Source organism: Chrysemys picta, chromosome 4, assembly GCF_011386835.1.
Source record: "Chrysemys picta bellii isolate R12L10 chromosome 4, ASM1138683v2, whole genome shotgun sequence".
Classification (NCBI taxonomy): Eukaryota; Metazoa; Chordata; order Testudines; family Emydidae; genus Chrysemys; species Chrysemys picta.
This window is the reverse complement of record NC_088794.1, coordinates 10768212-10829159: the sequence shown is the minus strand read 5'-3', so window position 1 is coordinate 10829159 and position 60948 is coordinate 10768212. Positions and strand designations below refer to the sequence as shown.

General features: G+C 51.3%; 3 protein-coding genes across 3 annotated transcripts; 2 read left to right on the top strand and 1 right to left on the bottom strand.

The window, feature by feature from the left end:
• Positions 1 to 261: 261 nt before the first annotated feature.
• LOC103307219 (regenerating islet-derived protein 4-like) lies at positions 262 to 8795 on the bottom strand. Its single transcript, XM_065591279.1, has 6 exons — positions 8561 to 8795; positions 6489 to 6607; positions 3964 to 4110; positions 2786 to 2900; positions 1695 to 1767; positions 262 to 1075 (listed from the first exon to the last, which is right to left on the bottom strand). The coding sequence occupies exons 1-6, from the start codon at positions 8607 to 8609 to the stop codon at positions 1054 to 1056; spliced, it is 525 nt and encodes a 174-aa protein (XP_065447351.1). The 5' UTR covers positions 8610 to 8795; the 3' UTR covers positions 262 to 1053.
• A 9113-nt stretch (positions 8796 to 17908) lies between these two features.
• MPEG1 (macrophage expressed 1) lies at positions 17909 to 24985 on the top strand. Its single transcript, XM_008177721.4, has 2 exons — positions 17909 to 18045; positions 21455 to 24985. Exon 2 carries the CDS (start codon positions 21580 to 21582, stop codon positions 23740 to 23742), a length of 2163 nt encoding a protein of 720 aa, XP_008175943.2. The 5' UTR covers positions 17909 to 18045; positions 21455 to 21579; the 3' UTR covers positions 23743 to 24985.
• A 26760-nt stretch (positions 24986 to 51745) lies between these two features.
• LOC112060006 (snaclec CHH-B subunit beta-like) lies at positions 51746 to 58905 on the top strand. Its single transcript, XM_065591278.1, has 6 exons — positions 51746 to 52155; positions 53998 to 54116; positions 55132 to 55278; positions 56341 to 56455; positions 57311 to 57383; positions 58065 to 58905. Exons 1-6 carry the CDS (start codon positions 52107 to 52109, stop codon positions 58084 to 58086), a joined length of 525 nt encoding a protein of 174 aa, XP_065447350.1. The 5' UTR covers positions 51746 to 52106; the 3' UTR covers positions 58087 to 58905.
• Positions 58906 to 60948: the final 2043 nt, after the last annotated feature.

Below are 60948 nucleotides of genomic sequence, written 5' to 3'. Positions count from 1 at the left end.
CGTCGGGTCGTGCTGGTGACTTGAGATGGGGAATTCCGCTGGGGGAGAGGGGAGAAATCGCCCCGTCCCTTGAAATCTGAGAGAGTCAAGAGGAAATTTGGAAACTTGACTCATCCCCAAGACAACGCTGCGAGCGAGCGTTCCACCTGGCAAAGCTGCTGTGGTTTTATATACCTTTCCCCACAAGTTGCTGCCCTTACCCCTCCCACTCGTGGCCAGGTCCCCACTGTGCCAGGCGCTGTACAATGACTACTACATTCGTTCTCTGGGCGAACAGCCTTTTTATTGATCATTTTGTTTTGGCCCAGAACATTTGTAGGAGTGAGCAGGTACATGTATAAAGCAGGAGGAGAGGAGGGAGAAAGAGAAGCAGGGATCAGAGCAGGGAGCTCCCTAAGCAGATTTGCATGAGCAAAATCGCTGAATGATGCCATGCCAGTGAGAGCGCAGTGGCTCTGGAGTCCAAAGAGACTGTGACCTTTGTTCCCCTGGCCTCTGGCCTGCTGTGGGTTCCCATCGGAAAGTGGCTCCCAGCAGGAGACGCCACCTGGGACCGAGGGGGGATACAGGCGGGTGACACTTTTCAGACCAGCCCCTTTTCTAGTGAAAAATGCAGGTTTGGTGAAACCGAATCATTTGGTGAATTGTTTTGGCTTCACTAAAGTGTATCGGCCAAAACTAAAAACCAACCCAGAAAAATCTAAACCTTTAGCATCTTTGGTCTGAAACTACTTTTCCTTTTGAAATGGCCTTTAGTCTGATTAAAAACAAACAGAGTTTTAAAATGGTCACAATCCAAACAAAATTTTTGTTTGGTGCAAAATTATTCCCCCCCTTCTGCATTTGCAGAATATTTTTTTAAACATTTTTTTCCCTCCCAATTTTTCGGAATTCCCAGCAAACCCCCGAACCTGTTATTTGCCCAGTTCTATCCAGGACACAAAAGACGGGATAAGGACACAGCAGTAATTGGTTCCAGATCTGAAGCTACAGCACAGGAAGTTGACGCAGCCTCCACGGCAGGATACAGGTGGCGTCTTCCACCACGTCCTGTTACCAGGATTGGTCCCTGAAGCTGCGGGAACAGGCATTGCCCATGCAAAAGAGGAAGAGAAACAGCTGTTGGTTGTGGTGCCCAGATGTGGATGGGACCTTTTCTCTCTCGGGGCGCCAGTTCTGATCTGGCCCCAGGGCAGGGCACTAGCTGGCTCAGGGGATGGGGGTGCTAGCTCCAATGTGGCCCCAGGGAAGTGGTCCTGGTGGGTTGAGGGGGTCAGGGAAGGGGATACGGGGCCTTTCCCATCGAAGGCTCTAGTGCCAGTATGGCCAGTTTCAGATCAGCAGTAACTAAAGGTGCTCCTGTGGATCTCAGCCTGGGAGGAAGGTGCCTGTCTCTCAGGAGTCACCCACCCATGGGCCCGAGGAGCCCTGGAGACTAAGCTCCCCAGAGCCGTCTCTTCCCGAGCAGCCGGTGTGCAGGCAGGACGCTGCCATCGCTGTATGTGGCGCTCACTGGGACAGAGACTGTGTCTTCCTACGTGTTCAGTGGCTGGCGCAGTCTGAGCACAACTGACATATAAACAACAACCAGGCCCCGTGAGTGCCTGAACAGTCACCGGGACACCGTCAGCCACTGCTAGAGTTCGCCTGTCCGGAGAATAGCCCGCCCTGGTGGGAGCGAAGCTGGATGGTACCTGTTCCGCAGGGTGTATTTGCAAACGAACGGGAAGGACCAGCTGGGGCCATAGTCGTTCCAGGTGACGAAGCCTAAAAGAGACGGAGTCAGAAGGAATCAACCCAGGAACAAACCGCCCGCTGGCAGGAACGGGCACTTCCAGGACTAGGAAAGTCATCTGCATGTGAGAGCTAATGTGAGCTCTCTACCTGTGCAGGCATCTGTACAGTCAAGACTGGAGTGATAGATAGATAGATAGATAGAGGGGGCGTATGGGGATAGATAGATAGATACTGGAAAACACTAGTGGGAACTTAGATGAGGCATGAAAAGAAAGGCTGAGTGCAATATTGCCCTGGTTCATTGCCGCCTTGCATCTTGGGTCGTCAATTTCTCCATTGCAAATTGGTGTAACTGGGTGACCCATGCCTGCCAATAGTGGGAGGGGACGGAGTGAGGGCAGCTGGCTTCAGTAGTGTTTCTGAGCATGCTCAGTTTGTGTGAGCATGTTCAGTACAAGCCAAGCAGCAAATCGGGGGGTGGGAGGGGGGACCCTGCTTCACCCCCGCACGCCTCCCCTCTTTGCACCCACGTAGCTCTGGTAGACCTGACGGCACATGGGGCAGGCCGGAGCTGCTCCCAGCCCGAGGGGATCACACACTGTTCCGTTTGTGGAGTTCACTTTGAAAGTGGGTCATAATGGACACTGGAGTTGTCCGTCCTCTGGCACTGATCGGGGTGTATTGGGGAGGGCTGTCCCCAGGAAACTGACCAGCCACTAGGGAGGGCTTTTGTTTGGATTGGGCTGGTTTTGGGGGGGGGGGGGGAGGCAGGGGTTATCTTCCTCCGAAGCATTTGGCGTAAGCCAGAGGCAGCGGCAGAGGTAGGTAGTTCAGTGGACCGAGCTGCTAGGGCAGGGGCAGGGACCAAACCAGACAGCTCAATGATTTGATCGGATGGTGCAGCCAACCAGCAGGAACTGAATCTGGGCAATGTTCTTCTGGCGAGAGACAGGGGGTCGAGATAATGAGCCAGCCCTGACCAAACCGAGCCACCAAGCATCTGCCCCCCCCCCCACCCCAACACACAGCCCCGGGACAAAGCTCCCACCGTTTTCCAGGGTCCAAGAGCCCAGGTAGTTTTCTCCCGGGAGACCATTGGGCTGGTCTGCAGGAAATGTCCGGAAATTGTATTTGGAACCATCCGTCCACATGAAAGACCCCTCCTAGAGAAAAGGTGACGGTGTTAGTGACTGAACCGGGGGCCAGGAGCGCTGCGGGGAGAGGAGATGGAGCAATAGCCACTAAGGGATCAGCACTGTCTCTAGCCCCTAATATCCCAGCTGTGGAGGCCTCTTCCTCACTGCAGCCCTCTCCAGCACTGACAGCGTCAGCCTCACACCACCCCGGGGAGTGGGGAAGGGTCTGCCCCGTGTTACAGACTGGGGAACTCAGCACAGGGTAGATTAAGTGACTGCGCCGAGGTCACACAGGGAGACAGTGGCAGACCCAGGAACTGAACCCAGGACTCCCAAGTCCCCGTGCGCTGCCCTAAGCGCTGGGCCGTCCTTCTGTCTGTGGGGCTGGCAGAGTGAGCAGCGCCGACCTGGCTTGGAATCAGCTCTGTCATAACCCTCACCCACAGCCCTAAGCTGGCACCGCGTTCACCTTCGCGTGCCAGTGTCACCTCCACTTTGGGATCACACCAGCCTCCACCAGATCCCAGCACATCTTCCCCACTTGCAGCAGCCACGCCACGCCCAGCCCCAGCTCTCCCCAAGCTCAGACCTGGTTCTTGGAGAGTGAACGTCAGCTGGAGTGCGGAGGTGACAAAACAGCTGTCGTTTCCACTGCACCTTTTCTACGCCCTGTATCCCAGCATGCTTTGCAGCTGAGGGACAGTAACACCTACCTCTTCTCTAGCACTTTTCATCAATAGAGCTCAAAACACTTCACAAAGCAGGTCAGTAGCATTACCCAAATTTTACAGATGGGGAAACTGAGGCACTAGGAGAGGCTGGGACTTGCCTAAAGCCACCCCAGCAGCAAAGCCAGGAATAGAACTGAGGACTCCTGGGGCCTAATCCAGGCAAACACTCTTTGCTCTACATCAGATTGAAATAACAAGCCCACAATGTAAGACACAGGGAGCCAAATTCTGCCCTCAACCCCACGATGTCCCCCTGGTATAAGTGGAAATGCCAGTCTGACCCTCCATCCCTGGCGATTGCTCTGAAGGTGCAGTTGCTCTGATGGCGGGTTGTGCCAGACGGGTGAGGCAGGAGCTACCTTGAAAGTGTCATGTGCGCCGATCCAGTAGGCCTGCCCTTTAGTGTAATCCAGCGGCTTGCCCATCAGGTGAAAGATGAAGTCATTTTCCTCTGCGCTGTGGATGGAGGCCAGATGGGAATTCTTGCCGTAGCTTTGACACGCCACCTGAAAAGGCACCGCAAGGACAAATCACACAAGGCTTCACCCAGCGCACCTGACCCAAAACGCTTAAATATCAATGGAAAAACGCCTGTTGACATCAGTGGGTTAGGGCCCTAGAGAAGGGGGGTGGTCTGGTCGTTGAGGCAGTGGCCTAGCCCTCAAGAGCGATGGACTGAATTCCCAGTTCTGCCACAGACTCACCAGGTGGCCTTGGGCAAGTCTCTTAGCGTCTCACACCTTGGTTTCCCCCACAGGGAGGGGACTAGTCCATTTGCTGCGGGGACAAAAGCACCCCTCCCGTGGCTGTAGTAAGTGTCTACGCTAGAGCAGCACAGCTGCAGTTGTGCCATTTATAGCATGTGCCAGAATGGGGGGGGGGGCAAGGGGATATGCCCCCCCACACACTTTTAAAAGTGAGGGAAGAGGCGATGTGGAGGTGTGGCCTAGTGGGGGAAGGGGCAGCACAGAGGCGGGGTCTCTGGCGAAGGGGCAGTGTGGTGGGCGGGGCCATGATTCAGGCACTCCCCACCCCCACCCCCCGCTTTTAGAGAGCTTCCGCTGCTCCTGGTGTAGACACAACCTGAGAGTGTTGAAAAGTCCGTTGGGAGGACAGGCAGAGCTCAGGGCAGGGGCTGTGTTATGCCAGAAGGTGTTAATGGCTGCCATCCACCAACAATGAGAGAGGTGGTTGTAGCTACCTGCTCTGCTAACCAGATGGCAAAAACCGGACCGGTGTCCTCCATTTCCCCCTTTTTGTTTTTTCTGATTTCTCCCCAGATCAGTAGAACTCTGGGCATCGATGCCTAGAAGGTTCCCTAACGTTTTGGAACAGATGGCATGCGACGTTCAAGTGTTATCACCTGACCGACAGACACACCCACAGAGAAATGCCCTCGAGCTGAGTATAAGCTTATGGATACAGAGATCTCGGTGGGAGGGCAATAATGGCCATCAGAGGAATATTTAGAGGAGGCGAACAGAGGCCATCTGGAAGCTGGGAAATTCCCCCAGACTTGTTCGTGTGGCAGAGGAGGGATTCCAACATTCTCCCTGGCAGGAGTCACACCAGGTGCTCAAGGGGCAGATTCACTCGGATGGCTCAGGATTTAATGAGAGACGTCAGTGGACCCCTTTGAACAGACGCTGCATAGGCGCCCACTCCACCGATAGTGCCACTGATCTCAAGGGAACCACGTACAGCTGGCCAGAATCCAGCCCTTAGTAATGTGCCCTCCAGAGCATTTCCTGTCCCCTGCCTCTCTCCCTGCTCAGCAAATATGCCCAGCTGTTAATAGTCCCTAGCTCTTGTAAAGTGCTTCTCAGCAGCTGATCTGGGCCAGAGCGCTGGGCGACAGCAGCTGTACCAGCACTCTGACCACTGGAGCACCAATTCAAGCGGAGGGGCGAAGCTGGGCCTACGTGACAGATCAGAGGTGGGCTGCAGACGGCGACAGGGCTAATGAGGCCCAGGAAGGAAGTGCCAGGGGAGAGTGACTGCGCTGTAATCGAAGACCTGCAGCATGGCCGTGGCTGGCCCAGCTCAGCTCACTTGGACTCCCGGGGCTCCGGCTCCGGGGCTATAAATGGCAGTGTCGACATTCAGGCTCCACCAGCCGTCCAGCTCTGAAACTCCGCGAAGCCCGAAGAGCGACACAGCTATTTTTAGCCCTCTGGACGGGCTGAGGGGTTCAGAGTGTGGGAGGGGGCTCCAGGCTGAGCCTGGGGCAGGGAGTTGGGATGCACGAGGGGGTGCAGGGAATTGTCTCTTTGTGCCCCTTGGGGGGAGGGAGACAGCGGGTCTCCGTGCACTGCCCATGACCACAAGCGCCACCCCCACAGCTCCCATTGGCCGGTTCCTGCAAGGACAGTGCTGGGGGCGGCGCAGCACGTGGAGCCGCCTTCTCTCCCTCCCCCAGGGGCCACAATGATGTGCCAGCAGCCAGCTGCTACTGGGAGCAGTGTGGGACCACGGCAGGCAGGCAGCCTGCCTAAGCCCCACTACACTGCAGGACTTTTAGCGGCCCAGAGATTGCAATGGACTGGCAGAGGCTCCAGGATCGACCAGTCGATCACAATCGATGGCTTGGTGATCATTGCTGTAAATCAACTACACGTGGTGTTCCCAAGCAGAACATCTCCAAGTGCTCTGTGCGCTCAGAGAAAGATAGGAGCAGAGGCCATGCACCGTTACAAGATCTCAAATCACTTTACAAAGTCAGTATCTTTACGTTTTACAGATTGGGAAACTGAGGCACGGCGAGGGGCGTGACTTGCCCTAGGTCACCCAACAAACCAGTGCTGGGAATAGAATCCAGCTCTCCTATGTCCCAGGCTGGGGCTCTTACCACTAGGCCATGCTACCTCCCTACATTCAGACTTGCCTCAGCTTCAGGCCATTTCATCGGTTCCTTCACAGCCTTATAGCAGGAGTCTTGATACTGCACCCAGCCCTCGTAACAAAAGCCGCGGGCGCAGAGACAGTTTTCCTGGGAGCAGGCACCTGGTGTCAAGATTGGGAACCATGAGTGCAATGAGCATGCAAGAGAGAATAAAACATCAGTGCAACATGTTTCATGCATTGGTCCCAAAGGCAGGTAAGTATTATACCAATTGCTCATTGCAGGAGAAAGCAGTGACATGGAATCTGAGTAGTTTCTTAGTGCACCTTGTTCATTTACATTTTATGCACCAGTCCTGGAACAGAGGTGGTCACAAACAGCACACATTCAAGCCCCTCTGTTAGTGATCTCAGCCCATGCATCAGTGCCAGGTTCCCAGGGAGCAACAAATCCTCCTGCCCTTTGCAACAGTTGCCCCCCCAAAATAAATTGGATTACAAAACTAACAAGACTATGTCTGCCAAGACTGTACTCTGGCTCACATGCTAAGATTGTGTGTAACAGCACCATCTGGTGGCACCACCATAGCAGTATCAATACCCTCATGCAGGGAGAAGAGTGATCTAGGGGTTGCTATAATTGTTAATGATTTTCACTGATTGCTTCATTTATCAATAGTGGTTTTTCATACACAATAATTATTAATACAGCTGCAGCATTTTGCTTGGTGCTTTACAATGAATGAAAAAGAAGGGGTCCCTTGCTTAAAAACGACATGGGACAAACATAAACGGTGGTGACAGACAAGATTCATAGCTGTCAAGGCCAGAAGAGACCATGGTGATATCTAGTGTTACCACCTGGATAATACAGGCCAGAGAACTGCCCCCAAATAATTCCTACAGCAGATCTCTCAGGAAGCATCCAATCTTGATTTTGAAATGGCCAGTGATGAAGAATCCATCATGACCCAAGGAAAAAGGGAATGGAGGAGAGTTTAGGGTGAGAGGAAATTAAAATAATATGAACCACATTATTTAGAGCTAACTTGTGGCCGTGAAGAGCTGTGCTGCCCAGCAAGCAGAGTGGGACCCGAATCCGTCGGCACACTGCTTCCCCCTTTTGCTCCAGAAGGGGGTGCTGAATCTGGGCCAGCCCTGGCTCTGTGGCAGATTAATCCCATTGGTGCTTTTATTATTATGATCAGTTATATTACGGGAGTATCAGAGGGGTAGCCGTGTTAGTCTGGATCTGTAAAAAGCGACAAAGAGTCCTGTGGCACCTTATAGACTAACAGACGTATTGGAGCATAAGCTTTCGTGGGTGAATACCCACTTTATGCCTCTGACGAAGTGGGTACTCACCCATGAAAGCTTATGCTCCAATACGTCTGTTAGTCTATAAGGTGCCACAGGACTCTTTGTTGTATATTACAGGAGCGGCTCGGAGCCCTCTTCATGGACCAAGACCCCGTTGCGCTAGGCCCTGTACAAAGAACAAGCAGACAGCCCTGCCCCAAAAGCTTACAACTTAGGCCAAGAGCTGGTTGCAGCCGTACGGAAGAGTGCAAGGAAATAATGCGACCATATTAGTCAACAGGTTGGGCAGGGGTCTCAGCATGCCAGCGGCATGACTGATGTCAAGTTTTTGTAGCTGTCATGGCAGGGGAGAATTTTGAAGGCGGACAAGGAGGCGGTTTTGTGGATGTTTACAGGGAGTTCCTCCCAAGCATAAAGTGAGGAGTTCGGATGACTTTGGAGGACAGGGTGCATAGGGAAGAGGCAGAGGTGCATGGAAAAGGTCAGGGTGAGAGGTGGGAGGAAGAGGAGAAGACAGGGAGCCAGACACCCTCTGCTTCACCTTCTACCTCTCAAGCCTGGGGTGAGTGAAGTGTTCAGAATCCATGGACCTCCCAGTCCTGGGACTCTGCCAAAATCCAGCATAGGGAAGCAATGGGTACTGAGCCGGCAGGAGGGGCGGACGGTGAAAACACCTCTCTGCCAGGACCAGGGCTCCCCACTGATTCCAGGAGGCCATCGCTGTGGGGTGGTGGTGCCCACAGAACAGTGTGATTGGGCTGGGGGTTAGCAGCAGGGAAGGATAACGCAACTCACCCCAGGCAATGAAGTTGAGCACGAGGTAGAGGGATGTCCTGGGATCCATCTCTGGTGAGGATGGGGGTCAGCAGGCAAATCCCAACAACCCCGCTGGCTAGCACAGACTCCTCTCAGGTTGGGCTTTCAGGCTTTGCTCACGGTGGAACACAAGTGGATGCAGGAAATTTTGTATCAGTCCTCTGCACTGCAGTGACTCATCGTAGGAAATGCTGCTCCTCTGAACTTCCTCTATGGTCCTGCTGTGTCCCTTCTGGCTCCAGCAGCCCGGTTTAACCCTTTCTCCACGCGGAGGCCAGTGGAGTAAGCCCTGCAGCTGCTCACTTTATTGTGGTGGGCAAATGTACAGTTGGGAACTGGCCGGCATGGGAGAGAGAAGGCCCAAGGAAATCTCCCTGGGACCTGATGAATAGTCATCCTACATCCTGCAATTCCTTTCTTTGCCATTACGGGAGGGCGGAGTGGCTGTACAGGTGGAAAAGAGAGAAAGCGGAAGCCTGGCAGTGGAAAATTCAGCTCTTAAAAGTGTGCAAATGGACCATGCCCACTGGAATGCGTTCCCCTCTCCCCCCACCTGCCCAGTCTACTTGTAGCTAGGGAGAACAATTTGGACAGGGAGGACAAAAATTGGGTAGACACACTGGTTAAAAAACAACACACAGTAGCAACTTCAGGTCAAATTTGTTACATTGTGAGTGTTAAAATTGTCCATGTTATTTGCAGAGAGCTAACTGGGATTGGTAAAATCCTGGAGACAGTAGTCAAGACGGGTTGGGGTGGCGAAGGGGAGATTGTTTGGAAGAGAAGCAGTGATATTTATCTTCCTGCTGCCCCCAAGCAGGTTAAGGAATCGTGCAAAGGGCCAAAGAAAGGCCATTTCTGATGCAACCACATTCAACTGTCCAGTGAAAGGCCATCAAGGGGATGAATGCGACCCCTAGACTCTGCCTGAACAACTCAAAGAAGAAGCTTATACCAGCAAAACGTACGTTGCTCGGTGTGTGTGTGTGTGTGTGTGTGTTTTATTCATAAGTGCTAGTGTAGACATGGCCCTAGAGAAGAAGATTCATTTCATCATGGGGGTAGACGTGAAACCCCAGTTCCATCCTGAGACTGGGGTGTAGATCTCTCCAGTAAAACTCTGGGTCTGTGGTAGAGCTGTGAGGATGGGCTCTCTTCACACAAGGGGCTATTCTTGTCTAAGCCAGCCAAGGGAAGGTAACGTTTTGGTGGAAGCCCATGTTAACGTTGTGGCCGCATTTCTTGGGATCCAATGTTGGGTTACATTCACAGGGCTCACCAGCACAGTGTCGGCTGCTTCGAACGTCTGTTTTCACATGGCCTAATGCAAGGTCAGGCATCTAGGCATAGGTCAGATGGAGACAGCGGCAGGACTGGGTCATGGAAAGCAGCGGCACTGAAAAGGACTTCAGGCTCATGGTAGACAATCAGCTGAACATGAGCTGCCAGGGGAATGCTGTAGGCAAGAAGACAAACGCAAACCTTGGCTGTATAAGGGAATATCAACTCGGAGAAGGGAGGTGGTGTTACTTTGTGCATTAGCGAGACCATGACTAGATACTGCGCCCACTTCTGGCGTCCCCACGAAGGATGTTGAAAAATGGGAAAGGGTTCAGAAAAGAGCTACAAGAGTGATCGGTAAAATCTTATAGGGTGTGTCTGCACAGCCAGCAGCCAGGAGCCTCCGAGCCCAGGTCAACAGACTTGGGCTCGCACGACGCTGCTAGAAAATCTGTGTAGACAGCGGTGTTCAGTTTCGGCTTGGGCTTTGAAGCCCTCCCCACTCCCTAAGTTTCTGAGCCCAAGCTCCAGACAAAGTGACAACATCTGCACAGCTGTTTTCCGTGCCATAGCAAGACCCCTGCGAACCCAAGTCTGTCAACTCGGAGGCTCGCTGTCATGGGCTGCGTAGACATGCAAGTAGCGCAATCTATCTTGTTTATCCCAAGAAGGTTAAGAGGTGACTTGATCGTGGTCTATAGGTGCCTACCTGGGTATCTACATATTCCTTTTATGTGATTTAAAAAAAAATTCATAAAGAAAGAAACCCCAAGAAATACAGAAAGGTAAATGACTTACAGCTCATATATGCTATCAAATACCGCACATTTCACAGGATAGCCAATGAAATTATGCAATTACTCAACTTTACAGCTTGTTGATACGGCAAGACCAGACAATGCTAATATGAAAGATATTAGGTATCAGCTTGGAGCAGAAGAGATAAGCCAAATCAGTAAGTGAGTCCCATTAACTGATTACGGCTGTAAGTGTATGTAGGGCAGATATAATGATGAGGAAGTAAGTTGGACATAAAACAACAGAGAAGGTACTCAGTTCCTTCTGCTTCTTGTGACTTTTGGAACAGATGCATTTCCTCATCAACTTCGACATGCAACTGAGCTTGAAACCTTATAAAACATTTGAGCTCTCGCTGCTTGGCAAGTTCTTTTGCTCTTTGTTCAAGATCTTTGTTCACAACTTGCGCACAATCTTGACAAAGCATTATCTTATTCGGTGGCAGCCCCCAAAACAGTTCTTCCCACCACCATGAGCTAGCTGCATTCTTTTTTCTTTTACAGGAAATCTGAGAAATCCAACAATCAGTGGGCAAGGTTTGGCATTTGAAGGTGGCTTAGGAGCCAAGGACCTACGAGCGTTCTCTAAACCAAATCACCCCACAGGCTAAGCACTTCTGATAGGAGCCAGGAATGAATGCTAGGGGACTGCCTTGATCTGCTCCTTCAGGTCTGAATCTCAGATTATTGGGGCGAGACCATCCCTTGAGGTCTGCCACTTTAGATTTAAGAGAAGATAAATCTGTGAGGGCAGAGAGCCCTTAGCTGATCTTCCACCAATTATATTATCCCTTCTGCTTCATTCACCATCCCTGTCAGTGCTTGCAGAGAGGAGCTAATTGAGGTAACAGTCAGTGGTACCGTGGGCATTGTGGCCTTGACATCTACTGTGTCTGCAGCAATTTTCTCCAGCAGGGCCATCAACCTCTTGTTCAGGAGGTGGAGGTGGAGGTGGGAGCTCCGCTTTTCATGTTTTTGGGCCACTTGTAGAGTAGTCTACTTGTCAGAAGACAAATCATCACCTGCTGACTTTCTGGAGATTTTGGGGCACTTGTTCTTTTATGGGGCGGGGGGGTCGGTCGGGGTCCTGGACTCTGGCTGGAAATGAATGTGAGTGGATGGCTCTGGAACTCATGGGATCTGCCCCTCCATGCCGCACAGAACCCCCTGGAGTTGGGAAGAAGGGTTATGACCGGAGAGGGCTTTTTAATTTAGCAGACAGAATGAGAGACACTAGTTGGAAGCAGAAGCAAGACCAATTCAAACCGGGAATAATATGCAAATATTTACTAATGAGAGTAATTAATCACTGGGACAATTTAACTAAGGATATGGTAGTTTCTCTATTTCAGTCTTTAAGTGTAGGTTTTTGTGGATCACAAAACTGATTATACGTTAACAATGTGAGGCCATTGTGAAAAGGCTGATATTCTGGGGTGTATTAACAGGAGTGTTGTATGGAAGACACAATAGGTAATTGTCCTACTCTACTCAGCACAGGTAAGGCCTCAGCTGGAGTCCTCTGTCCAATTCTGGGCACCACAGCTTCGGACGCATGTGAACAAATTGGAGAGAGTCCAGAAGAGAGCAACAGAAATGATCAATAGTTTAGAAAGTCTGACCTCTGAAGAAAGATTTAAAAAACTGGGCATGTTTAGTCTTGAGAAAAGAAGACTGAGCAGGGACCTGATAACAACTAGATTCAGGGCTGTTATAAAGGTGATGGTGATCAGGTATTCTCCGGGTCCTTTGAAAGTAGGACAAGAGTAATGGGTTTGCAGCAAGGGAGATTTAGGTTAGATATTAAGAAAACCTTTCTAACTGTCAGGTTAAGCGCTGAAACAGGTTTCCAAGGGAGGTTGTAGAATTCCTGTCACTGGAGGTGTTGGACAAACACCAGCCAGGGATGGTCTCGTCTGGATTTACTTGGTCCCACCTCAGCACAGGGGACTGGACTTGATGACATCTCAAGTTCCTTTCCAGCCCTTCATTTCTACAATACTGTCACTCTTAGCTTAAAAGGAGGGTGACCATATGTCCCGTTTTGCCTGGGGACAGTCTCGTTTTTAAGCTCTGTCCTGGCTGTCCCAACTTTTTTTTACAAAAAATGGGCATTTGTCTCGTTTGCTCTTCCCAACTGATCAGTTGGCAAAAGCAAACAAACAAATGCCCAGTTTACCAAAAAAGTCAGGTGCGCTCCCCTAAGGGGGATGCAGAGGAACTTGGGAGGGGGGCGATGCGAGGTGCTGGGCAGCGGGGCTCTGGGGTGAGCCCCAGCCCCGGGCGGCGTGGAGCTTGGGGAGAGGGGTCAGCCCCAGCCATGAGTGGCATAAGGCATGGAGCTCAGGAGGAGGCTTGGGGTCAGCCCCAACCCCGGGCAGTGTGTGTGTGGGGGTGGCTCTGGCGAGCCCTGCAGGCAGGGGGGCGGAAGGACTTGGGCTCAGGCAAGCCCCAGCCATCCCATTTTTACTTTAGGTCTTACTTTTTATGGTCACTCTACTTAAAAGTATGTGGCAGCCCCGAGTCAACAGCCTGCCACTGTTCAACAGAGCACTTACGTTTGAGGTTCACCCTTTATAGTGAGTTACATTTATAAATGGTTTCAAGGGGGTTATAAAGGCATAATAGATGTTATAACCGTGCTACAGACCTGAGTAGCATGTGTTATAGATACAACAAGGAGTCTGGTGGCACCTTAAAGACTAACAAATTTATTTGGGCATAAGCTTTTGTGAGTTAAAACCTCACTTCTTCGTGATGATGTGTTATAGATGGTTACAAGCACATCAGTATAATGTGTCATACAATGGTTATAAGCCATGGTTATACACAACCTGTTGACCTGTTGGACTTTTTGTAACTATCGATTAACTGTTTATTAAAACATCTATTACTTGTTTGTTGAATCTTTATGATGGAACCGTACTATAAAGAGACTTTGAACATGTGCCTAATGCAGAATGATACAACGTAGCTAATTCAGCAACTCCAAACCTGATTGTGAAGGTCGGTTTTGATGAGTCTCCCGACTCAAAACATGTGGCAGGAAACAAGTTGCTGAATAGTCAAAATGGGACATTTCCGCATATTCTAACTGGAAAATGTTTTGGCGGATGAATGTGGCGGGGGGAGAGGGGGCGTTTGAGTCAAAACGACTTTTTGCTTCAAGATTTTTAGTAACTTTAGACTGAAAAATGTTGACGTGGAAACAAAATGTTTCGAGTGACCCAGAACAAATTAGTTTTCAGTTAGTAAAAGTCAGAGCTAGGCATAAGCAGACGAAGCAATTGCTTAGGGCTCCGAGCAGCTCCAAGGCCCTCCCCACATTTGCTTTTTATTGTGTTGGGGGAGGCAAAATATTCCTGATTAGGGCCCCCAATGGGCTAGCACCAGCACTGGCAAAAGTGTTCGAGGTGGCAACTTTCATCGCAGTTTGGGAAAGGAATTTTTTTTTCCATATCTCAAAAATATTCCTGGGCCAGGGTAACCACCTCCCATGAAGCTCTGTGTTGTCAGACGCTGGCTGCATGCGTGGTCTCTCTGTGTGCTGCACTGGCTCTGTCCAGACAGCCCGTACAGCGGCTCTGATCAAACCACCCGGGAAGACCACAAGACTCGATTTAGTAGCGAAGGCACCTGGCCAGGTTTACTGTTGACGAAGCACGGTATATAGCACCTGGCAGACTCTACGGGGATACTAAGACGTGTGCCCATGACAATGGACGCAGCTCGGTGAATGGCAGGACTTTCCATTGCCCCCTCGGCTGGCCAAAGACACTCCAAGACCCTGCCCGATACACCGATACAAACAAGTTACGTACAACCCCTCTGACATAGATCGTTACCATCCTTTACCTCGTACCTGTTGGTTCAATCAAAACATCTCTGTCCATCACCCTGTCATCCTGACCTTATCTCTAAGAGAGGTCAGCATGTTCCTGTTCTCTTTGGGGCGTGTGTTTGTACCATACTTGGTATCGGGGTGTTCTGGACTGTGCAGGTGAGAGTGTCCTGTGCCTAGCACTTCTTAGGAATGTGTGTGCTTCTCGTGCCCACCACAGACTGTGGCACTGTGGTGACGGGGGAGGGCAGAGGTGTCAGGGGCTGGTCTAAAGCCGAGCTCCGCGCCAGCCATGGGAGCTCCTGTGCTGTACAGCCTCGAAAACCTGCCAGCTCCCCAGATGAGGACACACACACACACACAGTATGGATTTAAGTGTGATGTTGCATTCCATATGCTTTATGAAAATATGCTAATGAATGTGAATATGATGTAACTGAAGTATGCTTCATGCAAAAGGTCTCTTGTAAGGTATCATTACAAAGTTTATAATCTACTGAGTGTGGTCATCCTATTGGTATGCATGTATCATTCTTGTATCTGAAGCTAGAAATACAAAGTATAACTCTGAGGTCCTATTATAATTAGGCAAAGTGTGGGCCATTAATGGTGGTTTAGAATCTTGATGGCTCCCATTGACTCAACTGGTTGTAAATGGTTTATTTACCTGCAAGCCTTCCTGTGTATGTGTGGGCCAGCCCATGGGTAATGAAGACTGAGGCCTCTCAGGGACATGTGACCATGTTACCGGATAATGAAATCCATCTTAAATTTGGTACTTTTCCATTTAGAACGAGGGATGGGGACCCAGAGAGACAAACGATTCCCGCCTTGTGCCAAAGCTATAAAAGGGGGTGGAGCAGGACAGAGGGGGCTGCCAGTCATGAGAAAACCCGGAGTTTCCACCTAAGATGGCTGCTGGAACTAACAAGGACTGTACTGGGCAAAGGATTGGGCCCAGACTAGGAAGGAGTCTAGCCTGTGAAAGAAGCTTATTGGAACATCTCTGAGGGTGAGATATTACCTGTAATCAGTTTCTTAATATATTAGGCTTAGACTTGTGTGTTTTGTTTTATTTTGCTTGGTGACTTTGTTCTGTCTGTTATTACTTGAAACCACTTAAATCCTACTTTTTATACTTAATAAAATCACTTCTGTTTATTAATGAACCAGAGTAAGTGATTAATACCTGGAGGAGCAAACAGCTGTGCATATCTCTATCAGTGTTATAGAGGTGGACAATTTAAGAGTTTACTCTGTATAAAGCTTATACAGAGTAAACTCTTAAATTTTAAGCTTTATACAGAGTAAAATGGATTTATTTGGGGTTTGGATCCCATTGGGAGCTGGGTGTCTGGGTGCTGGAGATAGGAAACTTGCTGAGCAGTTTTTGGTTAAAGTCTGTAGCTCTGGGGGCATTGACCAGGCCTGGGTCTGTGTTGCAGCAGGCTAGTGTGTCTGGCTCAACAAGGCAGGGTTCTGGAGTCCCAGGCTGGCAAGGAAAATGGGCTCAGGGGTAACTTCAGCAGGTCAGGTGATAGTCCCAAGGGATCCCTGTGACCGAACCCGTCACAATAGGTATAGACACATACACAGATGTAGACACAAACACACATAGTATAGATAGATACAGAACACACCCACAGATATAGATACACCCACACAGTATAGGGGGCTTATTCCTTCACTCTCCCACTTCCCCGGTCCTTCTCGCATGAACAGAGAGCAACAATACCCATAGTCTGAAGGTGTAAACAATTTGATGTTTATTGGGGTGAACTTCCAGCAAGCTTAAATCCAAGTTCCTTATTCCTTATTTTTGAATCCCAACTTACTTCCTCTTTGCCCCTAATTTATATAGTAATATTCTCAGCTATACCTTAACCAATCATTTTACTGAAATTTACCTAACCAATCCTAACATTTTGTAACATGATTAGCTAACCAATAATATCCCACCTTAATTAGTTTGCACCCAGCAAAATTAATTATACAGCAGACAGAAACAATCACAGAACCAGACAGAGACTATGCAAATAAACAACAGCAACGTGGGAACTACAATGACAAAACAATACAGAAGTGAGGATTTCACAACTACATCTATAAAGACGTAAGAGTTTCCCAACTATGTTGATTGATATGTGAGTTCTCGCCAAGCAGAAAACTATCAAACTAAATTTCCTTTTACATCTTCTAGGCTCTTCCCTTTCTCTGGAGGTGGTAGATCGGATCCCCTTCCTAACAGCCCCAGATTGCCTTAGTTCAATGTGACTGGTTTGAAATGTGTGAGGACGTGACCGTTCGCTTTCCAGTTTATGGCTGCTCCCACTGCTTAGCCAAAGGCCTCAGACTGTCACAGTGAGAGAAGGCCCTGACACAGGCAGACAGTGATTTTGATTCTTTCTTTCATACCTCTATAACTAGCTAAATGATAAACATGTACCTAAATTCTTAAAGTATAGGCCTTTACAGACAGGCCTGAATATCTGTATCCTAACACCCTGGTATAGACAGATATAGACACAAACACACAGAGTATAGATAGATATAGGTATAGACACACACCCAGTGGATGCTGGTTATTAGCAACTTCTCAGTTCATAGCAAAACGTTGCTAGTAGCCGAAAGCTGCCAACAAACGAAAGGCCCATCCTGAAGACAGTGGTGTGGGGCGGCCCCACTGCCAGGACCCTGCCGCCCACACAGGGGCCCTGATGCTGTGGAGTGGGAGAGGGGACTGTGGGCAGCAGGGAAGGGGGCTGCAGCCTGGATGCCAGGACTTTCCAAAGGGAGTGGGGGCGCTGGGGGTCTGCAGAGCTACATGGTACCTCGCTCTGCGCTTTCTGGGCCGTGCCCTGCCCTGCCCTGACACCAGGGCACTTCCGTCCCTCGCTGCAGCCCAGCAAACCTGTCTTTGGCCAGGGCTGTCCACAGGGTGTGGGGGTGCTGGGACATGCTGGGCCCAGGCCCCTGGTCACCGCAGGGCACAGCCCAGAGAGTGCAGGGAGAAGGACCATGCAGGCACCCAGCGTCCCCCACCCATAGAAAGCCCCCAGCACATCTTGGGCAGCCGGGCGCAGCATGTCCCAGTGCCGCCTTCCCTGGCTGCAGCCTCACCAACCTGCCTGCAGCCAGGGCTTTCCATGGGAAGCAGGGCCACTGGGGGCCACGGGGCTGCAAGACAAATAAATACATAAATAAAGTTGTTCCCTAGCAGCCTGCCAGTTCTAACATCGGACTCCCATTAACATTGACGTCGATGGGATGGGACTGGTTCCCACAATGTCGCTAATTGCTAATAACCCAAAGTTGTCAATAGCAGGATAGTTAATAGCTGGTATCCACAGAACACCCCTCACCCCCGCATCCATCCCCTTTAGAAACCTAACCCAAGCTCTTCCTCTGCTGAAACTGTCCTGCGGGAGGAAGTCTTGTGCTGGGAAAGAGGAAGTAACACGGACGGGTCAGGGAAGATAAATTCCTGTTTAAACACTCTCTGGAGCAGCGAGATTCAGCGTTAACCTTTTGTGGGCCAGATAAGGGTGCGTGTGCCGCTCTGCCTACCTGGGGCCTCCTGTCCCCACAGGTGGGGTTTGGGGGAGACCTAAGAAAGAGGACGTGTCAGGCTTGGGTACTTCAAAGGACCCCCCAATGCAGCATCTGAGCACTTCGGAGTCTCTGCTGCATGTACCCTCACACCGCCGGTGAGGGAGGGCAGTGCTGTCATCCCCACAGTACAGCCGGGAACGGAGAGACTGGGGGATCTGCCGTAGGTCTGTGGCAGCATGGGGAACTGAACCCTGGGTCACTGGGGGTGCCACCTTCTGTTAGACCCATTGGCTGGCTAATTCCACATGTTATTACGCTTGTGTATTTCCCACAGTATCAACCTGCTGATCAAGACTCTAATCTCAGCCCAGGGCAGAGGGGAGGCCCTGGGTGGGGCGGGGCTGCCCTGCCCTCACCTAGCCCCATGGGTAGGGTCCTACCAAATTCACGGCCATGAAAAATGCATCACAGACCTTGAAATCTGGTCTCCCCCATGAAATCTGTTTTTTTGTGTGCTTTTACTCTATGTTGTAGGGTACTATGGAGTAAAAGTATGCAAAAGTACACAGCTTTTCTCAACCCGGGGATCTCGACCCAAAAGGGGCTCGCTAGCCTATTGTGGTTGGGGTCGCGGTATTGTCACTCTTACTTCTGCGCTGCCGTCAGAGCTGGATGGCCTGGGACCAGCAGCTGCTGGCCAGGCGCCCATCTCCCAAGGCAGCGCTGCCACTGGCATAAGAAAGGGTGGTGATTCCGCATCCCCCTACGAGAGCCTTGCAACCCCCCTTTTGAGTCGGAACCCCCAGTGTGAGAAACGCTGACTTAAGGGCTTGACATATTTATATGTTGCCGTTTTTAAATACATATTTCTGCTGTGTTACAACACCGTGAAAGTCAAGATTTAAATATCTGAAACCATGGCAGTCAAGGTGTTTAAAATGCTATGGCCGTGAAATTTACCAAAATGGGCCTCACTCTGGGAGCGGCAACCTAGGGCACAGGGTTGCAGTGCTCTACAGGGTCGGCCCAGCTGCCCTTCTGTCGCGGTGGAGGGGTAAGCGGGCCAAGTCTGAGTGACTGGCATTGTGACATAGCACACAGGGTCACAGCCCCATGCAGCCCTGTGCACCACATTGCAACGCCCAGCGCGAGGTGCCAGGTCCAGCCCGGGGGACAGGAGCCACTGCTGCCAGCTGAGTGCGGGGTGGGCGCGGGCTCCAGCCCGGCGTGAAAATTCGTGTTGTACCCATGTGTACGTCTTTAAAAGGTGCCACGCCTGCACCAAACAGCCACTTCCTGCCCAGTATTAGCTCCCTCACTGCGCCATCCTCTGGCCAGTGGGGTCACGGAGCCTGCATCTGACCGGGTGCTAACTCAGCGCCTGGTAACGAGCCAGTAGGTTCGTTACACTACAGAGTCCCAATCCCGACCACAGCCTCTGAGCGCTACTGCAATACAATTACCAGGGCCTGATTGGCTGATGGGGGCCAAGCGCCCGCTGCTCCAGTTGGAGGCCATAGCGTTTGCTCAGCATCTCTTGTGGGGGTGGGGGAAACCCAGGCCCTGGCTGGCAAAATAGTTGGGCAATCAGAATTAGGACCTAGGCACTTACTGGGCAGAGATCACAGCCATCTGTCAAGGAGAGAACGCAACTTCCCCTCCCTCACGTGCTCCATAGCTCTCCCTTGAAGTGAAATTGCAACTCAGCAGCGTGACTCATTGGAAGAGTAAAAGCTTTTGTCTGGTGGCTGCATCAACTTCTGACCGCAGCTTCGGTTCCCCCTTTGTACAGCGCAGCAGTGATACGGCTCGGGTCAGGAGTGAAGCACAGCGGTGGGGCTACGCCCGATTCCCGGCCCAGAGACGCTGTGCAGCAGCGCTAAGGGGGAGCAGTGGAGATGGATGAGGGTATTAAGAGCGGAATAGCAGGGTGGGATTAAGGGGCATCGGCAGATCTGGGTGTGGGAAGCCCAGGGCTGGGATAGCAGGGGGCTGAAGATCAGGACTGAGGGGCACCTGGGAGGCTGGGACTGGAACAGAGGAAGCCACGGTAGCTCAATATAGAGGCCCACTGGCAAAGCTGAGCTGACGAGACGCCGGCACTCCGAAGGGACTGCCCCCTAATCTGCACTCACAGCCCCTTCATCACACTCCAGAGCCCCAGAGAGCCCCTGGGCCTGGGGAGATGGCACAGCAGTGAGAGTGAAAGTGCACTCACAGCCCTTTCCCCCCAGGGCTCTGCAAAGAAGTGAACTGTCTCCTCCATCCTGCCCCGTCCGAACGATACCTGCTCCCTCGTTCTTTCTCTCTTCCCATGCCCCTAACTTTGCCGATGCCTCCTCTGGAGCAAAGCACCCCACCACCACCACCACACACACACACACACACACACACAATTCACTTTTGCCAAACCAACTCTCCCCACCGTCACATCAGCCTCTTGTACTGAGTTAACCTCAACACGATATAGGCAAGTGCAGGTGCAGAAACTGGATCAACACCAGAGTCCCTCCTCCCCCAGCCCTTGTGTCAGCAAGTCCCACCCAGCATTGGACTGTGGAGGTGGGGTAGGGCAGGGACCTCGTCCCTTTACCCTGTTACAGCAGGCATCACCAGAGAACACTGTAACAGTCTTCCCCGTTCTGACTGTGTGAGCAAGTTTTTAGTGTCAGAAGACATGCATGGGGTGGTGGCTTTTGGGTGATGCTACGTTCTTCGAACAGGGACCTGTGCAAGCAACAAGAGAATTTGCTGTCGAACTTGGGCTCCCATTGGAGTCAATTGCTGAGGTGGAGTTTCTCCCTGGGACCCTAGCACTGATGCTGGGCTGAGGTTCCTGGGAGAAGGGGTTGCTGTTGCTCTGCATGGTGTCTATGACCACCCCACTTCCAGGCCTGATGCCTATATGTAAATATAGCAAATGATGCTCACTGCTGCAGAGGCTGGGTGGATTCCGATTTCTCCTGCTCCGGGAAGGCCTCAGCAGCTGCTCCCAATCAGCAGCTGGGCAACACTGGTGTCAGACTGGAAGACAGGTAGGAGAAGATGGGGCAATAATCCATTGCTGTCAGGGCCGGCTCCAGGCATCAGCGGAGGAAGCACGTGCCTGGGGCGGCACAGGCTAAGGGGCGGCATTCCGTCCATTCTTGGGGTGGCACAGTCCGGGTGGCTTTTTTTTTTTCCTTGGGGGCGGCAAAAATGGTAGAGCCAGCCCTGATTGCTGTACAGCCCCTAGCACACCTTGGGCATTGTAACAATCAGGAAATAGTGATCTCCTGCCACCACGATAAGCAAGGCAGAGGGCCCTGACATACCGGCTGGCTCTCCCTCTGCCAGCTATCATCCCCTTCCCACCGTCTGATTCTGACAGGGATCCACTCTCACTTCTCTCTTTCTGAACAGTAACTGGAGCACGGAAAGGAGGAACTCTCAGACAGCTGGGCTCAGAGCTGCTAAGCCACCAGCACGCATTGACAGCTCCCTCCTCTTCGCTCGGACGGCTGCATCTTCCGAGCGCTGCCCCAGCCATGAACACGTTGCTGGGGGCGCTCCTCTCTTGGAGCCTGGTGGCCTGGGTGCAAGGAGCAGAGAAGCCTCCGGAGCCGCCAGTTGCTGCTGGGTTTCAGGGGTGTAAGAAAGCCCTGAAGCTCCCTGGGCTGGAGGTACTGCCGGGCGGGGGCTGGGACAACCTCAGGAACCTGGATATGGGGAGAGTGATCAGCCTGGGCTACTCGCTGTGCAAAACCACAGAGGACGGGTCCTACATCATCCCAGATGAGGTCTTCACCATTCCCCGCAAGCAGAGCAACCTGGAGATCAACTCGGAGATCATAGAAACTTGGATGGACTACAAGAGCGCCGTCGCTGCCTCCGTCAACACCGAGGTCTCCCTCTTCTCCTCTCTCAACGGCAAGTTCTCCAGCGACTTCCGCAAGATGAAGACCCACCAGGTGAAGGACCAGGCCATGACCACCCGGGTCCAGGTCAGGAACCTGGTCTACACTGCCAAGTTTGACCCCGGGGCAGCCCTGGACAAGGGCTTCCGCCAGCAGCTGGTGGCCATCGCTGGGCACCTGGAGAACAACCAGAGCCGGATGGCAGACTACTTGGCAGAGGTGCTGGTGCTGAACTATGGTACCCATGTCCTTACCTCGGTGGATGCTGGCGCCAGCCTGGTGCAAGAGGATCAGATCAAATCCACCTTTGTCCAGGACAACATGTCCGCACGGAGTGCCATCACCACCGCAGCTGGGGCCTCCTTCCACAGCATCATCAACTTCAGTGTCAGCGAGTCACTGAGCATGGAGAACTCCTTCACCAAGCACTACCTGTCCAACCGCACCAACTCCAGGGTGGAGAGCATTGGTGGCGTGCCCTTCTACCCAGGGATCACCCTCAAGGCCTGGCAAGAGCGCACCACCAACCAGCTGGTGGCTATTGACCGCTCTGGCTTGCCCTTGCATTTCTTCATCACGCCCAGCAGCCTGCCGGAGCTACCCAGCCCCACAATAAAGAAGCTCTCCCGGAGGGTGGAGTTAGCTGCCCGCCGCTACTACACCTTCAACACCTACCCCGGCTGCACCGACACCACCTCGCCAAACTTCAACTTCCACGCCAATGCCGACGACGGCTCCTGCAAAGCGGCTGAGACCAACTTTACCTTCGGGGGCGCCTACCAGGAGTGCGTCCCACTGTGGGGCCCGGATAAATCAGTCCTCTGCCAGGGGCTAGAACACAGGAACCCGCTCACCGGGGCGTTCTCCTGCCCTGTGGGCTACACCCCGGTGCGACTGAGCACCCAGGAGCGGGAGGAAGGCTACAGCCATCTGGAGTGCCACCGCTCCTGTAAGCTGCTGGTGTTCTGCAAGAGAGTGTGCCAGGATGTGTTCTGGCTGTCCAAGGTCCAGTTCAGCGCCTTCTGGTGCATGGCAAAAAGCCAGGTCCCTGAAAACTCGGGGTACCTCTTTGGGGGTCTCTTCAGCTCTCGGAGCGTCAATCCCTTGACCAACGCCCAGTCTTGCCCCTCCGGCTTCTTTCAGCTGACGCTCTTCGACCAGCTCCAGCTGTGCGTTAGCACAGACTACGAGATGGGGCACAGGTACTCCGTGCCCTTTGGGGGGTTCTTCAGCTGCGAGACAGGGAACCCCCTGGCGGGGTCCCACCAGGGGACCGTGAATGACCCCTACCTAAAGCGCTGCCCAGCGGGATTCAGCCAGCACCTGGCTCTGATCAGCGACGGCTGCCAAGTGGAGTACTGCGTCCAGTCTGGGATCTTCACTGGAGGGGCCCTGCCCCCGGCGCGGCTCCCTCCCTACACCCGCCCACCTGCCATGACCCTGGTGGACATGGAGACTGTCCTGGTGACCAATGCCGACGGAGAGCGCTCCTGGGTCAAAGACGCCCAGACCCAGATGTGGCGGCTCGGGGATCCCACTGAGACGCGCCGCGCTGCAGGGCTGGGTGGTGGAGGGGGCCTGTCGGGCAAGGAGACAGCCGGCGTCACGGTGGCCGTCACCACCGGCCTGGCCATCCTCATCGCCCTGGCTGTCTACGGCTCCCGGCGGTACAAGGCCAGGGGTTACCGCACGGTGGTGGAGGGGCAGAGCCTGGTACCAGACAGCTCCACGTATGGTACCGCTGCCGAGCTGGGGGAGAGATGCCAGCAAGACCCAGAGAGCCAGACAGGTTAACTCCCTCTGGCTACTACTGGGGAAAGCCCCCTCCACCCCCAGGCACCGCAACAAGCTTCCCGCTGTGCAGAGCTGTGAGCTCCCCCTCTCCCCCTGGGCAGAACCGTGAGCTCCCCCCTCCCAGGGTGTAGCTGTGACCCCACTGCATTATTAGCTTGAACTGCAACCCACCCCCCACCGGCCAGCCCCCTGGAGCTAGAGATGTGTGTGCACAGAAGTCGGATCAGGGGTAACCCTTGATCCCACCTCAGGGTGATGCTGGAGTGGAGCCAGGTGCTGTCTGTGCTCTGAACCACCCCGCGATTAGATGCAGAGACAGTGAGAGAGCACTCACTGTGGGAGAGGACTGGGCGGGGGGCACACAATGCAGGGATCACTCTCAATACCCCCTGTGACACTGCACCCCATATTCAACATAGAACTATTATGATATGATTATGGCATAATTATGATGCATTTTGTACAAGATAAGTCATATGAGGTGTCATTGGAAAAGTGATGATTTGCTGAATATGATTATCCTAGTTGTAGACATGTATCATTTTTGGATCTGAAGTTATGAATATTGACTAGGAATCTGTATTTCAATCCTGCTTACTCTGGGTGACACCTACAACTAGCCTTTCTGGTACAACAATGAAGAAGGCGGACAGTGCTGATGGCCCATCAGCAAAGACAATGGACCCTGGAAGAACTTAACCTTCCTATGAATGTTCCAGACAGCCTGTAAGTAATGGCTGCTATGTCTCAGCAAGGTATGCAAGGGCATGTGACCAGGTCACATGTCTCTAGACTCCATCTTGGGATGTCAGTGTTTTTCCACAAACTGAGGTTTGGGACAAAGGGTTCCCGCCATATGCTAAAGCTATTTTAGGTAGGGAGTGACATGATCATCTGGGGATCTTCATTCCCCACACACAAGAAGACTTCTGGAAACACCAAAGGAACAAAGACTGAACTGGGGGAAGTGCTGGACTCAGGCTAAAGGAATTTCTAGCCTGTGTATGAAGGACCTGGGGATTCCAAGCTGTGAAGCCAGTGCAGGTTGCCCCTTAAGAATCTGCAGCCTGCTTGTACCATCTCTGAGGGTGAGAAACTGCTAATACATATTCAATCTAGCTAGTGTGTTAAGCTTACTTTGCGGTTTTGTTTATTTGTTAGGTAATCTGCTTTGATCTGTTTGCTATCACTTATAATCACTTAAAATCTATCTTTTATAGTTAATAAAAATGTTTTCTCTAAACCAGTGCATTTTGACTGAAGTGTTTGGGGAAGAATCTCAATTCCGTTAATAGAAAGCTGTGCATTGTTCTCTTCACATTCAGGGAGAGGTGGACTGGGTATTAAACCCATATACTGGTCAGATTTGATCAGGAAAAGATGGTACAGCTCTGGGGTCCCAGGCTGGGCAGCTGGGGGTGTTTTTGGCTGCAGTCTCTCTATTGTTAGTTCATGCAGGGAGCTGGTCAACGCCTGCATGTAACTGCAACTGGGTGTGTCCCTGCCTGTGTGAACGCTGGTGGAAGTGCAAGCATGGCGGGCTTGGTAACTTGACCCAGCAGCACAGTATAAGAGGGAGCCCAGGCTGGACACAGAGAGGGCTTAGTGGTACCCCACTTCCAGGTTGCACCCTGGGGGACCTGTCACACCCCCTCATGGGCCAGCCCAGAGCTTATCTGCCCCTTTCACCTCCAGCTTCCTCCCGCACAAAACCCCTTCTGCCAATTTTCCCAAGTGATCCAGGGGCCTCAATTTCCACCGGGCCCAACCTGAGGCCGTTTAAAGACACCTGACTCGTACTGGCCTGGCACCCAGCCCTTTTGGGGTGTCACTCTGGGTCCGCCAAACCATGAGCCCCTTCCCAGTGCCCAGGAGTAGAGGGAAAAGCATAACCAGCCAGGGGAGGAGCCAGGAGGAGCTCGAGCAGGGGAGGGTCGCAAAACTCAGAGGTATCTGAATAGGGGATGTCATGGAGCTACTGGGGGGGGGGGGGCAAACAAGGGGAACCTCCCTCCCCCCGCACCAGCCTCTCCTCCCCCTTCCTACAGGCGTCAGACCTCCCTTAGCCCTCCTCTGCACGGAGATCGGTGCCACAGGGCTACTGGATTATAGCAGCAGATTGGCAGAGCGCAGAGCTCCGTTCACAGCTCCGCGGCCCCGCCACTGCCCCGCCTCATGTTCCCCAGCTGGAAAGCCAGGCTGATGTTCACCCTGCGGGAGAGGGGGGTAGTAATGGATGGACAGACTTCCTCAGCATGCAGGGAGGCAGCGCAAACCCCAATGAAAGCCAACGACCCTGCTCTTGGACAACCATCGTGAGACACGAGGAGAGGAGCGGCCTTTGTCCATCCATAGGACGTTTTTCCAGTGTGCTTCCAGGGGACACCCATAAAAGCAAGAACAAAAATGGTTCTAGGTTGTGTTCTATTGAAAATACCCCCCCTCGCCCCCCAATCCTCCCCCCTTAGCCTTGTCTGAGCACGCACGGTCGGCTCACGTGCCATTCAGGACAGACGGCCTCCTAGGAACGGGATATAGAAAAGGAATCCAGTATCCGGAGTCAGCCGTTACCGTCGCTCCGTAACCTCCGGCGGGTTACTACAAGAGATTAGAAAGATGCAGCTTTTCTCTTTTATTTCAGCCAGCAGTTAATGGCACAGGGGACAATGCATTAAAAAAAGATTGTTTAAAAAAAAATGTACATAGTGTGTTGTAGTCTATGAAATCCAGCGTGTGTCTGGGGGGAGGGGTGGACAGATTCCTAGATCAAGAGGGTTTTTTCAATAGATTGGCCCTGCTCTTCCCTAGGGAAACAGCCCCCGGGTTTTCGGGGTCACTCCTAGTATAACCCACCCTGTTCTACCGCTTGCGGAGCTCAGTCCTGCATTTAAACAGCCACCAGGGGGCATTACATGGGCTTTGAGTCAGATGGGGGAGGGGCGAAAACCTGAGCATCTTTGGGGTAGAGGGAATTAAACACTCCCGGCTCAGAGGGGACATCGTCTCTGGCAAGTGAGGGGGGCAGGGCCTGCTCGGACAGACCAATGCAGAGAACCATTTCAACTCAACTCACTGATACGTAAAGATCATTGGCAGCGTTGTGGCAGCCATGCTGGTCCCAGATTATTAGTGAGAGCAGGTGGGCGAGGGAATCTCTCTTATGGGACCGACTCCTGCTGGTGAATGAGAATCAGACGCCGTAACTCTCTCTCAGCCCTGGGTTGACTGTCCCCCTGGAAAGAAGGGGTTCTCGGGTATCCATTTGCCACATATGGGTAACAAAAGACACATGGACAGGCCCGGGTGACGCAGGCAGCAAACGCCCCCCTTCCCCGGCCTGGTTGGAGAGTTCTCCCTTTATTAAATCGGCTCTGTCACACTACACTCCATATTCTCACAGTGATATTATTATGATATGATTATGACATAATGATGATGCATTTTATGTAAGATGGGTCATGTTAGGTGTCATTGGGAAGGTTATGATTTGCTGAATATGATTATCTTATTTGTATGCATGTATCATTTTTGTATCTGAAGTTATAAATACTGACTATGTATCTATACTTCAAATGTAATTACACCTGGGTAACGCCCACTAGACAAGATGCTTTTAGTCTAGATAGTGGGTGGGGAAGGGCCTGTTCAAGGCAATGGGCCATTAGGAAAAACAATAGATCATAGGAGAAGCTTATCTCCCACCTGGGGAGCCTTCCTGAGAACGCTCCAGACAGCCTGTGAGTAATGGCTGCTGTGATGCTACAAGGACATGTGATGAGAACGTATGTCTCTGGACTCCATCTTGGGAGGTCAGTACTTTTCCATAGACTGGTCTGGAACCAAGCTTTGGGAACAAAGGGTTCCCGCCCTATGCAAAAACTATTTAAGGCAGGAGAGTAACATCATCTAGGGTTCTTCATCCCCCACACAAGAAGATTCCTGGAAACACCTGAGGAACAAAGACTGAACTGGGGGAAGTGCTGGACCCAGGCTAAAGGGATTTATATCCTATGAATGAAACACCTGGGGATTCCAAGCTGTGAAGCAAGCGTAGCTTCCCCCCTTAAGAATCTGCAGCCTGCTTGTATAATCTCTTAGGGCGAGAATCTGTTATTCAGATCCAATCTCTTTAGTGTATTTTTTTAAATAAAGGATGAGATACCCAGTGAAATGAGGGATGCCCTGATTATTACCCTCTTCAAGAAAGGGCATAAAGTAGATTGTGGAAATTATTGTGGTATCTCCCTCCTAGCCATTGCAGGCAAAGTTCTGTTGCGGATCCTTACAACCCGCCTTCTGCCCCTTTCAGAAGAAATTTTACCGGAGTCACAGAGTGGTTTCTGACCATGTCGTGGGACTGTGGATATGATCTTCACCGCACAGCAGCTGCAAGAAAAGTGTCAGGAGCAAAACCAACCACTATACATGGGTTTTATTCGTCTAACTAAAGCCTTTGATTCAGTGAATCGCCGTGCCCTCTGGACTGTACTTTGTAAGATTGGATGTCCTGATAAATCCATCAATGTCCTAAAATTGCTGTTATCATGAAGGTTGCTGTTATCATGAAGCGACTGTTCTGAGCAGCACTGGCTCCCAGAGTGAACCTTTCAAAGTGCAAACAGGAATCAAACAGGGCTGTATCATCGCCCCACCCATGTTTGTGGTTTTTATTGCCGTCATTCTTTATCTAATTGCTGGGCAGTTTACAACTGGCGTTGAAATCATTTACAGAATGGAGGGAAGCTGTTCAGGCTTAACGGGCTGGAAGCCAAGAGTAAGATTTCCACAACATCTATTGTGCAACTTCAGTCTGCTGATGACATCACAATCTTCGCCCACTCTGAGAAAGATCTTCCAACTATATTGAATGTGTTTGCCGATGCTTACACATGTCTTGGTTTCACTCTTCATATCAGGAAGACTGAAGTGCTCTATCAGCCCTCTCCAAATGAGATGTTACATGCCCCATCTATCAAAGTCAATGGAGTGGCACTGGAGAATGTCGATCATTTCCTCTACCTTGGAAGTCATCTTTCCACCAAGGCAGATATTGATGCAGAAATTCAACATTTCCTGAGCTGTGCCAGTGTAGCTTTTTCTCATTTATGGCACAGGGTTTTTGAAGATCACGACATTCAAACAGACACCAAGCTTCTTGTTTATCAAGCTGTTATTCTCCCAACACGGTTGTATGGGTTCGAGACTTGGACAATCTATAGACACCACTTGAAAGTCCTTGAGAGGCACCATCAACGCTGCCTTTGTAAGATTCTGAAGATCAAATGGGAAGACAGGTGCACCAATATTAGTGTTCTGGAAGAGGCAAAGACCACCAGTATCGAGGCAATGATCATCCATCAGCAATTCTGCTGGACTGGTCATGTTGTCCAGCTGCCAGACCATCACCTCCCAAAACAGGTCCTGTTCTCTAAGCTGAAAGAAGGGCACCGTAACATGGGTGGACAATGGAAACTTGATAAGGACTTGCTGAAGGACAACCTAAAAAAGTGTAATATTGACATTGACACTTGGGAGACACTTGCCCAAGATCGCTTAAAATGGAGTGAAGTCCTACGTGATGGTCCCCTGCATTTTGAACTTGCTCGCCGACAAGCTGAAGAGGACAAGAGGCACAGGAAGAAGGAGAGATTGGCTCCCAGTCATGGTGAACAGCCTCCTGCCGAGCCTGAAAACATCTGCCCTCATTGTAATAGAACTTGTGGTTCAAGGATTGGCCTTATCAGCCACCTGAGGACCCATAACGCCCATGGAAGATGATCATACTCGGTAACGAGTGATCGCCCATCATCATCATCATTTAGTATATTAAGCTTAGTTTGCATTTACTTTGTTTATTGCTAGGTAATCTGCTGTGATCTGTTTGCTATCACTTATAATTAGGGCCCTACCAAATTCATGGTCCATTTTGGTCAATTTCATGGTCATAGGATTTTAAACATCGTAAATTTCATGATTTCAGGTATTCAAATCTGAAATTTCACGATGTTGTAACTGTAGGAGTCCTGACCAAAAAAGGGTGTTCAGGGTGGGGGAGGGGGAAGGTTATTGTAGGAGGGGTTGCAGTACTGCTACCCTTACTTCCGCACTGCTGCTGACAGCGGCGCTGCCTTCAGAGATGGGTGGTCAGACGGTGCAGTGGTAGGATTCCACCCCCCCATCATTAGTGAGTGCTTGGGAAATACAGAAAAGGGGGGGGGTCTTGGGGCACTGGCACCCTGGGGGACAAAAGGGGCTCAGGACAGGATGATCTCAGCCCCTCATGAAGGGAGGGGTTGCTGTGGCAATGAAGGGGGTTTCCAGGCAGTCTGGGACAGGATCAGCTCCTCAGGCATCCCAGCAAGGGGGCTGCTCTGAACTCTCCGGGGCAGCGTGAACAGGCCTTGTGAAGCCTCTGGATTTCCCCTCCTCCTCTGCCTGCTCCTGCCACCACTCTGGGGAACCCCATCTGCAGCCAATCGCAACTCCTATCCCTCCCCATTCCTGCCTCACCTGCCCCCATCTCCTCTGCATCTGCCCCACAGGGACTTCACAAGGGCTGCAAGGGGAAAATCCTCAAGCCAGGAAAGCCCAAGGAGCCAAAGACCTAAGGAACCAGACAGGAGAGGGTCAGGAGCCCAGCTGGGAGCCACCTCACCCACCCCTTCCCCAGCTCACAACAGGGATGGGACCTGGGGCATAGCCCATGGGACCCACCTCACTCACTAGCTGCAAAGAGGCCACTAGGTGGCAGCACCACAGAGGCCGATCAGGGTTACGGATGCTTTATAGATTTTACTGGGCTCCTGTTTCCCCAACATGGGGGCTAACCCCAGGCCAGGCATGTTCCAAGGCCTCCCATTGCTGCCAGCCGGAGGAGACTATGGATCTTGGCATGGGATGACTCAGAACCATCCCCCCACCCCGGAACAGCGCAGAGTCACTGTGATAAATGACAGGAGTGGGGTAGCTCCCCTTTTATGGACACTCAGCCAGCCAGTAGCTATAAAATTCCTCTTAGTAGCTGTTCTTTAATTGCTCTATCTGTAAAGGGTTAAAAAGTCTCACTGCTATGTATCGGTAAAAGGAAGTGAGTGGGCACCGGGCCAAAAGAGCCAGTAGGAAGGCTAGAACTTTTAAAAATTGAAACAAAGACCCCCTTTTGTCTGGCAGTTATTGTTCTCCCCGGGGAGAGGGGGACAGGGCAACAGCCATTATGTTGTAAGAAGCTTGGGCCAGGTATGAAAAAATTATCAGTATCATAACTAAAAACTACTCATTTAAAACCCCAGATATGTAAGTAGATCAGGAAATGTCTAGGAAGACGCGATTAGGTTTATCCTTTTTATTTCGTTATGGCTTGTGGATTCCTCTGTGCTAACCCCAGATGCTTTTGTTTTGCTTGTAACCTTTAAGCTGGATCTCAAGAAATCTATTCTTGGTGCTTAATCCTCATTTAAAATCTAGCAAGTTTACCTTTTTTAAGAATAAAATGGAATTTTTGTGTCTAAGAGGTTTGTGCATGTTGTTTAATTAGCTGGTGGTAATAACTGATTTCCTTTCCCACCCACCCCCCTTTTCCCCTCAGCTCTTCCCCAGAAGTGGGGTGAAAGGGTTTGAGGGTACCCCACAGGAAGGAATTCCCAAGTGTGCCTTCCTGGGCTCTCTAAGGAATTCTGCACTTGGTGGTGGCAGCGTTTACCAATTCAAGGTCAAAGAAAAGCTGAAACCTTGGAAGTTTAATACAAGCCTGGAGTGGCCAATATTAATTTTTAGAATCCTTGCGGGCCCCCACTTTCTGCACTTGAAGTGCCAGAGTGGGGAATTAGCCTTGACAGTCGCACTAATGGAAGCATATTTGTGCCCTTTTCCTACCTTCATGAGGGGCGTGCAGTGGCCATTTTGAAATGTGGCCAAGCTTGACTGGGCGCCTCCATTTCAAGATGGCCGCCCATCTTGCCTCATCCCCATGCTGTGGTGAACGGCCAGTGTCAGTGGGCTTGGCCTCCAGGTCTAACTTAAGTACCGTTTCTTTTATGCGTCCTAGCGCCAACGTTGTCTTCAAGCGTGACGTGATAGATATATGTACATATATATGACAAACCCCCAAAACATGAGGTATATAAATTCAGATCAGTATCTAGGGCACAGGAGGGCAGACTACAGCCTGCAGGCCGGATCCATCTCGTAAGGACTTTCAATCTGGTCTGCAGGATTGCCAGGCCCGTGGCACAGCAGGGCTAAGGCAGGCTCCCTGCCTGCTCTGGCCCCGGGCCACTCCCGGAAGCGGCCAGCACCACATCCCTGCGTGAACCAGTCTTGTAGTGAGTTGAGTTATGTTGCGAGGGGAGGGGAGGTCCGATTTCCCCGCCCCACCATAAGATGGGTGCTCTGAACTGTTTGTATGGGGGAGTCCCCCTAGATCAGGGGTGGGCAAACTTTTTGGCCCAAGGGTGGGAAAATTGTATGCAGAGCCATGAATGTAGGGCTCAGGCAGGGGGTTGGGCTGCTTTATACAGAGTAAAACAGATTTATTTGGGGTTTGGATCCCACTGGGAACTATGTATTTGGGTGCTAGAGACAGGAGCACTTTCTAAACCGTTTTCAGTTAAGTCTGCAGCTTTTGGGGGACATGGTTCAGACCTCGGTCTGTGTTTGCAGCCGGCTAGCGTGTCTGGCTCAACAAGACAGGATACTGAAATCTCAAGCTGCCAGGGAAAATGGGCTCAGAGGTAGTCTCAGCACAGCAGATGGCAGTCCCCAGGGGGCCTCTGTGACCCAACCCATCACAGGGGCCTACTGCTTCTCTGGGAGCAGCCAATCTGTGAATTTTGTGAGTGTCCAGTGGAGCAGGGGCTGGATGCTCCAGGGAGATGTTCAGAGGGCTCGAGGGTTGGAGTGTGCCTATCGCTACGCCATTGAGTGATGGGGGGCCAGTGAGGCCTAGAGGGGATTGCGTGTGTTGCCCGTGGAGGGCGGGAGCTGACCCCTGGCAGGCACAGACAAGGTTTTCTCACACTAAGGGCAGGTGGTGGCGAAGTGTCGCCTGACCCCAGGTAACTCTGGGAAGCGTCTCACACACACACCCTCCCTCCTGTAGGGCTGGGGTCTCACCTGGACCCCCAGCGGGATGTCGTAGATGATCCAAATGGTTTTACAGTCAGGGTGCCCAGGCAGCGAGTGAGGGATGAGGTGATATTCCCAGTCCCAGTCTTCACCCCATATATGGTTTTGCAGATTGGGCACTGCAAGCTCCCATCCTGAGAACAAGAGCAAGACAGGAAGAAAGGAGACAAAGAAACCAAATCAGGAGAGCTTCCCCCCCTCCACTTTCACTGTTGTCAGACTGATATCAGCCCCCCCCATACACCCCACAACTGAACCACACAGACTCTCCCCCAGCCTGCACCCTGACTGGGAAATAATACAAATGATCAAAAAATGGATTTACCTCCCCCTCCCACAGATGATTGAGAATGAAACGTTCTTTGTTTCTTTCAAAAACATTTATGGAATTTTTTCAGCTTTTTTGACTAAACAATTTCCTTTTCTCCTCCATTTAAATTAAAACCAAAAATTTTCATTCTGAGTTTCATGTTTCTTCCTCACGCCTTTCCCTCGCTTTTCTCAGTGGAGGGGACAAAACCCAGAAATGAAAATCAAAATGAAGCAAAAAATTTTGGATGCCCCAGAAAATTTCAAACCAAACAAAAATTTGTGTTTGGTTTGAAAAGCCATTTTTCATCAGAAAAACTCCAACCTTTCCTAGAATATATCAAACGCATCTTCTTCCCAACACACATTGATCAATGGTCATCTGCGTGAATTGTTTTCCGAAAGAAAGAGACCTACCCCAGTGCCCATAGGACACTCTTCTGCAATGTGAGAGACCCAACTTCAAATCTCTTCTTCATATCATGATGACGAGGGGATTGAAATCCATGTCTCCCACAATCCAGGGGAGTGTCCTAACCACTGAAAAGCTTTTAAGGGAGATGGCACCAATGCTTCCTTCTCTGGACATTTTGTGACTCTAGATCAGTGGCTCTCAACCTTTCCAGACTCCTGTACCCCTTTCTAGAGACTGTTTTTTCTTGTGTACTCCTAAGTTTCACCTCACTTAAAAACTACTGCTTACAAAATCAGACAAAAATACAAAATTGTCACAGCCACACTATTACTGACAAATTGCTGTCTTTCTCATTTTACCATAGAATTATGAATTAATTGGAATCTAACTATTGTACGTACATGTCAGTCTATAGTATATAGAGCAGTATAAACACATTATTTTCTGTATGAAATGCTAGTTTGTACTGACTTTGCTAGTGCTTTTTATGGAGCCTGTTGTAAAACTAGGCAAATATCTAGATGAGTTGATGTACCCTGGGAAAACCTGTGTGTGCCCCCAGGGCTGTGCATCCCCCCAGTTAAGAACCACTACTGTACAGCACTGCAACCCCGTGCACTAGATTGCAATGCCCAGAGTGAGGCCCCAGGCCCAACCCCCATGGGGCTAGGTGAGGGCAGGGCAGGGCAGGGCAGGGCAGGCTTGCTGTCCAGCCCCACCCCACCCAGGGCCTCCCCTCTGCCCTGGGCTGAGATTGGAGTCGCGATGCCGGGGCAGAGGGGGCAGCAGGTTGATACCGTGGGAAAATACACAAGCGTAATAACGTGTGGAATTAGCCAGCCAATGGGTCTAACAGAAGGTGGCACCCCCAGTGACCCAGGGTTCAGTTCCCCATGCTGCCACAGACCTGTGGCAGATCCCCCAGTCTCTCCGTTCCCGGCTGTACCATGGAGATGACAGCACTGGCCTCCCTCACCGGCGGTGTGAGGGTACACGCAGCAGAGACTCCGAAGTACTCAGATGCTGCATTGGGGGGTCCTTTGAAGTACCCAAGCCTGACACGTCCTCTTCCTTAGGGCTCCCCCAAACCCCACCTGTGGGGACAGGAGGCCCCAGGTAGGCAGAGCGGCACACACACCCTTATCTGGCCCACAAAAGGTTAACGCTGAATCTCGCTGCTCCAGAGAGTGTTTAAACAGGAATGAATCTTCCCTGACCCGCCCATGTTACTTCCTCTTTCCCAGCACAACACTTCCTCCCGCAGGACAGTTTCAGCAGAGGAAGAGCTTGGGTTAGGTTTCTAAAGGGGATGGATGCGGGGGTGGAGGGGGTTCTGTGGATACCAGCTATTAACTATCCTGCTATTGACAACTTTGGGTTATTAGCATTTAGCGACATTGTGGGAACCAGTCCCATCCCATCGACGTCAATGTTAATGGGAGTCCGATGTTAGAACTGGCAGGCTGCTAGGGAACAACTTTATTTATGTATTTATTTGTCTTGCAGCCCCGTGGCCCCCAGTGGCCCTGCTTCCCATGGAAAGCCCTGGCTGCAGGCAGGTTGGTGAGGCTGCAGCCAGGGAAGGCGGCACTGGGACATGCTGCGCCCGGCTGCCCAAAATGTGCTGGGGGCTTTCTATGGGTGGGGGACGCTGGGTGCCTGCATGGTCCTTCTCCCTGCACTCTCTGGGCTGTGCCCTGCGGTGACCAGGGGCCTGGGCCCAGCATGTCCCAGCACCCCCACACCCTGTGGACAGCCCTGGCCAAAGGCAGGTTTGCTGGGCTGCAGCGAGGGACGGAAGTGCCCTGGTGTCAGGGCAGGGTATGGCCCAGAAAGCGCAGAGTGAGGTACCATGTAGCTCTGCAGGCCCCCAGCGCCCCCGCTCCCTTTGGAAAGTCCTGGCATCCAGGCTGCCACCTGTGATGGGTTCGGTCACAGAGACCCCCTTGGGACTGTCACCTGACGTGCTGAAATTACCTCTGAGCCCGTTTTCCCTGCCAGCTTGGGACTCCAGATCCCAGCCTTGTTGAGCCAGACACGCTAATCTGCTGCAACCCAGACCCAGGTCTGGTCCACGCCTCCAAAGCTGCAGACTTAAATGAAAACAACTCGGCAAGTTACCTCTCCAGCACCTAGACACCCAGCTCCCAATGGGATCCAAACGCCAAATAAATCCGTTTTACTCCATATAAAGTTTATACAGGGTAAACTCATAAATTATCCACCCTCTATAACACTGATCGAGAGATATGCACAGCTGTTTGCTCCCCCAGGTATTAATCACTTACCCTGGGTTCATTAATAAACAAAAGTGATTTTATTAAGTATAAAAAGTAGGATTTAAGTGGTTTCAAATAATAACAGACAGAACAAAGTAAGTCACCAAGCAAAATAAAGGAAAAACAGACAAGTCTAAGCCTAATACATTAAGAAACTGGTTACAGGTAATATCTCACCCTCAGAGATGTTCCAATAAGCTTCATAGTCTGGGCCCAATCCTTTCCCCTGGTACAATCCTTGTTAGTTCCAGAAAACATTTTAGGTGGAAAGCAGGGGAGTTCTCATGACTGACCTTGTTTGTCCTGTTCCACCCCCTTTTATAGCTTTGGCACAAGGCGGGAATCGTTCGTCTCTCTGGGGTCCCACCCCTCCTTCTAAATGGAAAAATACCAGATTTAAGATGGATTCCAGTATCATGTGACATGGTCACATGGCCTGTGAGACCCCTAGTCTCCATTCTTCCTGGGTTGGCCCACATGTACACAGGAAGGCTTGCAGGTAAATAAACCATTTACAACCAATTGTCCTAGTCAATGGCAGCCATCAAGATTCTAAACCACCATTAATGGCCCACACTTTGCATAATTACAATAGGACCTCAGAGTTATACTTCTTATTTCTAGCTTCAGATACAAGAATGATACATTCATACAAATAAGAGGAATATATCTGGTAGATTATAAGCTTTGTAATGATACTTTACAAGAGACCTTTTGCATAAAGCATATTCCAGTTACATCGTGTTCACATTCATAAGTATATTTTCATAAAGCATATGGAGTGTAACATCACACCGCCCCCTTCCCTACTGCCCACAGCCCCCCCTCCCACTGCACAGCACCGGGGCTCCTGTGTGGGTGGCAGGGTCCTGGCAGTGGGGCTGCCCTGCACCACTGTCTTCAGGACGGGCCTTTCATTTGTTGGCAACTTTCGGCTACTAGCAACGTTTTGCTGTGAACTGAGAAGTTGCTAATAACCAGCATCCATTGGGTATGTGTCTGTATCTGTATCTATCTATACAATGTGTGTTTGTTTCTATATCTATCTATACTGTGTGTGTGTCTGTGTCTGTGCCTATCTATACTATGTGTGTATGTCTATATCTGTGTGTATGTCTATATGTATCTATACTGTGTGGGTATGTGGGGCTATATCTATACTATATGTGTGTGTGTCTATATATATATCTGTCTATACTGTGTGTGTATATGTCTATATCTATCTATACTATATGTATGTGTGTCTATATTTGTATCTATGCTGTGTGTGTTTGTATGTGTGTCAATATCTTTAGCTATACTGCGTATATGTGTCTATATATCTAGCGATACTCATGTGTTTGTGTATCTATCTCTATCTATACTGTGTGGGTGTATTGGGGGAGGGATAGCTCAGTGGTTTGAGCATTGGCCTGCTAAACCCAGGGTTGTGAGCTCAATCCTTGAGGGGGCCATTTGGGGATTTAGTTGGGGATTGGTCCTGCTTTGAGCAGGGGGTTGGACTAGATGACCTCCTGAGGTCCCTTCCAACCCTGATAGTCTATGATTCTATATATATTGGGGGTGGCCAACCTGAACCTGAGAAGGAGCCAGAATTTACCAATGTACATTGTCAAAGAGCCACAGTAATATGTCATCAGCTCTTCCCTGCTCCCAGCAGCCCTGCTCATCAGCACCTCCCCGCACCTCCCGATCAGCTGTTTCGTGGCGTGCAGGAGGCTGGGGGGCGAGGCGTGAGGGCACAGCAGGCTCAGGGAAGGGGGTGGGAAGGGGTGGAGTGGGGGCAGGGCCTGTGGCAGAGTCAGGGGTTGAGCAGTGAGCACCCCCCCGGCACATTGGAAAGTTGGCGCCTGTTGCTCCAGCCCCGGAGTCGGTGCCTAGACAAGGAGCCGCATATTAACTTCTGAAGAGCCGCATGTGACTCTGGAGCCATAGGTTGGCCACCCCTGATATATATATTAATTTGGGCAAAGCCATGAGGCCTGAGGGTTTTATAGGCACAGCTACCAACGTGGAATGTGGTAGCAGCCCAGAACAGTGGGCTCATGGGTGAGGCACTGGATGGGCACCCCCAAAATCTAGGTTCAAATCCTAGGCCTGTGTGAGCCAGGCCTAGATGCGAATCTAGCTAGTGGGGCTGGGTAATGTGGTTGCCAGGGTGGGTGTGAGGCTACACTCCATTCATGCTTGTGAAGTGTTCACGTACCCCACCGGTGAGTGTGTGTCACAGGGTCTCCCCGTGCCCGATCCACAAAGGCCGTGAATTATCACAGTGCTGGGTGGGGAGTTTTACCACAAACTGTAGCAGCTCTTGTGTTTAGCCCTGGTGCAATCCCTGGTATGGTGGCAGTAAAGCAATGGGGTGGGGGGGGACAAGGGGAAGCAAAGGCAGGGGGTTGATTTGGGACTGGCCGGGGACCAGCTGCGCTGCAGGGTCTCAGTCACAACCAAGTGGAGGAGCCATGAGAAGAACAGGGAAGCTCCCAGCAAGGCAGGACCGGCCTCGTCCCGGACACAGCCCTGTGCTTGCTCCTTCGGCTGGAAGTGGCCTGGAGAGACTGCCTTAAAAATAGAGAGAGCAGTTAGCAGCTGGTTTCCCCACTGGCCGCGTCTGTTTCCTGTGGCAGGGCAGAGCGATGGGCTTGGTGTGTGACAGCTCTTCCAGGATGGGGTGGCTGGGACAGGAGGTGCCAGAAAACAGAGAAGTGTGAACTTAACGTGCCCTAGGAGTGAAACTGCCCAGCCGCGTGGCCCCTCAGCGCTCACTTAGGTTTCATTTTCCAGCCCACATCCTCACGCGCTCCGCTAGGACAACACAGTGGGCAGGGCACAAAATGGCCGCTGGGCTCCGCCGCTGGGGAGCTTGCCCACGCTGGTCTGCAGGCAGCTAGGCCTCAGCTGGGGAGCTGGCAGGTTTGCGAGGCTGTAGAGCACATGGGCTCCCACGTCTGGCGCGGAGCACGGCTTTAGACCAGCCCCTGCCACCTCTGCCCTCCCCCGTCACCATAGTGCCTCGGTCTGTGGTGGGCACGAGATGCCACGGGAAGAGCGGGCGGGGAAGGCAGGGGCTCGTGGCTGGAGCAGAGCCAGGATGGAGGGTGTCTGAGGTGACGGGGAGCCTGGAGAAGGCTGTGGCACCAGAGGATCGGAGAGAGCGAGGGGCAGGGAGCATGGGGATCGTTGGGGGAGGTGGGTGGGCTCGAGGCAGCCGGAAGTTTCGGGGGGGCTGTTGATGGGGGTGAGAGGCTGCAGCTTCAGGGATTTGTGAGGGAAGCTGCCCTGCCCCTGTTTCCTATTGAACAACCAGCCCTGCCCATATCCCCCAGCTCTCCCCCACTGCCTGTCTGCCCCAGCCCGCCCCTGTTCTACACCAGCCCCACTGTGAGTCACTAGAGCAGCTGGCGGCTTCCTCCACCCCAGGCTGGGGGCAGACAAGTCTCCTGGCTCTCAGCGCAGGTGCTGGAGGACTGATTGCAGGGAAAGCACCACTCCACTCCAGGAGGGATGTGGGAGATCCAGGCAGGGCTGCAGAGATGTGTGTTGGAAAGAGGCAAATGCAGGGCTTAAATAAATGGGACCTGGCGGGTGGGGGGGATGGTTCCCCCGACTCCCTCACTGCTCCTCCTCCTCCTCCTCCTCGCCTCCTGTGGTAAGCGCCCCTCCAGCTCCTGGATGGTTCAATCTGCGTTAATCAGTGGGCAAATCTGGGCGCGTCTCGCCGGAGCGCGCCACTCAGCAGCTGCCCTAGCTGGTGGAGCGAGTGCAGCCTGGATCAAAGCCCCAGCAGCTCCAGACTGATCCGCCCCACACAATGCCTCTGGCTCCTCTAGTCTTCCCCATGGGGAGGGGTGAGGAGAAGCCCTGGGGCAGTGAGAGTCTCTGCTGCTCCCGTTCCCCTAGGAAGAGAACAGCTCCATGGTGCCCTTGAACACAGGAGCAGAGCCCTGGGCCCTGGCCCCCTCTCCTTTGTCTGTGGTTGGCGGGTGAAGAACAGAAACCCTGGCTGCACACTCAGACTGGGCTGGGCTGAAGCATTGGCGGGTGCAGGGTTTAGCTGCTAGAGGAAAGACCCAAAGAAGTTCCTACCACTGGGACGCCCTGCCGGCAGGTGCCTAGTCCTCCTCCCTCCACCTGGCTCAGTGTGTGCATGGTGGGGGGGGGGAGGGATTCTGTTGCAGGGTGGAGTTTGGAGGGGATCAGGAAGGTGATATCGCCGTACGAGCGATAAATAATAACACTGAGGTCAAGGAGTGTTTTGCAATTTGCTGCCTTGGGGGCTAATGTGTCTGAGGGACTCACTCGTGCCAGTCGGTCAGTGAGATCTTCTGGCTTTGTCTGGGTGCAAAATTAAACATCATTAGCAGAGCTTCGTGGGACTTGGTTACCCTGGCCCATGGATATTTTTGAGACATGAACAAAAATTCCCTTCCCCAACTGCGCTGAAAGTTGCCATCTCGAACACTTTTGCCAGTGCTGGCGCTAGCCCATTGGGGGCCCTAAGCAGGAATATTTTGCCCTCCCCGCCAACACAATAAAAAGCAGATGTGGGGAGGGCCTTTGAGCTGCTTGGAGCCCTAAGCAATTGCTTCGTCTGCTTATGCCTAGCTCTGACTTTAGGAAACCAAAAACCAATTTGTTCTGGGTCAACTGAAACATTTTGTGTCAGCGTCAACATTTTTCAGTCTAAAGTTACTAAAAATCTTGAAGCAAAAAGTCGTTTTGACTCAACCCTTCCCCCCACCTTGCCCCCCCCCCAAAAAAATTTCCAGTTAGAATATGCAGAAATTTTGACTATTCGGCAACTTGTTTCTTCCCAAATGTTTTGAGTCGGGAGACTCATCAAAACCGACCCTCTTCACAATCAGGTTTGGAGTTGCTGAATTAGCTACGTTGTATCATTCTGTGTTCATAGACTCATAGACTTTAAGGTCAGAAGGGACCATTATGATCATCTAGTCTGACCTCCCGCATGATGCAGGCCACCAAAGCTGACCCACCCACTCCTGGAATAATTCTCTCCCTTGACGCAGCTGCTGAAGTTCCCAAATCATGATTTAAAGACTTCAAGTCGCAGAGAATCCTCCAGCAAGCGACCCCTGCCCAGCATGCTGAAAGTTTCTTTATAGTACGGTTCCATCATAAAGATTCAACAAACAAGTAATAGATGTTATGATAAATAAAGTGGGGGGATAGCTCCCTTGGATGGACACCCAGCCAGCCAGTTAGCTGTAAAATCCCTCTTGGTAGCTGTTCTTTACTTGCTTTACCTGTAAAGAGTTAAAAAGTCCCCCAGGTAAAGAGGGAAAAAAGTGGGCACCTGACCAAAAGAGCCAATGGGAAGGTAGAACTTTTTAAAATTGGGAAAGAAACTTTGCCTTTGTCTGTTGTTCTCTGGGCTGGAGGGACAGAGCAGCCGTGCTATCAGCAGCTAAGCCAGGTATGATCACAAATCATCAGATCCCGCCTAGAACTACTTCTCTGAACTCCACATATGTAAGTAGATCAGAGTGTTTAGCTAGACATGATCAGGTTATTTTCTTCCTTTTGGCTTGTGGATCTCCTCTGTGCTAACCCCAGATGCTTTTGTTTGCTTGAAACCTTTAAGCTGAACCCTCAAGAAAGCTATTTTGAGTGCTTGATTTTTGGAATTGCTCTTTTCAAATCTAGCAAAAGCCTAAATGTATTTTCTGTCTTTTTGTTTTTAATAAAATTTACCTGGTTTAAGAACAGGATTGGATTTTTGGTGTCCGAAGAGGTTTGTGCAGGTTGTTTAATTAGCTGGTAGCCACAGCTAATTTCTTTTGTTTCCTTTCTCAGCTCTTCCCCAGAGTGGGGGTGAAAGGGCTTGAGGGTGCCCCACAGGGAGGAATTCCCAAGTGCTCCTTCCTGGGTTCAAAGGGGGTTTTTGCATTTGGGTGGTGGCAGCATTTACCAAGCCAAGGTCAGAGAAAAGCTGTAACCTTGGGAGTTTAATGCAAGCCTGGGGTGGTCAGTATTAATTTTTAAGATCCTTGCGGGCCCCACTTCCGCACTCGGCGTGACAGAGTTGAGATTCAGCCTTGACAGATGTTTTAATAAACAGTTAATGGATAGTTACAAAAAGTTGTGTATGACCATGGCTTATAACCATTCTATGACACCTTATACTGATGTGCTTGTAGCCATCTATAACACATGCTACTCAGGTCTGTAGCATGCTTATAACATCTATTATGCCTTTATAACCCCTTTGAAACCATTTATAAATGTAACTCACTATAAAGCGTGACCCTCAGATGTAAGCGTGTGCTTAGTATTTGCTTTGCTGAATAGTGACAGGCTGTTGACTTGAAGCCGTCAAATACTTTTAAGCTACTAATGGCAGTCTTGTAGAAATGGAGGGCTGGAAAGGATTTCAAGAAGTCATCAAGTCCAGTCCCCTGCACTGAGGTAGGACTGGCTGTTGTATTTCTCAGATTTACTGTAATCGAAAAAATAATGCAACTAGCTCGTGGGGGGGCAGGGACGAACTGTTCTTGGGGATGCTCAAATGTTTTATAAGGTTTCAAGCTCACTTGCATGTCAAAGTTGATGAGGAAGCGCATCTGTTCCAAAAGTCACAAGAAGCAGAAGGAACTGAGTACCTTCTCGGTTATGTTTTATGTCGAGCTTAGTTCCCCATCATTATATCTGCCCTACATGCACTTACAAACGTAATCAGTTACTGTGACTAACTTACTGATTCGACTCATCTCTTCTGCTCCAAGCTGATACGTAATATCATTGATGTTTGCATTCTCTGGTCTTGCAGTTTCAACAAGCTGTAAAATTGAGTAATTGCATAATTTCATTGGCTATCCTGTGAAATGTGGGGTATTTGATAGCATATATAAGCTGTAAGTCATTTACCTTTCGGTATTTCTTGTGATTTGTTTCTTTATGATTTTTTTTTAAATAATCACATAAAAGAAATCATCTTCCCATGTAGGTATCTACAGACCACGATCAAGTCACCTCTTAACCTTCTTGGGGATAAACAAGATAGATTGCGCTACTTGCATGTCTACGCAGCCCATGACAGCGAGCCTCCGAGTTGACAGACTTGGGTTCGCAGGGGTCTTGCTATGGCACGGAAAACAGCTGTGCAGATGTTGTCACTTTGTCTGGAGCTTGGGCTCAGAAACTTAGGGAGTGGGGAGGGCTTCAGAGCCCGAGCCGCAACTGAACACTGCTGTCTACACAGCTTTTTTAGCACCATCGTGCGAGCCCAAGTCTGTTGACCTGGGGCTCGGAGGCTCCTGGCTGCTGGCTGTGCAGACACACCCTATAAGATTTGACAGACCTCCGATCACTCTTGTAGCTCTTTTCTGAACCCTTTCCAATTTTTCAACATCCTTCGTGGGGACGCCAGAAGTGGACGCAGTATCTAGTCATGGTCTCGCTAATGCACAAAGTAACACCACCTCCCTTCTCCAAGTTGATATTCCCTTATACAGCCAAGGTTTGCGTTTGCCTTCTTGCCTACAGCATTCCCCTGGCAGCTCATGTTCAGCTGATTGTCTACCATGAGCCTGAAGTCCTTTTCAGTGCCGCTGCTTTCCATGACCCAGTCCAGCCGTTGTCTCCATCTGACCTATGCCTAGATGCCTGACCTTGCATTAGGCCATGTGAAAACAGACGTTCGAAGCAGCCGACACTGTGCTGGTGAGCCCTGTGAATGTAACCCAACATTGGATCCCAAGAAATGCGGCCACAACGTTAACATGGGCTTCCACCAAAACGTTACCTGCCTTGGCTGGTTTAGACAAGAATGGCCCCTTGTGTGAAGAGAGCCCATCCTCACAGCTCTACCACAGACCCAGAGTTTTACTGGGGCATTGGAGAGATCCAGACCCCAATAGCTATGTAGGTGGTGTCGGAGAGAAGGCTTTGGATTCTTTGACCATGGGATGGTATTTCAAGAAGGAGGAGTGCTAGGCAGAGATGGGCTCCACCTAATGAAGAGAGGGAAGAGCATCTTCGCAAGCAGACTGGCTAACCTAATGAGGAGGGCTTTAAACTAGGTTCACCGGGGGAAGGAGACCAAAGCCCTGAGGTAAGTGGGGAAATGGGATACCGGGAGAAAGCACGAGCAGGAGAGTGCAAGAGGGGAGGACTCCTGCCTCATACTGAGAAAGCAGGACGATCAGCGAGTTATCTTCAGTGCCTATACACAAATGCAAGAAGCCTGGGAAACAAGCAGGGAGAACTGGAAGTCCTGGCACAGTCAAGGAACTATGATGTGATTGGAATAACAGAGACTTGGTGGGATAACTCGCATGACTGGAGTACTGTCATGGATAGATATAAACTGTTCAGGAAGGACAGGCAGGGCAGAAAAGGTGGGGGAGTTGCATTGTACGTAAGAGAGCAGTATAACTGCTTAGAGCTCTGGTATGAATTTGCAGAAAAACCTGAGAGTCTTTGGATTAAGTTTAGAAGTGTGAGCAACAAGGGAGATGTCATGGTGGGAGTCTGCTATAGACCACCAGACCAAGGGGATGAGGTGGACGAGGCTTTCTTCTGGCAACTAGCAGAAGTTGCTAGATCGCAGGCCCTGGTTCTCATGGGAGACTTCAATCACCCTGATATCTGCTGGGAGAGCAATACAGCGGTGCACAGACAATCCAGGAAGTTTTTGGAAAGTGTAGGGGACAATTTCCTAGTGCAAGTGCTGGAGGAACCAATTAGGGGCTGAGCTCTTCTTGACTTGCTGCTCACAAACAGGGAAGAATTAGTAGGGGAAGCAAAAGTGGATGGGAACCTGGGAGGCAGTGACCATGAGATGGTCGAGTTCAGGATCCTGACACAAGGAAGAAAGGAGAGCAGCAGAATACGGACCCTGGACTTCAGAAAAGCAGACTTTGACTCCCTCAGGGAACTGGTGGGCAGGATCCCCTGGGAGAATAATGTGAGGGGGAAAGGAGTCGAGGAGAGCTGGCTGTATTTTAAAGAATCCTTATTGAGGTTGCAGGAACAAACCATCCCGATGTGTAGAAAGAATAGTAAATATGGCAGGCGACCAGCTTGGCTTAACAGCGAAATCTTTGCTGACCTTAAACACAAAAAAGAAGCTTACAGGAAGTGGAAGATTGGACAAATGACCAGGGAGATGTATAAAAATATTGCTCAGGCATGCAGGAGTGAAATCAGGAAGGCCAAATCACACTTGGAGTTGCAGCTACCAAGGGATGTTAAGAGTAACAAGAAGGGTTTCTTCAGGTATGTTAGCAACAAGAAGAAAGTCAAGGAAAGTGTGGGCCCCTTACTGAATGAGGGAGGCAACCTAGTGACAGAGGATGTGGAAAAAGCTAATATACTCAATGCTTTTTTTGCCTCTGTCTTCACGAACAAGGTCAGCTTCCAGATTACTGCACTGGGCAGCACAGCATGTGAAGGAGGTGACCAGCCCTCTGTGGAGAAAGAAGTGGTTCAGGACTATTTAGAAAAGCTGGACGAGTACAAGTCCATGGGGCCGGATGCACTGCATCCGAGGGTGCTAAAGGAGTTGGCGGATGTGATTGCAGAGCCATTGGCCATTATCTTTGAAAACTCATGACGATCGGGGGAGGTCCCGGATGACTGGAAAAAGGCTAATGTAGTGCCCATCTTTAAAAAAGGGAAGAAGGAGGATCCGGGGAACTACAGGCCAGTCAGCCTCTCCTCAATCCCTGGAAAAATCATGGCGCAGGTCCTCAAGGAATCAATTCTGAAGCACTTAGAGGAGAGGAAAGTGATCAGGAACAGTCAGCATGGATTCACCAAGGGCAAGTCATGCCTGACTAACCTAATTGCCTTCTATGAGGAAATAACTGGGTCTGTGGATGAGGGGAAAGCAGTGGACGTGTTATTCCTTGACTTTAGCAAAGCTTTTGATACGGTATCCCACAGTACTTTTGCCAGCAAGTTAAACAAGTATGGGCTGGATGAATGGACTATAAGGTGGATAGAAAGCTGGCTAGATCGTCGGGCTCAACGGGTAGTGATCAATGGCTCCATGTCTAGTTGGCAGCCGGTATCAAGCGGAGTGCCCCAAGGGTTGGTCCTGGGGCTGGTTTTGTTCAATAGCTTCATTAATGATCTGGAGGCTGGCGTGGACTGCACCCTCAGCAAGTTTGCAGATGACACTAAACTGGGAGGAGTGGTAAATACACTGGAGGGTAGGGATAGGATACAGATGGACCTAGACAAATTAGAGGATTGGGCCATAAGAAATCTGATGAGATTCAACAAGGACAAGTGCAGAATCCTGCACTTAGGACGGAAGAATCCCATGCACTGCTACAGACTAGGGACCGAGTGGCTAGGCAGCAGTTCTGCAGAAAAGGACCTAGGGGTCACAGTGGACGAGAAGCTGGATATGAGTCAACAGTGTGCTCTTGTTGCCAAGAAGGCTAGCGGCATTTTGGGCTGTATAAGTAGAAGCATTGCCAGCAGATCGAGGGACGTGATCATTCCCCTGTATTTGACATTGGTGAGGCCTCATCTGGAATACTGTGCCCCACACTACAAGAAGGATGTGGAAAAATTGGAAAGAGTCCAGCGGAGGGCAACAAAAATTATTAGGGACCTGGAGCACATGATTTATGAGGAGAGGCTGAGGGAACTGGGATTGTTTAGTCTACAGAAGAGAAGAATGAGGGGGGATTTGATAGCTGCTTTCAACTACCTGAAAGGGCGTTCCAAAGAGGATGGTTCTAGACTGTTCTCAGTGGTACTAGATGACAGAACAAGGAGTAATGGTCTCAAGTTGCAGTGGGGGAGGTTTAGGTTGGATATTGGGAAAAACTTTTTCACTAGGAGGGTGGTGAAGCACTGGAATGGGTTTCCTAGGGAGGTGGTGGAATCTCCTTCCTTAGAGGTTTTTAAGGTCAGGCTTGACAAAGCCCTGCCTGGGATGATTTAGTTGGAGATTGGTCCTGCTTTGAGCAGGGGGTTGGACGAGATGACTTCCTGAGGTCCCTTCCAACCCTGATATTCTCTGATTCTATGATTCGATGATCTCAGCGTGGAACTGGGGTTTCATGGCTACCCCCATGATGAAATGAATCTTCTTCTCTAGGGCCATGTCTACACTAGCACTTATGTTGGCAAAACTTCTGTTGCTCAAGTTTGTGAAAAACACTTCCCCCCCCCCCCCCACCCCCAGAGTAACACAAGTGTTGCTGGTATAAGCGCTTGTGCGCACAGCGCTATGTGGGTGGGAGATACTTTCCCGCCAACAATGCTGGTGCTGCTCGTTCAGCCGGTTTTATGATGTTGACAGATGATCTCTCTTCCGTTGGCATAGAGTGGCTACACGAGGGAGCTTACAGCGGCGCAGGGGCATCGGTACAGCTGTGCCGCTTGTATAGACGACTGGTGCCTCCCCATACTGGGAGGGCACAAGCTAAAGGGGAGGACACATATGTGATTAATTTGAACAAGAGTGTTGTCAAGCTTAAAAAGAACAATAGTATTGTCAGTATTCGGCCTAAAACTTCCGGAAGCTTCACAAAGCGAGCCTTGTAAAATTAGCTTTAAGAAGCAAGCTTTGCAAAAGGAAACAGACTTGTAGCCAAAACACTCTGCTACCCCATTATGCTAACTCCTATAAAGTGAGATAAGTTGTACCCCCCCACCCCCCGCGGGCACAGCGTGTCTAGCCCGCATTGACCATATTTAGAACATTTGGCTATTAGACAAACCACAGTTGAGACAATGGGCTATATGGACATAAGTTATCTCCTTGTGCATAACTTATAAAACTAAAACGACAATTGGCTACAAGAAAATAAGTAAGCACGAATTATACAGCCAAAGCGACAACTCTAATCACATTAAAGATTTTGGCCCTGATTGGTTGACCTGCTTCAAAACACGGCGGGCAGATAAGAATAAATGTGTAGAGCCTCAGGTGTGTGTGTGTGTGTCTTGGTGTAGGATGTGGTTCTCCTTGACCGTCTGACCCACACCCCCTGAACCGAGGAAACCTGAATCCCACCAACTATCTGTACCTGGCCAGAGCAAAGAGCGGTTGGCTAAAAGGTCACATATTCTCGGTAGGGTAAGGTTTTAAAGTAAAATAATGTGGTTGCATGCAGAACAAGGTAATGGAGTAAAGAAGTCTGGATTGCTGAAGCTGATTTGATCTCAAGTTGTACTGACAGCCTAATGAGCTGCGTCCGCTAGACCGCCTGGCCGTGGGCCCCATCTGACTGGCTGAGGAAGCCTGCGGGCTGTGCTCTTAAAGCCAGCAGCTGCTCACACGAGCATTTGCCCAGTGCTGGTGCTCTCTCCTGTCACTGTTTGTTCCCAGCCCTACTTCTGCCTCACACCCAGATCCGCTTCGCGGGTAACCTGGTCCTGACCATCGGCTCCAATTTCTGACTTCAGCTCTGACATCTGGCCTCTGACTCCAGTTCTGACGTTGGGCTCCTCTTCCTGCCCACTGACTCCTGCTCCAACCACTAGGCCTGACTCCTGCTCCCACCACTAGGCACAACCGCCCATGTCCTGGTCTCTGACACAGGGCCTCCCCATTCTCACTGCTGATGCTTTGCTTGCTTCCTCTGCTTTTTCTTCGAGTGATGGCCCCAATTGTATTCCCCTGGAGGGGTATGCGCCAGGTGCCCGGAGCCGGAGCTGTTCAAATAGTAGTGTCTGTTGGTCTGCGCATGCGCCCTTGTACAAGTCCATGGTTTCGACCTCATGGGTTCGGCCAAGGAGCGGGGCTGACTGGCCGCGCCTTCAATTCCTTCTCACTGCCACATGGTCCGAGTCGGAGCGTCTGCCGTTCTCTTGTCCCTTGTGACGCAGTTTCCAAACTTAGCAAAAAAACACTGTTTTATTCTTGCTGCTAGTTAGCATATACCTGGTTTCATGGTAGTTTTTAGCATTAGTGATAGTTTTCTTAGTGTTTAAGTACTTTGGGATGCCACTTTGGTGATTTTTCCCACTAACCTCACCCCCCTCGCACTCATACCTGGGGACTGTCTTATGCCAAAGGCACCTCAGCTTGTCTGTCTCTCTCACACACACACACAGACAGAGTCAAACAACAGCCCGTCGAACCCCTGACCACACAGCGCTTGTTACTGGGCAGACTCCACTATGCCTTGTTTTAGGTGGGGCTCCGTAACTGTCTCTTACAGCCGTCTTAAATGAACGGTGCGTTCACGCCCATCGGCTTCAATGAGGTTTTAACCTGACCCATCGCATTATTGCAGGTCTGTGTTTCATAGAATAGCAAGTCCTCAGCTCGTTTCCCCCTCAATCCGCTTTCTTGCTTTTCAGTGTCTCACCACCTTCTCCATGGCTCTCTTCTTAGCTTTCTTTTTGTACAGATTGACAAAGGGTTAACTGAGGCCAGGTCTACACTACAGACCTACAGTGGCATAACTACGTCACTCCCACCCCTGATTTCATCCCCTGGGTGATGCAGTTATACCGAGCCAATCGCCCGTGTAGACAGCACTAAGGTGGCAGCAGAACTTCTCCCATCGACGTAGCTACTGCCTTTTGGGTATAGGAGCGTCTTCACGTCAGTGCTCCAGCCGTGCAGCTGCGCCGATGCAGCATTGTAAGCGTAGACCTGCCCCGACTCTCCTGAACCTGACACTGACACACTGTTACATTTAGTTACTTTCTAGTCCATGACGCCACTAAACACAGACAAACACTTTGGCCCAAAGGGACATCTCTATAATAAGATCCCAGGCTTGTCACTCGGTCTGTGTGTCATCAGAAGCCTAGACTGCCTGACTGCGTGTGAAGCCATGGAAACAGCTACAAACATGGTGGTGAGTTCTCCTTTTGTTTATAGGTTCAAGAATCACGGGGATTTGCAGCTGTTAGCCAGTTTTTAAGTTCTCAGCCATTTTCAGCTTTTTTTACCCACGTCTTTACAAATCAAACCCGTGTGACCGCACGGGCCTGCAGCTAGTTTCAAATCGAGGTTTCCCGTCAATGTGTCAGGATACCCTTTGAGAGAGATTTATTTTTGTTTTTCAACTTAATCCCAGAGAGAGAGAGAACACCGCGGAACTTTTCCAGCTACTTCCGTCAGTGACTTGTTTATCCAGTTCTGCCACATGGTCTGGATCAGACTTCATTATCTGCTCAAACTCTGCAAACACGCCAGGTCTAAAACACACCTTGGTGAACCTCAGTTTGTAATCATTTTCACTCAAGACCCAGGCTTTTTAAATAGTGCCTTGCAGAAAAGTCTAGGGTCCAGTCATGTTAATTGGGCAGGCGTGTACTTCTTATACATAGAGTAGAGCTTGTGAAAGGAAACTTACGGTGGGACAACACCTTGCAGCAAATCCAAAACTGACACCATACTTGAGACACTGAAGCTGAGAGAGAAACGGTCCCTCGCTCTGGGCTCACGGCGATCCTGCTCTTTCTGCACAGCTGTTCAAGTCTGCTGTCCCCACATCAGAAAGGATGGGCAGAAGGGTGGAGAAGAGCTACAAGAATGATTCGAGGTTTGGAAAACCTGCCTAAACAAACAACTGTCAAAGGGCAGATGGGCTGGGACGGGACTTACTCAACTCCCCAGCAGGTCAGTAGCAGAGCTAGAAACGGATTCCAGACTTCAGCCTGCCCAAAGGCCTTTGACAAAGTCCCTCAAAAGAGTCACTACAGACGCTGTTGACAAATGCAAAGTACTGTAATGCATGCTGGAGGGGAAAAGTTAAACCACTCCTGCACCGTCCTGGGGTCTAAATGAACTGTGCCAACTCAGGAGAGGGACCTGGGCATCGATACAGACAGCGCAGTGAAAACCCTCAGCGCGCAGCTGCAGTCAAACAAGCAAAAAAGATATTGGGATGCATAAGAAATGGGATAGGGAATACTACACGGACTATGATAGTGCCTCTATACCAGTCAGTGGTGTGGCCGCATCTGAATACCAGGTGCAGCAGAGAAGGGCAATGAGAAAAATCCAGAGGTTGGAAAAAAATCTCCTCTGAAGAGAGTTTTAAAAGATGGGGGATTGTTACCTTAGAGAGGGGATGAGAAGGAGGGGACAGGATGGAAGCTTATAAAATACTGAGTGGCCTACAGAAGGGAAGTTGGGGGTGTTGTTCTCCCTGTCTCCTAACACAAGGAAAAGGGAACAGTCAGTGTGAAACTGGGAGGTGGGAAATTCAAAACTCATAACAGGAAGTACTTCCCCCCCCACACAATTCAGGATTAACCTGTGGAACTCACTGCCACAGGATATTGTTGAGACCAAGAAAATAGCAAGATTGAAAAGGTGACTGGCCATTTCAACAGATAACAAGAACATTCAGAATTATAATTAATGACAACAAAAATTGTGGCAGAGATATTAAACCTCCTGCTTCGGGGTTTAAGGCGATCTCTAACTACTGGAGACCAGGATGAGACCTAAGATTACCCCACATCTCCTCCTGAAAGGTCCTTACAGCTTCTTCCTCAGAATCTGATACTGGCCACTGATGTTGACAGGAGACCGAGCCAGTCCGGCCATTCCTGTGCTCCTATATTCCTAATCCAGGTTTCCTGAATTTCAGTCTAGTGCCTTAGCCACTGGGCAACACTGCCTTTCTGAAAGAAGACATTTTAAAAACCCCAATCTTATGTGGTATAAGTATTAGGAATGTATTGAGATTAATAGAGTGGGTGAATTAATAGAGTGGGTCATAGAAGGCCCTTTAATTTTTCTGATAATTTAGGAGCATCAGAAGCTGTTGGTGGCTTCTTGAGCTCCCACACCTAGATCGCTCCACAGACAAATTCTGCCCTCTTCTTTTCTGCTTTCTCTCCTTTCCACCTGTGCAGCCACTCTGCCCTCTGCTAGTGGCAAAGAACGGAATTGCGGGATGTGGGGTGGCTAATGCTCAGGTCCCAGGGAGATTTCCTTGTGCATTCTGTCTCCCATGTGGCCAGTTCCCTGCCTGAAGACCACTAGTACATTGGTCCAAGCACAATAAAGTGAGCAGCTGCAGGACTTACTCCCCTGGCCTCCGCGTGGAGAGAGGGTTAAACCGGGCTGCTGGAGCCAGAAGGGACACAGCAGGAACATAAAGGCAAGTCAGAGGAGCGGGATTTCCCCGTGATGAGTCACTGACCCAAAGGAGTTCCTGCATCCACCTGTGCCCTGATCATTCTGCCGTGAGCAAAGCCCAAAAGCCCAACCCGAGGGGAGTCTCCACTAGCCAGCGGGGCAGTTGGGATTTGCCTGCTGACCCCCATCCTCACCAGAGATGGATCCCAGGACATCCCTCTACCTCGTGCTCATCTTCATTGCCTGGGGTGAGTTGGGTTGTGCTTCCTTGCTGCTAACCCTCCCCCGCCCCGTTCCATAGGTGCCACCGCTCGACCTTGTGGAATCAGCGGGGAGAGGGGTCTTCACTGCATGCCCCCGCTGCTGCATCAGCACTCATTGCTCCCCATTGCTGGGTTTGGCAAAGACCCCAAGGACTGAGGCCCCTGGAGTCTGACCCCTCCGCTCACCCCAGTCTGGAGAGAAGGTGCTTTCTCCCAGGATACCCCCCCCCCCATGCTTGGGAGGAAGTCCCTGTACACATCCACAAAACCAACTCCTCATCCTCCTTCAAACCTTTCCTCTGCCGCGATGGCTACACAAACTTGACACCAGCCGGCCCACTGGCATGCTGAGATCCCTGCCCAACCTGCTGACAATAGGTTTGAATTATTTCCTTGCACTTCCCCGTCCAGCTGCATCCAGCCCTTGGCCTAGGCACCAACTTTCAGCTTTCCCCAGGGGTGCGGCCGTAAGTTAACCTTAAATAATGTGGTTCGCAGTATTTTAATTTCCTTTCACCCTCATCTCTTGTCCGTCCCCCTCTTCCTCGGGTCGTGATGGAGTCTCCATCACTGGCCATTTCAAAATCAAGATGGGATTTTTCCAAAAGATCGGCTGTAGGGATTATTTGGGGGCAATTCTCTGGCCTGTGTTATCTGCGGTAACACTAGATATCAGGATGGTCCCTTCTGGCCTTGGCAGCTATGAATCTTGGCTATCACCACCGTTTATGTTTCTCCCGTGTCGTTTTTAAGCAAGGGACCCCTTCTTTTTCATTTGTTGTAAAGCACCAGGCAAAATGCGGCTGCCGTATTAATAATTATCATGTATGAAAAACTACTATTGGTAAATGAAGCAATCAGTGAAAATTGTGAACAATTATAGCAACCCCTAGCTCACTCTTCTCCCTGCATGAGGGTAATGATACTGCTATGCTTGTGCTGTTACACACAATCTTACTGGGTCTTAGCGTGTGAGCCAGTGTACAGTCTTGGCAGACATACTGTTCTGGAATGCAATTTATTGGGGGGTGGGGAGGTGGACTGTTCCAAAGGGCAGGAAGGTTTGTTGTTCCCTGGAAACCTGGCATTGGTGCATAGCCTGAGATCCCTGACAGAGGGACTTGGATGTGTGCTGTTTCTGACCATCTCTGTTCCAGGACCAGGGCCGGCTCCAGGCACCATCTGAGCAAGCTGGTGCTTGGGGCGGCAGATTGTTCAAGGCGGCATTCTGCCCAATCCTAGGGCGGCACGTCCGCTTTTTTTTTTTTTGTTCTGCTCCGGCTGCCCTATAGGGGGCAGCGGCACAGAGAACCAGAGCACCCTGCAGGGCAGTCCTCTTCCTTCCCTCCCCGCCAACTGGAGCGGAGCCCTCGCGGCAGGCGGCAGGAGGCGGCGCAGCGGGAGGGGCCGCGTGGCAGCGCCCCTGCTGTAGCCCTGACTGCCCCCTTCTCTCTCTCCCGCCTGCTCCCTCTCCCTCCCCCTCCCATCCCCCCCAGCCGGTCCCCCTGCATCCGCGCTCTGGCCGCGCTACAGGTTTTTGTTTTTTGTTTTGCTTTGCTATTCTGGCCGCCCCATTTTTTTTTTTTTTTTTTTTTTTGCTTGGGGTGGCCAAAAAGCCAGAGCCGGCCCTGTCCAGGACTGGTGCATAAAATGTAATAAACAAGTTGCACTAAGAAACTACTCAGACTCTGTGTCACTGATTTCTCCTGCAATGAGAAACTGGTGTAATACTTGCCTGCCTTTGGGATCGATGGGTGAAACTTGCTGCACTGATGTTTTATTCTCTCTCGCGCGCATTTCATATCTGGTTCCTTCTCTTGATACTAGGTGCCTGCTCCCAGGAGAACTGTCTCTGCGCCCGCGGCTTTTGTGACGAAGGCTGGGTGCAGTATCAAGGCTCCTGCTATAAGGCTGTGATGGAACCGACAAACTGGCACGAAGCTGAGGCAAGTCTGATAGCAGGGCCTAGTGGAAAGAGCCTTGGCCAGAGACATAGGAGAGCTGGATTCTATTCCCAGCACTGGTTTGCTGGGTGAGCTAGAGCAAGTCACTTCCTTTTCTGTGACTCAGTTTTCCCATCTGTAAAATAGGGATAAAGATACTGACTTCCTTTGTAAAGGGAGTATTAACAGCTGGTCATATTTGCTGAGCAGGGAGAGAGGTAGGGGACAGGAAATCCTCCTTAGGGCACATGTTGGGAGGCGCCTGAACAGTGGCCCCACCCCCACACCGCCCCTTCCCAATAGGCCCTGCCCCTGTGCTGCCCCTTCCCCCAGGCCACGCCCAAGTGCTGCCTCTTTCCTCGAAGCCCAGCTCCCACGTTGCCTCTTCCCCCCACTTTTAAAAGAGGGTGGGGAATTGCCCCTTGACCCCCCCCTTCCCCATTCTGGCACATGCTATAATGGCACCACTGCAGGTGTGCTGCTCTAGCATAGACACTTACTACAGCCATGGGAGGGGTGCGTCTTTCACTGTAGCAAATGGATTAGTCCCCTCCCTGTGGGGGAAACCAAGGTCTGAGAAGTTAAGAGACTTGCCCAAGGCCACCTGGTGAGTGTGTGGCAGAACTGGGAATTCGGCCCAGCTCTCTTACATAAGAACATAAGAATGGCTGTACTGGGTCAGATCAAAGGTCCATCCAGCCCACTATCTTGTCTGCTGACAGCGGCCAATGCCAGGTGCCCCCGAGGGAGTGAACCTAACAGGCAATGATCAAGTGATCTCTCTCCTGCCATCCATCTCCACCCTCTGACAAACAGAGGCTAGGGACACCATTCCTTACCCATCCTGGCTAATAGCCACTTCATGGTTAGCCCACTGCCTCAACGACCAGACCACCCCCCTTCTCTAGGGCTCTAACCCACTGATGTCAACAGGCGTTTTTCCATTGATTTCTAAGCGTTTTGGGTCAGGTGCGCTGGGTGAAGCCTTGTGTGATTTGTCCTTGCGGTGCCTTTTCAGGTGGCGTGTCAAAGCCACAGCAGGAATTCCCATCTGGCCTCCATCCACAGTGCAGAGGAAAATGACTTCATCTTTCACCTGATGGGCAAGCCCCTGGATTACACTAAAGGGCAGGCCTACTGGATCGGCGCACATGACACTTTCAAGGTAGCTCCTGCCTCACCCGTCTGGCACAACCCGCCATCAGAGCAACTGCACCTTCAGCGCAATCGCCAGGGATGGAGGGTCAGACTGGCATTTCCACTTATACCAGGGGGACATCGTGGGGTTGAGGGCAGAATTTGGTTCCCTGCGTCTTACATTGGGGGCTTGTTATTTCAATCTGATGTAGAGCAAAGAGTGTTTGCCTGGATTAGGCCCCAGGAGTCCTCAGTTCTATTCCTGGCTTTGCTGCTGGGGTGGCTTTAGGCAAGTCCCAGCCTCTCCTAGTGCCTCAGTTTCCCCATTTGTAAAATTTGGGTAACGCTACTGACCTGCTTTGTGAAGAGTTTTGAGCTCTACTGATGAAAAGTGCTAGAGAAGAGGTAGGTGTTACTGTCCCTCAGCTGCAAAGCATGCTGGGATACAGGGCGTAGAAAAGGTGCAGTGGAAACTACAGCTGTTTTGTCACCTCCACACTCCAGCTGACGTTCACTCTCCAAGAACCAGGCCTGAGCTTGGGGAGAGCTGGGGCTGGGCGTGGCGTGGCTGCTGCAAGTGGGGAAGATGTGCTGGGATCTGGTGGAGGCTGGTGCGATCCCAAAGTGGAGGTGACACTGGCACGCGAAGGTGAACGCGGTGCCAGCTTAGGGTTGCGGGTGAGGGTTATGACAGAGCTGATTCCAAGCCAGGTGGGCGCTGCTCACTCTGCCAGCCCCACAGACAGAAGGACGGCCCAGCGCTTAGGGCAGCGCACGGGGACTTGGGAGTCCTGAGTTCAGTTCCTGGGTCTGCCACTGTCTCCCTGTGTGACCTTGGCGCAGTCACTTAATCTACCTTGTGCTGAGTTCCCCTGTCTGTAACACGGGGCGGACCCTTCCCCACTCCCCGGGGTGGTGTGAGGCTGACGCTGTCAGTGCTGGAGAGGGCTGCAGTGAGGAAGAGGCCTCCACAGCTGGGATATTAGGGGCTAGTGACAGTGCTGATCCCTTAGTGACTATTGCTCCATCCCTCTCCCCGCAGTGCTCCTGGCCCCCGGTTCAGTCACTAACACTGTCACCCTTTCTCTAGGAGGGGTCTTTCATGTGGACGGATGGTTCCAAATACAATTTCCGGACATTTCCTGCAGACCAGCCCGATGGTCTCCCGGAAGAAAACTACCTGGGCTCTTGGACCCTGGAAAACGGTGGGAGCTTTGTCCCGGGGCTGTGTGTTGGGGCATGGGGGGGGCAGATGCTTGGTGGCTCGGTTTGGTCAGGGCTGGCTCATTATCTCGACCCCCTGTCTCTCGCCAGAAGAACATTGCCCAGATTCAGTTCCTGCTGGTTGGCTGCACCATCCGATCAAATCATTGAGCTGTCTGGTTTGGTCCCCTGCCCCTGCCCTAGCAGCTCGGTCCACTGGCCTACCTACCTCTGCCGCTGCCTCTGGCTTACGCCAAATGCTTCGGAGGAAGACAACCCCGGCCTCCCCCACTCCAAAACCAGCCCAATCCAAACAAAAGCCCTCCCCTAGTTTCCTGGGGACAGCCCTCCCCAATACACCCCGATCAGTGCCAGAGGACTGACAACTCCAATGCATTATGACCCACTTTCAAAGTGAACTCCACAAACGGAACAGTGTGTGATCCCCTCGGGCTGGGAGCAGCTCCGGCCTGCCCCATGTGCCGTCAGGTCTACCAGAGCTACGTGGGTGCAAAGAGAGCTTTACACCCAATTTGCACCGGAGAAACTGATGACCCAAGATGCAAGGCGGCAATGGACCAGGGCAATATTGCACTCAGCCTTTCTTTTCATGCCTCATCTAAGTTCCCACTAGTGTTTTCCAGTATCTATCTATCTATCCCCAAACGCCCCCTCTATCTATCTATCTATCTATCTATCTATCTATCACCCCAGTCTTGACTGTACAGATGCCTGCACAGGTAGAGAACTCACATTCGCTCTCACATGCAGATGACTTTCCTAGTCCTGGAAGTGCCCGTTCCTGCCAGCGGGCGGTTTGTTCCTGGGTTGATTCCTTCTGACTCCGTCTCTTTTAGGCTTCGTCACCTGGAACGACTATGGCCCCAGCTGGTCTTTCCCGTTCGTTTGCAAATACACCCTGCGGAACAGGTACCATCCAGCTTCGCTCCCACCAGGGCGGGCTATTCTCCGGACAGGCGAACTCTAGCAGTGGCTGACGGTGTCCCGGTGACTGTTCGGGCACCCACGGGGCCCTGTTGTTGTTTATATGTCAGTTGTGCTCAGACTGGGCCAGCCACTGTACACGTAGGAAGACACAGTCTCTGTCCCAGTGAGCGCCACATACAGCGATGGCAGCGTCCTGCCTGCACACCGGCTGCTCGGGAAGCGACGGCTCTGGGGAGCTTAGTCTCCAGGGCTCCTCGGGCCCATGGGTGGGTGACTCCTGAGAGACGGGCACCTTCCTCCCAGGCTGAGATCCACAGGAGCACCTTTAGTTACCGCTGACCTGAAACTGGCCATACTGGCACTAGAGCCTTCGATGGGAAAGGCCCCGTATCCCCGTCCCTGACCCCCTCAACCCACCAGGACCACTTCCCTGGGGCCACATTGGAGCTAGCACCCCCTACAGGGCAAAGGCCCCATGTCCCAGTCCCCCCTCTCTGGGGCCAGATCAGAACTGGTGTCCCTAGAGGGGAAAAGCCCTATACCCCATTCCCTGCCCCACGGGCACCAGATCAGAGCCAGTACCGGCTAGAGGGGAAAGGTCCCATCCACATCTGAGCATCACAACCAACAGCTGTTTCTCTTCCTCTCTGCCACTGCCCACAGCTGCGGGGACCCCTCCAGGTAACAGGACGTGGTGGAAGACGCCACCTGTATCCTGCCGTGGAGGCTGCGTCACCTTCCTGTGCTGTAGCTTCACATCTGGAACCATTTACTGCTGTGTCCTTATCCCGTCTTTTGTGACCCAGTTTTGGGGGTTTGCTGGGAATTCTGAAAAATTTGGGGGGCAGGGGATTCATTTTAGGACAAATTGAAATTTTATTTTAAAAAATATTCTGCAAATGGAGATGTGGTGGTGGTGGGGGGGATCGTTTTGAGTCCAATGAACATTTTGTTTGGATTGTGACCATTTTAAAACTCTGTTTGTTTTTAATCAGACTAAAGGCCATTTCAAAAGGAAAAGTAGTTTCAGACCAAAGACGCTAAAGGTTTAGATTTTTCTGGGTTGGTTTTTAGTTTTGGCCGATACACTTTAGTGAAGCCAAAACAATTCACCAAATGGTTCGGTTTCACCAAACCTGCATTTTTCACCAGAAAAGGGGCTGGTCTGAAAAGTGTCACCCGCCTGTATTCCCCCTCGGTCCCAGGTGGCGTCTCCTGCTGGGAGCCACTTTCCGATGGGAACCCGCAGCAGGCCGGAGGCCGGGGGAACAAAGGTCACAGTCTCTTTGGACTCCAGAGCCACCCAGCTGTACACTGCGCTCTCACTGGCACGGCATCATTCAGCGATTCTGCTCATGCAAATCTGCTTAGAGAGCTCCCTGCTCTGATCCCTGCTTCTCTTTCTCCCTCCTCTTCCTCCTGCTTTATACATGTACCTGCTCATTCCTACAAATGTTCTGGGCCAAAACAAAATGATCAATAAAAAAGCTGTTTGCCCAGAGAACGAATGTAGTAGTCATTGTACAGCGCCTGGAACAGTGGGGACCTGGCCATGAGTGGGGCACCCAGGTGCTACTGTAATACACCTAATAATGTGCAGCGCCTGGCACAGTGGGGCCTGGTCCATGATTGGGGCGCTCAGGTGCTACCATATAAAGAATACACCTAATAAATAATAATGCCCATGACAATGTGGAGTCTGTAAGGCTCAGTTCTGCTCCTGAATGATTGATGTTTTGAACCCCCAAACTGAGCTGGGGGCGGTAAGGGCAGCAACTTGTGGGGAAAGGTGTATAAAACCACGGCAGCTTTGCCAGGTGGAACGCTCGCTCGCAGCGTTGCCTTGGGGATGAGCCAGGGTTCCAAATTTCCTCTTGACTCTCTGAGATTTCAAGGGACGGGGCGATTTCTCTCCTCTCCCCCAGCGGAATTCCCCATCTCAAGTCACCAGCACGACCCGACGGGGCTCTGCTGAATCCCCGAGCTGGAATTGCGCTGGCAAGTGTTGGGCTGTGTCCGCTCTTGACCATAACCACAATGGACTGAATCCCAGAGCCCTTCTCCAGCCGGTGACACTGGGGCGTTTCCCTGGCTAAGGGCTGTGTGAAATCTGCAGGCCCAACCCTACAGCCTCATGTTACGAGGTGCCCCGTATGGAGACTCTTCTCCTGCGGGGAGGCAGCGTTTGCTCCACGGCAGAAAAACGAGGGGTTCCTCCCCCTCAGCCCACCTGGATCCCACGTGGATCAGGCCATTGGAAGACTGCAGCTGACATGATGCAGCGTATAAGTTCTGCCAAGGGAGGAACAGCCCCAGGGCTCTCTATCCTGGAGGAGAAAAGCAGCACATGACACACTCGAGTTAGAAACAAGACACGGATGTTTGCCAGGCTGGGTGAGTAACCCTGGCACAGCCTGCCAAGGGAAGGGGGCCTTCAAACCCAGCCGGGAGGCCTTGAGGGAAGATGCTTCAGCCAGACAGTCGTTACTGGGCACAGGGCAGGGGGAAATGGGTGAACTTTAAGGGCCTGCGATATACAGGAGTTCAGACTCGATGATCTGATGATCCCTTCAGGCCTTAAACTCCATGAGTCTCCACAAGGAGGCACTGCACACTCATAGAATATCAGGGCTGGAAGGGACCTCAGGAGGTCATCTAGTCCCACCCCCTGCTCAAAGCAGGACCAATCACCAGAGTTTTGCCCCAGATCCCTAAATGCCCCCCCTCAAGGATTGAACTCACAACCCTGGGTTTAGCAGGCCAATGCTCAAACCACTGAGCTATCCCTCCCCCCTCAGGCTCGGCCGGGCAGGTCTGTGCTGGATCTTGGGCTCCTATGGCTCCGCTCCAGGCCCCTGACAGGCAGCAGAGGGACACCTCAACCAGCACCTGCCCCCCAGATGCCCTGCTGCAGGGTTGGGGCACCTCAGGAAAGTCAATGCAGTCTCTGGAGCAGTCTCCAGGAAGCCAGTGGGGCTGATTTGTGCCCCCTGTACCAAGGCGTGACTCACCACAGTGGCACCTCTTGCTGGCAGGTCGGTGCACCCTCTCCCAGCGGTGTTTTGTCCACCATCACGTCTGCTCTCGGGTCCACGTCACGCCAAGGACTGGGGTATCCTGTGAGTCACTATCTGTGCTCCCCTGGGGGCCCAGCTGTCCAGTCACTTCCCCAGGGGCGAGTGGGGGGACTCAGACCCTGAACGTAAGGGTACTGGGGGACCCAGTGGGGCAAGTGAAAGATAAACTAGCCATTGCAAAGAGCAGAGGACACCTCGCATACTAGAGGGAAACGTTTAGCGATGATACGCAGGCCCAGGCAGACGTGTGTCTCCTGTTGAGGGAGGCAGAAAGAGAAAGGGATGAGCTACAGATGCAGCTTAGGCAGCTGCAGGGTAGGAGACGCCCAACCCCCCGAGGAATGCAGCCTTGAGCGGGAGGGTGTGTGATGGGGTGTCTACCCCACACAGATGTAAAAGGGGTTAATCCTGCATGTGAGCAGTGGAGTTGGGTCCTCCAATCAGCCTAGAGAGGCTGCGTTGGGTGCAGG

Coding starts and splice junctions, on each gene's coding strand:
- LOC103307219 (XM_065591279.1), bottom strand. CDS start 8,609: ATGGATCCCAGGACATCCCTCTACCTCGTGCTCAACTTCATTGCCTGG. Junction 6,608..8,560: donor GCTCAACTTCATTGCCTGGG/GTGAGTTGCGTT, acceptor TCTTGACACCAG/GTGCCTGCTCCCAGGAAAAC. Junction 1,768..2,785: donor CTCTTGGACCCTGGAAAACG/GTGGGAGCTTTG, acceptor CGTCTCTTTTAG/GCTTCGTCACCTGGAACGAC.
- MPEG1 (XM_008177721.4), top strand. CDS start 21,580: ATGAACACGTTGCTGGGGGCGCTCCTCTCTTGGAGCCTGGTGGCCTGG.
- LOC112060006 (XM_065591278.1), top strand. CDS start 52,107: ATGGATCCCAGGACATCCCTCTACCTCGTGCTCATCTTCATTGCCTGG. Junction 52,156..53,997: donor GCTCATCTTCATTGCCTGGG/GTGAGTTGGGTT, acceptor TCTTGATACTAG/GTGCCTGCTCCCAGGAGAAC. Junction 54,117..55,131: donor CAAACTGGCACGAAGCTGAG/GCAAGTCTGATA, acceptor GTGCCTTTTCAG/GTGGCGTGTCAAAGCCACAG.